General features: G+C 43.6%; 1 protein-coding gene and 1 long non-coding RNA gene across 2 annotated transcripts; both read left to right on the forward strand.

The window, feature by feature from the left end:
• The first annotated feature begins 6,477 nt into the window (after positions 1–6,477).
• Positions 6,478–38,363, forward strand: LOC143767601 (uncharacterized). The gene is made up of 7 exons (XM_077256027.1): positions 6,478–6,753; positions 18,998–19,147; positions 19,277–19,456; positions 19,541–19,664; positions 19,744–19,841; positions 21,400–21,490; positions 35,463–38,363. Exons 2-7 carry the CDS (start codon positions 19,070–19,072, stop codon positions 36,728–36,730), a joined length of 1,839 nt encoding a protein of 612 aa, XP_077112142.1. The 5' UTR covers positions 6,478–6,753; positions 18,998–19,069; the 3' UTR covers positions 36,731–38,363.
• Positions 38,364–38,563: 200 nt separating this feature from the next.
• On the forward strand, positions 38,564–60,748 carry LOC143767622 (uncharacterized). The gene is made up of 6 exons (XR_013213728.1): positions 38,564–38,694; positions 59,778–59,906; positions 60,003–60,104; positions 60,184–60,373; positions 60,464–60,620; positions 60,716–60,748. It is a non-coding gene; the product is annotated as an uncharacterized LOC143767622 (long non-coding RNA).
• The last annotated feature ends 200 nt before the right edge of the window (positions 60,749–60,948 follow it).

Below are 60,948 nucleotides of genomic sequence, written 5' to 3' on the forward strand. Positions count from 1 at the left end.
TTTTCCAGAAACAAGCAGCGTGGATGTTGCTCAGTGAAAATTGCAAACTACTGTTGTAGTGACCAGTATGCTGTAGTGACCAGTACGCTGTAGTGACCAGTACATTATGCTAAGCTCATGCTGCTGGAGACACGCACCTGTAAATTAGGTGGGCTCTCCCCACTACAGAAATGCCAAACGTGGACGCTAAATGTGGCTTAGGCACATTGGGGCTCAGAAGGGAGGGGGGCATTTGGATTTGGGAGCGCAGAATTTGTTGAATTTCTTTAGGGGGGCGAGGAGCCATTTTGCTTTTCCAGTGCCTTTGTGCTACCAGTAACATGGAACTTCCCACCATATTTCCGTTAACAATTGACGAACCTGAGTGGGGACTTTCTTTTTTTGTGGATTGAGTTGAAGCTTTTATTGGGAACATTTTACATAAGGTTTTGGATCACATTTATTCGGCTCTCTACGCTGACACTTTGGGGTTTCCATCTAAATCTCTGAGTGGCGTAATTCAGATTAAACCCCCGATGGATCATTCACTATAATGAGGCAGCAGTTACTCTGGACTCCGTCTGGCCTCTGTTCAGTGTTGTCCTTTTTAGAAGTGCCCAAAACTGTGGCCAACAGCACTTTTATGCAATCCTAAAAAGAAGGACACTTCCGGATAACAGGTAAGATGGCGTCCACAGTGCCTCCATCTGCCTCATTATAGGGAATCTTCTGCTGCGGGTTCTGCCTGAATCATGTATTTCAGATATTTACACGGAAACCCCAGTGTAAACGCTCAGCGTAGAGCGCAGGATAAATGTGAGCCAAGCTATACTGCAGTCTTTGGGAGGCAGAATGAAAAAATCAACAGTATGTGAAGAATTGGTTTTATTTATTTTTTACGCCGTTCCTCCTGTGGTGTAAGTGATTAGGTGACTTTATTCTTTGGGTCGGTGCGATTACAGCAATACCAGATTTATAGCGGGTTTTTATGTTTGGCTGCTGTCACATACTAAAAGATGCTTTTTATTGCAAAAACTAGTTTTTGCATCACCATATTTTGAGAGCTATAACTTTTCCATATTTTGGCCCACAGAGTCATGTGAGGTCTTTTTTTTTTGCAGGCTTGCTGATGTTTTTATTGGTACCATTTTCAGGCACATGACATTTTTTGTTCGCTTTCTATCACAATTTTTGGGAGACTGAATGAATATGCAGCTACAGCTTGGAGCGACCAAGCTATTGCACAACTCTTGGGAAAACAGTGAATTCAGCTAGAAGAGTATAACCCATATATTAAAACGTAACTTTTACTGTCATAATTAAAATGGAACAAACAAATAATAAACACAGGTGCTCGCGCCGATAACAGTGCAGATTAAAAAACTAGTTGTATCTCACCAATCGTAGACTAGGGTACCCACGTAGATGAATAAGGGTCCCAGGGAGGGTCCAGCAACGAAATGGAGCAATATGTAAGGGGATGGGGAACTCTTGCCTACTCCCCTGTCGTGCCCCAGCATTAACTCCTGTCCTAACAAGGACAGGCCCAGATGAGCCCTACACTGGACACCCCCCACCAAATATGTTGATGTAAAACGCCTCCCATCATGGTTTCTCTCGGCCGAAGAGAACTTCTTAGAGAAAAAGGCACAGGGTTTGTTGTTAGTCAGAGTAGAGGGGCCCTTGGACAACACTGCCCCCACCCCCTCCGATGTGTCGACCACCACGATAAAAGGTCTTGACGAATTGGGTTGTATCAACACGGGCTGAAATAAAGCATTTCTTTAATGTAAGAAAGGATTTTCTTGTGGCACAGACCAATTTTTTTACATCTGCCCCTTTAAGAGTGAGGTCCGTCAAGAGTTTCACCACCTACGAGAACCCTTTAATGAACTTCCTATAATAGTTAGCGAAGTCCAGAAATCGCTGCAACCCCTTCAGATCATGAGGCTGCACCCAATCTGTAATGGCCTGAACCTTCCCTGGATCCATGCGGAATCCCTTCCCGGATACAATTACACCCAGAAAAGACAGTTCTTGCATAAAAAATGAGCACTTCTCCAGCTTAGTGTACAAATGGTTCTCCCGAAGTCTCATAAAAACCGTACGTAGATGGTGTAAGTGTGACTGACTATCCTCAGAGTAATTTAAGATGTTGTCCAGGTAAATGACTATATAACGCCCAATTAAATTGGAAAAAACAACATTAATGAAGTTCTGAATAACAGCAGGGGTGTGTTAGGAGTCGAGTTCCCGCTGCTGCACAGGGGGAATCTCGAGCCGTGTCTGCTGCGGGCTCCCATTCTGCATCGGCCGCAGTGAAGCCTGCTCAGTGGAGATGTCGTTCCCAGCGTCTCACTGAGTCTGATACTGTGCAAAGGGTTACTGCTGTCTCTCCAGGCTCTGCTATTGTACCCTGCACTGATCTGCGGCGAGCAGGCTTTTCTGGGACTATGTCCTGCTTTGCACACACTGAGCATGCCCAGTGTAAGATCTCTCAGTGGAGATCAAGGGTCACATGCTCAGGTACTGCAGCAACTTCCATTGGTCCTTCAGGAAGGTCCTGTACCTGATCAAGTTCTGTGGCAGCCTTCTATTGGTCCTTCTTGGAAGGTCCTGTAGCTATATAAGGTTCTCATGACCTCACGGCCATGCGCTAATGTCAAATATGTACGAGCTCAGCGCCAGTGTGGTCGTGTGTGTGGTCAGGGACCCGGCTGAAATAAGCCCCTAGAATGCTGGCACCTCCGGCGAGGAGTTTTGTGTATGCAGTCAGGGACCCGGCTGAAATAAGTCCCTAGAATGCTGGCACCTCCGGCGAGGAGTTTATGTGTGAATTCAGGGCTGGCTAATAGCCGATAGAATTCCGGCTCCACCGGAGAGGAGCTGCGTGTTGGTTGGACTGCATGACCACTATCGGCTCTACACAATAGCTGTGTGCCCTGTGAGCTAAACAGGGCACAGCGTTCTCTTTACTACGGGCTCTGTGAAGTAACAGAGTTCGTTTATTCTAATTTGCTTCGCCGCCTTACTTAGCAGCAGGCTCTTTCCTGCACGGTGGATCCCGGGTTGCGAACGCACCTATCCCATCTAATAAATATATTCGGTGCGTTCCACCAACCCTAACAGGGTGATAGTGAGGCTGAAGGGCATAACCGGGTTTTCAAACAGCCCCTCAGTTGTCAGGAACGCTGTTTTCCATTCGTCACCCTCCTGGATCCTTATAAGGTTATAAGCCTCTCGTAGATTGAGCTTAGAAAACCATTTGGCCCCGTGAGTTGGTTGCATCGGGAATCAATGGGAGAGGGTACGTGTTCTTAACCGTAATTTTGTTCAGTTCCCAAAAGTCGAGGCACGGTTGCAATCCACCATCTTTTTTTTCTCAAAAAAGAAAAACCCTGCTGCCATGGGTGAGACCGAGGGCCGAATATGCCCCTTGCGAATGCTCTCTTTGATGTACTATTTCATAGCTTGACGCTCAGGCCCCGGACAAATTAAACAAACGAGCCTTGTGTAATTTGGCTCCAGGTACTAACTCTATGGCACAATCATATGGTATATGTGTTGGAAGCGCCTCAGCCTCGCTTTCGGAAAACACGTCTTCAAAGTCTCTCAGGTACTCCGGAATACCCTCCAGACGACACAGATACAGATTTTATCGGAATGACAGAAGGAACTGAGTTACAACACAGACCATTATCATTGCATCCCCATCGGGTGATCTCCCCCTTCACCCAATCAATGAGAGGATTGTGGTGTTGCAGCCAGGGCATCCCCAATACCAGTCCCGACGGAACAGATCCCTGTAGAGCGTCTGTCACATCTCTCTGCACCTGTTGGTGCCAATGAACCAGGTTTTGCTGCTCCATAGACAGCTTCTGCATAATCTGGGAGAGCTCATTAACCTGCTCAGTGAGGGCCCGTACCGGATCCATAATGTCCTAACACCCCACCACCAGGGGAAGACTGTAAGGTTAGCTATAATGTCAGGAACATCACACTGCACTTGCTCACTGAGCCAGTGCACATGTCCTGAGCAAAACAAACTGTGCTCAAAGATACCTGTGGAGCGGAGCAGCAGCGATGAAGATGCGTGCTTCAGACAAACAGGACCTGAAGCATGTAACTGCTGGGGGTGTGGCCTAAGCTCCAGCGAGCTAGCAGCTGAAGGAAAACTCCTAGAAGGTAATTACGGGACAGAGTTTACCAAAAGGCATAGACAGGGACATAAACCAGACCAGGCTGGAGTCAACGCACGAGATAGCATGACAGTACAAAAGGATTAGACAGAACAGATAGTCAGGACGTAGCAAGAGGTCAGTAAACCAGAACGGGCAATATACGGTACAATAGGGGCAAACAGTATCGGAGTAACAATAGCCAAGCTAGGAGGTCAGAACCAGAGAGGACAATAGTACCAAAATGTGAGACAGAGAACAGAGTGAGTGGACAGACCAGGTCATACACGGGAAGCAAACAAGCAATGCAGTATACACACAAACTAGGGAGTCAGACACATAGTCAGAACAACAGTATAGCTAACAGGGAATCTTAGTCTGCAGTGAATATAAATACCCCTCCCAGATCCAAAGATAGGCCAGCAAAAGTTAACCCTGAGAGAGCAGGACATTAACCATGTCCTATACCATGACAAGGGGTCTGTGAACAAAGCTGTGAGTATACGGGTGTATACAGCGTACACACAGGGGTCTGTGACCAAAGCTTGGAGTATACAGTGTACACAGAGGAGTCTGTGCCTGAAGGTCTAGAATTTGCCCTTTTCTTACTTTCAACTCTGCAAAAACTCTTACTGTTTCACTCATTCATTCTCGTCTGGACTATTGTAACTCTCTACTAATCGGTCTCCCTCTTACCAAAATCTCTCCTCTCCAATCTGTCCAGAATGCTGCAGCCAGGATCATATTCCTCACCAATCGTTATACCGATGCCTCTACCTTGTGCCAGTCATTACACTGGTTACCCATCCACTCCAGAATCCAGTATAAAACTATTAGGGCTCATACTCACTTGTGAGCAGCTCGGATGAGTCTCGCACGGCAATTCCCGGCATTGCACCTGGCACAGAGAAGCGGAGCGTGTGGCTGCATGTATTCCTATGCGGTCGCATACTCCGATCTGAGTGTCGGTAGCAGCGCCGGGTTTTAACATACGAGACTCATCCGAGTTGATCGCAAGTGAGTATGAGCCCTTAACCTCATCCACAAAGCACTCCATGGCTCAGCACCACCCTACATCTCCTCCCTGGTCTCAGTCTACCACACTACCCGTGCTCTCCATTCTGCTAATGACCTGATTCTTTGGAATGCACTACCCAGGTTAATACGATTAATCCCCAATCCCCACAGTTTTAAGCGTGCCCTAAAAGCATATTTGCTCAGACTGGCCTACCGCCACAACGCATTAACCTAACTATCCCTGTGTGGCCAAGTCACAAAACTTAAACCATAACCAGGTTCCTCGCATTGTATTCTCATTCACTTTATGCAGTTAATAGCCCTCTGTCTGTACTGTTACATATTTAGGCAGTTAACTGGTTCATGCAGCTTTACATGAACACCCAATCCTTACACTATGGCTGGTCCGAACAACGAAAGCAATTGTTACCATCCACCTCTCGTGTCTCCCATTTTTCCTCATAGTTTGTAAGCTTGCGAGCAGGGCCCTCATTCCTCCTGGTGTCTGTTTTGAACTGTGATTATTGTTATGCTGTAATGTCTATTGTCTGTACAAGTCCCCTCTATAATTGTAAAGCGCTGCGGAATATGTTGGCGCTATATAAAGAAAATTATTATTATATACAGGTGTATACAGCGTACACACAGGGGTCTGCGACTGAAACTGGGGGTATACGAGTGTATACAGAGCACACAGGGGGGTCTGTGATCGAAGCTGGGGGTATACGGTATATGGGGATATATGGATGTATACAGTGTACACGGAGGGGTCTGTGACCAAAGCTGGGGGGATATGGGTGTATACAGTGTACACACTGGGCTCCACTCACACAATGCTCCAGTCCATACACACATGGCTCCGCTCCGTACACACACGGCTCTGCTACATCCACACTGTGAACCCCTCCTGACCTCACACATAAACTTCCCCTCATCCAGCACCATGACAACCAGCACAGCAGAGTCCTGCATACACTGAGGCCCCTGATCATGTGACCCCTGACTCCTCCCCTCCTGTGACCACATTAAAGGTCCTGTGAGCACAGAAAAGCCATATATGTGGAGTGCGGCTCTGCGGGTGGAGGTCGGTGCTGGAGGCTCCATTATTCTCTATGAGGAGTGCGGCTCTGCGGGTGGAGGTCGGTGCTGGAGGCTCCATTATTCTCTATGTGGAGTGCGGCTCTGCGGGTGGAGGTCGGTGCTGGAGGCTCCATTATTCTCTATGTGGAGTGCGGCTCTGCGGGTGGAGGCCGGTGCTGGAGGCTCCATTATTCTCTATGAGGAGTGCGGCTCTGCGGGTGGAGGTCGGTGCTGGAGGCTCCATTATTCTCTATGTGGAGTGCGGCTCTGCGGGTGGAGGTCGGTGCTGGAGGCTGCATTATTCTCTATGTGGAGTGCGGCTCTGCGGGTGGAGGTCGGTGCTGGAGGCTCCATTATTCTCTATGTGGAGTGCGGCTCTGCGGGTGGAGGCCGGTGCTGGAGGCTCCATTATTCTCTATGTGGAGTGCGGCTCTGCGGGTGGAGGTCGGTGCTGGAGGCTCCATTATTCTCTATGTGGAGTGCGGCTCTGCGGGTGGAGGTCGGTGCGGGAGGCTCCATTATTTTTTAGCTGGTCCCCCTACAATCTTCTGTGGTGTGGGGCCCTCCAGGTCTATGGGCGGACCCCTAGTGACCATCTTTGATCCGGACAACTGAGGCCTCCTGGCATCATGATGTTCATCGGCCAGACGAGCGACCTCCTCAAGAGTCGTTGGCCACCTGTCCCGAAGCCATTCCTGTGTCTCGGGGGTTAGTCCATTAAAGAATCGTTCTAACAAGAAGAGCTGGAGGACGTCCTCCTTAGTGGTTGCTTGGCTCCCTTGTACCCACTGTAGCAGTGACCGCTGTAATTTACAGGCCCATTCAGCGTGGGTATCGTTTACGTGTTTTATAAGTCCGTGGAACTTTTGGCGGTATGCCTCTGGTGTCAGCGCATACCGGGCCAAGATCACTTCTTTGATCCGCTCATAGTCCATACAGTCCTCATCAGGTACCGTGCGATAGGCGTCCGCTGCCCGGCCTGTCCGCTTGCTGGCCAGAATCTGAACCCGTTCCTCCGGCTTCACTTGATGAAGGGCACACTGCCGCTCAAAGTCCTACAGAAAGCCATCAATGTCTTCCTCTGCCTCCCCCAACTGTCGGAAGGCATTAAACTGGATCTTTTTGTGGCTTACTGTTGAAGGTACCTGGGCGGAGGCCAGAGCTCCCCCTGCTCGCTGACTCTCCTCTCTCCGCTCTGTCATCTCCATCTTGGCCAGCTCCACTTTGGTCCGCTCTGCCATCTCCATCTTGGCTAGCTCTATCCTGGTCCGCTCGGCCATCTTTTCCTTCAGATCAGTACGCACATCAGCCATCACCTCTCGTATGATCTCTACTGCAGGGTTTGGGCCATAGAACGCCAGTCGGTTCTTTACCTCCCTCTGTAATTCAGTCTCCTCCACGTTCACATTGGGGGGCGCTGCACTGTCGTGTTCCATGATGTGTGCTATTAAATCCGCTTTTGTTTTGTTGCTGGCGATTAACCCTCGGGCTTCCACCAGATCTTTTAATGTTGTCCTCTTTAACTTCTGGTAGTTGTTTTCCATTCATTCCTTTCATCCTGTAGACGGGGTATCATATCCCGCTGTCTGCCACCAGTGTAACGGGGTCTATCGTGCTGGGGTACCTCTTTCAGTACCACCCCGTGGTTCAGGAGGTCCACTCTGCTTTGGCTGGAGTCTGAAAGAAGGACGCTGGCTGGAATTCCTTGGTTACATGGGCGCATATAAAAGATCACTGCTTTTCCATGTATTTCCAGTGTGACAACACTTTACTCACAAGACACAGAATATATATCACACAGATACAGAGGGCAGGCCAATTGAAAAGCGGCAGGCCAGACATACATTACAATAGCCGCAGGTGGCCGGAGCCTGCTGATATTTACTGTGGGAATTACAAAGGTGGGGGAGGTCAGAAGGAGAATATCTTGTCCCCTCTGCCCAGGGGCGCAGCCTGTGGACTGATGCATTTCACATGGAACCTATTATACATACATATGACTACACAACATATTCTGGGTGCTGGGGGGGGGGTTCCGTAACAGTCCATCTCCGACCCCTGGGTTTTTCTGGATCTACTGGACCTTCTCGCTCAAGGACCAGTGTCTCCTGAACAGGTGAAAAACCTAAACATGACAGCCTTGAACTTGAGAGGTCGCTATTAAGAAAAAAAGGGTTTTCTCCAAACTTAGTTGCCACTTTGCTACAAAGCAGAAAGCAAGTGACCACAAAAATATATGGGAAAACGTGGAAAAATTTTATCTCGGTTTCAGGCTGTAAATTAGACGGCGAGGTTCCCCTATCCACCATTTTAAAGTTTCTGCAGAAAGGTCTAGAACAGGGGTTGGCCACAAGCACCTTGAAAGTCCAAGTTGCGGCTTTGGGGACCCTGTTCAATTGCGACCTTTATCTGAATTTCTGGATATCTAGGTTTATTAAAGCCTCGGGCAGGTCTAGACCCATTCCATCTCTCTGTACTCCCCCTTGGGACCTGAACTTAGTTCTTACAGCCTTAACTAAGGCCCCCTTTGAACCCCTAGCAGAAGCTTCACTGAAAGTCCTGTCACTTAAAACTTTACTCCTCGTTGCTCTTACTTCAGCCCGTAGAGTCAGTGATATCCAGGCCCGATCGGTATACCTGCATTTTACTCAGATTCTAGAGGATAGAGTCGTTCTTAAAAGTAGTGTCACGTTTTCATAGGGTTCAAGAGATATCCCTCCCTTCTTTCTGCCCAATCCCAAAAATAGAAATGAGGAAGCCTTACATACCCTAGACGTCAAAAGGTGCCTAGTCCAGTAGCTAGCAGCCACTCGGGAGTGTAGGAAGGATACGTCTCTCTTTGTGTGCTTCCAGGGACCTGAGAAGGGACATCCCATAGACTGTAAGTCCGCAAGGACAGGGTCCTCTCCCCTTTGCACCAGTCTGTCATTGTAAATTTGTTTACTGTAAACGTTATCTGTAACCCCTTTTCTCATGTACAGCACCATTGAATTAATGGCTCTATATGAATAAATAATAAGGCCATGTTCACACTTTGCGGGTTTTACCGCGGATCCGCAGCGTTTTTGCAGCTGCGGGTCCGCAGCAGTTTCCATTGCGTTTACATTTACATGTAAACCCTATGAAAACAGCAATCCGCTGTGCACATGCTGCGGGAAAAACCGCGCAGAAACGCAGCGGTTTACAACCCGCAGCATGTCACTTCTTTGTGCGGAATCGCGATTCTGCACCCATAGGAATGCATTGATCCGCTAACTTCCCGCATGGGGCTGTGCCCACGATGCGGGAAGTAAGCGGATAATGTGCAGATGGTACCCGGGGTGGAGGAGAGGAGACTCTCCTCCAGGCCCTGGGAACCATATTAGTGTAAAAAAAAAAGAATTAAAATAAAAAATAATGATATACTCACCTCTCAGCGCTGCACGCCGCCGTCCGGTCTCAGGATTGCTGTGCGAGCAGGACCTGCGGTGACGTCGCAGTCACATGACCGTGATGACGCCGCAGTCACATGACCGTGACGTCACGAAGGTCCTTCTCGCACATCTTTGGAGCCGGATCGCCGCGTGCAGCGCCAAGGAGATCGGGACGTCAGAGGGGGTGAGTATAACCATTTTTTATTATTTTTAACATTACTATTGATGCTGCATATTGCTGCATATGCAGCATCAATAGTATAGGAGTAAAACCCGCAGCGGAAACTGGAAGACAAACCGCGATAAATCTGCAGGGATAACCGCAGCGGTTTTGCCCTGCAGATCTATCAAATCCGCTGTGGGAGAACCCGCAGAGCACACCGCAAAGTCTGCACATAGCCTAAAGCATCCAAGGGCATGCTAGTGAGATGGATAAAAGAAACTGTCACCCTGTCATATTCCTTCCGGGGGGCAGCCGTACCGGAGAACATAAAGGACCACTCAACAGGATCGATGGTGATTTTCTGGGCAGAAAGAGCCGGCGCCTCAAGAGAACAGATATGTAGAGCTGCCACTTGGTCTTCCCACTCTACATTCTTTAGCCATTATTGGCTGGACCTAGCCACCTCTTCAGATCTTACCTTTGGAAGAAGGGTTCTGGAAGTGGTGGTCCCCCCCCCCTAATTTACAAATATCTGCAATTCTCTCTGCAAAAAAATATTGTTACTTGCCATTAACGGTATTTCTCTGAGCCCATGATGGCACCCGTGCATTCCCTCCCTTCACGTGAGGGAGCACACTTAGTTAATTCATTTTTACGGTTCAGTTAACCATGCGGTGTCTCCATTTACACTGCGTGCAGAATTATTTGGCAAGTTGTATTTTAGAGGATTATTTTTATCATTGATCAACAACTATGTTCTCAATCAACCCAGAAGACTAATAAATATCAAAGCTTAATATTTTTGAAAGTTGGAGTGTTTTTTTTTTTAGATTTGGCTATCTTAGGAGGATATCTGTTTGTGCAGGTAATTATTACTGTGCAGAATTATTAGGCAACTTAATAAAAACCAAATATAATCCCATCTCACTTGTTTATTTTCACCAGGTAAACCAATATAACTGCAAAAATTTAGAAATAAACATTTCTGACATGCAAAAACAAAACCTCAAAAAAATCAGTGAGCAATATAGCCACCTTTCTTTATGATGACACTCAGCAGCCTTCCATCCATAGATTCTGTCAGTTGCTTTTTCTGTTTACGATCAACATTGCGCACAGCAGCCACCACAGCCTCCCAGACACTGTTCAGAGAGGTGTACTGTTTTCCCTCCCTGTAGATCTCACATTTTATGAGGGACCACAGGTTCTCTATCGGGTTCAGATCAGGTGAACAAGGGGGTCATGCCATTATTTTTTCTTCTTTGAGACCTTTACTGGCCAGCCACGCTGTGGAGTAGTTGGAGGCATGTGATGGAGCATTGTCCTGCATGAAAATCATGTTTTTCTTGAATGATACCGACTTCTTCCTGTACCACTGCTTGAAGAAGTTGTCTTCCAGAAACTGGCAGTAGGTCTGGGAGTTGAGCTTCACTCCATCCTCAAGCTGAAAAGGTCCAACAAGTTCATCTTTGATGATACAAGCCCATACCAGTACCCCACCTCCACCTTGCTGGCGTATGAGTCGGAGTGGAGCTCTCTGCCCTTTACTGATCCAGCCTCTGGCCCATCCATCTGGCCCATCAAGAGTCATTCTCATTTCACCAGTCCATAAAACCTTTGAAAAGTCAGTCATAAGATATTTCTTGGCCCAGTCTTGACGTTTTATCTTATGTTTCTTGTTCAAAGGTGGTCGTTTTTCAACCTTCCTTACCTTCGCCATGTCCCTGAGTATCGCACACCTTGTGCTTTTTGTTACTCCAGTAACGTTGCAGCTCTGAAATATGGCAAAACTGGTGGCAAATGGCATCTTGGCAGCTTCATGCTTAATTTTCCTCAATTCATGGGCAGTTATTTTGCGCCTTTTTTGCCCAACACGCTTCTTGCGACCCTGTAGCTTCATAGTAATGTTAATTATTTTATTTCCGTTAATTATGTTAGTAAATATTCCTAATGGGCTGGTGAAACCAGAGGCTGGACTATTAAAAATATACCAACAAAACCCTCCTACAATAGACAATATTTGTAGAAAGATATACCTACTGAAAAAACACTGTACCTACAACAGCAAACCTGATGGAAGTTAGCTGGATGTGGGGTAAAGAATATTAATACTAGCCCTACTGCTAAATGCCCCAATCTAGAATAGCCCCGATCAACTACGTTACCTCAGTGATGTGCCTACCTAAATGAAAGGTGTAATAAGTTGTGCTTAGCTATCTGTCCAAACATACCGAGACAGTGTGAGGAAAGAGTACACTGACCCTTATTGATAGACTGACTGTGCGCTTACTTACTTACGGGGGTTGGCACCCTAAGATGGCAAGAAATGGCGCCCCCGCTCGTGCATCCGCTGTCCCTCTACTCCTATTATTGCCCTAGAAAGATATAAGGCCAACTCAGAATAGAAAATATGGTTAAAGGATGGTGGTGGTTTATTCTACGTGTTTCGAAGTCATCAGGACATCTTCAGGTCTGTCTTTGTGGTATTTCCTGAAGAAGTCCTGATGACTTCTAAACGAGTAGAATAAACCACCATCATCCTTTAACCATATTTTGAATATAATCTACTATCACCCTGGATATTAGCTGTAATTAGGTTGCTTGCCGACCCGTGGATCTGCAGCAGCTGACATACAAGCCTTGTTTCTACACCACCAGGTGAGCAGTTTTTGATCAAAATTGCACATTGAATAACGTGGGATAAGACCCTATCTGTGCTCCTTGTTTTCCTACAGTTTGCACTATTAGTGATGATCTCAAAATGTTACCCCGATTGCCCTTGCACCCAGGCAATTGGGAAGAGCCAGGCAAAATGTCAGAATTGTTGCATCTAATGTAATGCATCAATTCTGGGGCTTTTATTTTTAGCCTGGGAAGGGGCCAATACCCATCGGCCTTCCCAACCTGATATCAGCTTTCTACTTTACCTTGGCTGCTTATCAAAAAATACGAAGGGACCCCATGCCATTTTAAAAAAATTATACATTTATGTTGTTCCCAGCAGCGACCTTCTAGTCTGTTCTTCACTAGCTGATACAATTGATAACACTTCAGGGAATTTGCAGGAATATGTGGCAGATATTTCCTGGATCTTCTGCTTTCTGGACTGGTTCCATCTGTAAGTCCTATTAAACAATCCAGAAGAAGATCCTGTCAGGTCCGTGATGTAAGATCCATCAGCTGTTGGCACAAGCAGCGTTTCATGGAGACATCATGGAAAGGGAGTTAAATTGTGAAATTGCACTTGTGATATATCAGGGTTGGACACCTTTTTTAACCCCTTCATGACCTTGGGATTTTCCATTTTTCCGTGTTCGTTTTTCGTTCCCCTCTTCCCAGAGCTATAACTTTTTTTATTTTTCCGTCAATATGGCCATGTGAGGACTTATTTTTTGCGGGACGAGTGTTCCATTTGAACAACATCATTGGTTTTACCATGTCATGTACTGGAAAACGGGAAAAAAATTCCAAGTGCGGTGAAAATGCAAAAAAAAGTGCAATGCCACACTTGTTTTTTGTTTGGCTTTTTTGCTAGGTTCACTAAATGCTAAACCTGACCTGCCATTTTGATTCTCCAGGTCATTACGAGTTCATAGACACCAAACATGCCTAGGTACTTTTTTATTTAAGTAATGAAAAAAAAATTCTAAACTTTGCTTTAAAAAAAAAAAAAAAAAAAGAAAAAAATTGCGCCATTTTCCGATACCCGTGGCGTCTCCATTTTTCGTGATCTGGGGTTTCAAATTTTTTTTCTCGCTACACCATTTAGCGATCAGGCTAATCCTTTTTTTTTATTGATCGGGCGATTCTGAACGCGGCAATACTAAATATGTGTAGGTTTGATTTTTTTTTTTTTTTTTATTATTATTATTTTGAATGGGGCGAAAGGGGGGTGATTTCATTTTTTTTTTTTTTACTTTTGCCATGCTTCAATAGCCTCCATCGGAGGCTAGAAGCTGGCACAACTCGATCGGCTCAGCTACATGGGAGCGATCATCAGATCGCTCCTATGTAGCTGAATTCCTGCATTGCTATGAGCGCCGACCACAGGGTGGCGCTCATGGCAAACCAGCATCAGCAACGATAGAGGTCTCAAGGACCTCTATGGTTACTATGCGATCATGTGACGGGGGTCGGCGATGTGCTCATTTCTGGCCTGATGGCCAGTTAACTGCCGCTGTCAGCGTTTGACAGCGGCCTTTAACTAGTTAATAGCGGCGCGTGGATCGCGATTCCACCCGTCGCTATTGCGGGCACATGTCAGCTGTTCAAAACAGCTGACATGTCCCGGCTTTGATGCAGGCTCACCGCCAGAGCCCGCATCAAAGCAGGGGATCTGACCTCCGACGTACTATCACGTCTGAGGTCAGAAAGGGGTTAAACATGTCATATCCCTTGGGTGTTCCTTTTTATAGTGATTGTTACATGACAAGAAGATCCCGAATGTCAGAACCAATATACATACGTGATATAAAGATAATAAATGACACAAGAAACAACAAAAAGGGAAAGTAACAAATAACCACCTCACGTCCATAGAGTGACCGGAATATAACATATTAATACTAGAAATATTTTGCACAGGAGATAAGAAACAAGAGGAAAAAGAAGTAAAGGAATAGAAGAATCCAGGATATCTATAAACAGAAAGCTAGTGAGGAAACACTTAGCTAACACAAATGAATTCAAGTCTCCAGGTCCAGATGAATTGCACCCCAGAGTACTGAAGGAGATGGCAGAAGAAATTTTTGAACCACTCTCCATAAGCTTTGAAAATTCCTGGAGAACAGGAGAAGTCCCAGAAGACTGGAGAAGAGCAAATGTTGTTCCTATCTTCAAAAAGGGGAAGAAGGTGGACACAGGGAACTATGGGCCTGTGAGTCTGACTTCCATACCAGGAAAGATCTTTGAACAAATTATTAAACAACATGTATGTAAGTACCTGGATAAGAATGAAGTGATTAACCAGAGTCAGCATGGGTTTGTAACTAAGTCATGTCAGACTAACTTAAAGGAACTCTGTCACCTGAATTTGGAGGGAACAATTTTCAGCCATAGGGGCGGGGTTTTCGGGTGTTTGATTCACCCTTTCCTTACCCGCTGGCTGCATGCTGGCTGCAATATTGGATTGAAGTTCATTCTCTGTCCTCCATAGTACACGCCTGCGTAAGGCAAGATTGCCTTGTGCAGGCATGTACTACGGAGGACAGAAAATGAACTTCAATCCAATATTGCAGCCAGCATGCAGCCAGCGGGTAAGAAAAGGGTGAATCAAACACCCGAAAACCCCGCCCCTATGGCTGAAAATTGTTCCCTCCAAATTCAGGTGACAGAGTCCCTTTAATTTCCTTCTATGACAGTATCACTGACTGGGTGGATCAGGGAAATTCTGTAGATATAGTATATCTTCACTTCAGCAAAGCATTTGCAAAGTATCTCACACCATCCTTATTGAAAAAATGACTAAGTATGGAATGGATGAGGCAACTGTTAGGTGGATTCATAACTGGCTTAGTGATCGGACCCAAAGAGTGGTCGTAAATGGCTGCACATCCAGTTGGAAGAATGTCTCAAGTGGGGTACCACAGGGTTCTGTCCTGCGCCCTGTATTGTTCTACATCTATATCAAAGAGTTAGATGAAGGAATTGAGGGTACACTGATTAAATTTGCTGATGACACAAAGCTAGGAAGGATAGCTAATACTACAGAAGAGAGAGAGGATACAAAAAAGATATAAATAAACTGGAGCAGTGGGCAGCAACTAACAGAATGGTTTTTTAACAAGGAAAAATGCAACGTAACAATATCTGGGCAATAAAAATGAAACAAGCATATACAGAATGGAAGGAATAGGGCTAAGCAACAGCACATGTGAAAGACTAGATCTAATAGATCATAAACAGAACATGAGTCAACAGTGTGATGCAGCAGCAAAAAGGGCAAATGCAGTTCTGGGATGTATTAACAGAAGCATGCAGTCTAGATCATGCAAAGTCATTATTACCCTCCACTCCTCTTTGGTCAGACCTCATCTGGAATACTGTGTCCAGTTTTGGGCACTACATTTTAAAAAAGACATCAACAATTTGGAACAAGTTCAGAGAAGAGCAACCAGAATGGTGACCGGTCTGCAAAGCATGAAGAACGGTTACAGGATCTGGGAATGTTTAGCTTGCAAAAAAGAAGACTGAGAGGAGACTTAATAGCTGTCTACAAATATCTCAAGGCTGTCGCATTGTAGAAGGATCATCGTTGTTCTCATTTGCACAAGGAAAGACTAGAAGCAATGGGATGAAACTGAATGGGAGGAGACAGATTAGATATTAGAAAAAACTTTTTGACAGGGTGATCAATGAGTGGAACAGGCTGCCACGAGAGGTGGTGAGTTCTCCTTTCATGGAAGTTTTCAAACAGAGGCTGGACAGACATCTGTCTGGGATGAATTAGTGAATCCTGCTTTCAGCAGGGGGTTGGACCAGATGACCCAGAAGGTCCCTTCCAACTCTACCATTCTAGGATTCTAGGGCCTTGTTATATACAGTACAGACCAAAAGTTTGGACACACCTTCTCAATTAAAGATTTTTCTGTATTTTCATGACTATGAAAATTGTACATTCACACTGAAGGCATCAAAACTTTGAATTAACACATGTGGAATTATATAGTTAACAAAAAAGTGTGAACCAACTGAAAATATGTCTTATATTCTAAGTTCTTCAAAGTAACCGCCTTTTGCTTTGATGACTGCTTTGCACACTCCTGGCATTCTCTTGATGAGCTTCAAAAGGTAGTCACTGGGAATAGTCTTCCAACAATCTTGAAGGATTTCCCAGAGATGCTTAGCACATGTTGGCCCTTTTGCTTTCACTCTGTGGTCCAGCTCCCCTTCAGGTCTGGTGACCGTGGAGGCCAGGTCATCTGGCGTAGCACCCCATCACTCTCCTTCTTGGTCAAATAGCCCTTACACAGTAAAATAGCTGCTAGGAAACCACTGCTAAGGACAGGCAGCAAGCAGAAGAGACATGATTGGGCTAAAGAACACAAGGAATGGACATTAGAGCAGAGGAAATCTGTGCTTTGTTCTGATGAGTCCAAATTTGAGATCTTTGGTTCCAACCACCATGTCTTTGTGCGACAGATGGACTCTATATGCCTGGTTCCCACCGTGAAGCATGGAGGAGGAGGAGGTGTGATGGGGTGGGGGTGCTTTGCTGGTGATATTGTTAGGGATGTATTCAAAATTGAAGGCATACTGAACCAGCATGGCTACCACGGCATCTTGCAGCGACATGCTATTCCATCCGGTTTGCGTTTAGTTGGACCATCATTTATTGTTCAACAGGACAATTACCTCAAACACACCTCCAGGATGTGTAAGGGCTATTTGACCAAGAAGGAGAGTGATGGGGTACTACGCCAGATGACCTGGCCTCCACAGTCACCAGACTTGAACCCAATCGAGATGGTTTGGGGTGAGCTGGATCGCAGAGTGAAGGCAAAAGGGCCAACAAGTGCTAAGCATCTCTGGGAACTCCTTCAAGATTGTTGGAAGACCATTCCCGGTGACTACCTCTTGAAGCTCATCAAGAGAATGCCAAGAGTGTGCAAAGCAGTCATCAAAGCAAAAGATGGCTACTTTGAAGAACCTAGAATATAAGACATAATTTCAGTTGTTTCACACTTTTTTGTTAAGTATATAATTCCACATATTAATTCATAGTTTTGATGCCTTCAGTGTGAATGTACAATTTTCATAGTCATGAAAATACAGAAAAATCTTTAAATGAGAAGGTGTGTCCAAACTTTTTGTCTGTACTGTATGTTATTAGCCTTTGGATTTTTTATTTTTTTTTAAACTTTATTGTGGTTTGCATCGATGTGAATAGTTTTCTGCTCAACGATGACAAAAGTAATCTTGGAGTGATGTCTTTTATTGCTGAACAGAAAGTAATATATGTTTGCAGCTTTCAGAGCACAGGGGCTCATTCTTAAGGCAGGATTACAAATGAATTAATAAGAAAAGGCACAACATTTAAGAGATATATTATATCAGGACATTTTCCCACAGGTATTTCCATTTAATTCCTGATTGGTTTCCTAAAAGTGTTCCCACAGTACCACCATCACCCACACACAGTATAATGTTCCCACAGTACCTCCTCCCCCAATTTTATTTTGTAGCATTTTAACATATTTTGGGGGGTGTTTTACATGCAATATATGAAAGCCTAGCCTACAGATGGGGAAAACGCCCTTAAAAACATCATATCCTGAGGAAAAAAACACTGTATATGTAGACACTGGCCTTATATAAAAGCCTCAAACTTCTATGTGTGAATCAGACATGAGATCTAGCGTGATAGAAGATTACAGTGCGGGGAAGACTGGAAACCTTCATATAGACTGTGAGCCCTCGCGGGCAGGGTCCTCCCTCCTTATGTACCTGTGTGCCTTGTTTTTTGCTCATGTTTAGTTGTATTTGTCTATATTCGCCCCCTTTTTACATGTAAAGTGCCATGGAATAAATAGCGCTATTAAAATGTACAATAATAATAAGACGGCCGGTGGTGATGGAGTCAGTGACAGACTCTGGCCAAATATGTTTCTAGAGTCATAGTAGAAGATGAAGATGTCGTCCTCATCATGAAGTAGTTATTTCTCCTGTACCGTGTAATGAATATCTCCTGCAGTATTGCTAATGCTGATTCCAGTGTCGGTAAATGAGACGAGAATTAGCGTTATGGAAGATGAGTCTATGAAAAAGGTATTCAGCTGCCGACTCCGAGGGAGAAACTGCTTGTTGTCTGAGGCCAAAATATATAGGTTTTATTGGTAGATATAAAGAAGAAAACTAAATACTGTAAAATGATAAAAATACCATTGCTACTTGGGTCATCACCAGTCTCATATTTTTCTGGCCATTCCCAACTATCTTGTGTTTCCAACTGCCAATCAGTTGCCGAAGCAGTAAGTAACATAGCCAGTAATTGGGAGCGTGGAGGGAATGTTTCAGTCAGTAATTCAACTTACGTTCCAGTCCATACAAGATTAGAGAATATAACATCTACATGTTCTATCTCCTGATATGTTTCCTCTTATCTCCAGTAATTGTATTATTACACAGGAATTCATGATGTTGCATCAGCTCATCTGCTTCTCATTCAGGTCTTTACAATATCGGATCCTCTCAGGGAAGATCTTCTATAGAAGAGAATTTTCCTGATTTACTTATCAAGCATGGATATGAACAGAGAAAAGATGGTGGAGAGGATATTACACCTCACCCTAGAGATCCTCTTCCAACTTACTGGAGAGGTGAGAGATTCTGATGATGTCACATTACATCATTCTTATCTATGGGAATAACAGATGGACAGAACTGGAGAGGTGAGGACTCTGGAACTGTCTGTAGTAAGATTTATTAATATGTATCTCCATAACCAGGATTACACAATAGTGAAGAAGACCTCTAGTGAGCGCTGTCAGGACCCTGTGTCTGAGGGATGGGAAAGACCCCTGAGCCCAATCACGGGGCCTCCACCTCACTCCCCTGTACATGAGGACATCAATGACCAGAAGATCCTAGAAGTCACCTACAAGATGATTGAGCTGCTGACTGGAGAGGTGACACTGCTGGGAATGCTGGGACATTATAACGTAACACTATGAAGGGATCGGGGGGAATGACGGTATCATTGTATGTGTCAGGTTCCTATAAGGTTTCAGGATGTCGCTGTTTATTTCTCCATGGAGGAGTGGGAGTATTTAGAACGACACAAAGATATTTACAAGGACCACATGATGGAGGTTCCCCAGCCCCTCACATCACCAGGTAATAGGACTAAATACACTTAGGCTATAATTAACTGTATGTAAATAATGAATTCAGTCCCTGTATGTGTTTCCTCCAGATCTATCCAGTAAGAAGACAGCACCAGAGAGATGTCCCCGTCCTCTTCTTTCACAGGACTATAAACAAATAGATCCCAATGTTCCTCAGGATCATCAGGTAGATGGAGAGAAGGTTGCATGAGATCTCCCCTATGATGTGTAGACGGCTGTGAAGGTCTTATGCTCAGTCTTGTTTTATCCATTAGTATTATAAAACATAGTAACCTAGCAAGGTTGAAAAAAGACATGTTTCCATCCAGTTCAGCCTATATTCCGTTAGAATAAAATCCCATATACAGGCCTCTCTTGAACTCCTCGACTGAGTTCGCCATCACCACCTCCTCATGCAAGGAATTCCAGATTCTCACTACCCTATTATATCTTCTATATATATATAAAAATGAGTGTATCGATGATGATGTCATAATGGTTGCCAAGACGACGATGATGTCATAATAGGTTGCAATGGTGACGGTTATGTCATAATGGTTGCCATGGTGACTGTCATAATAGGTTGCCATGGCGAAGATGATGTCATAATGAGTATATGGGCAAGGAACTATGGGATGGAGGATGTGTGATGGGTAGTGTTGAGCATTCCGATACCGCAAGTATCAGGTATTGGCCGATATTTGCTGTATCGGAATTCAGATACCGAGTTCCAATATTTTTGTGATATCGGAAATCGGAATCGGAAGTTCCCAGTGTATGGTTCCCAGGGTCTGGAGGAGAGGAGACTCTCCTTCAGGCCCTGGGATCCATATTCATGTAAAAAATAAAAATAAAAAATATGGATATACTCACCCCTCCGGCGGACCCTGGACCTTAGCGGCAGCCTCCGTTCCTAAGAATGCAGTGAGTGTAGGACCTGCGATGACGTCGCGGCTTGTGATTGGTCGCATGAGCGGTCACGCGACCAATCACAAGCTGCGACGTCATCGAAGGTCCTTCACTCTGCATTCTTAGGAATGGAGGCTGCCGGTTACATCGCTAAGGTCCAGGGTCCACCGGAGGGGTGAGTATATCCATATTTTTTATTCTTTATTTTTTACATGAATATGGATCCCAGGGCCTGAAGGAGAGTTTCCTCTCCTTCAGACCCTGGAAACCATCCAGGATACCTTCCGATATTTGTGTCCCATTGACTTGTATTGGTATCGGTATCGGCGAGATCCGATATTTTGCCGGTATCGGCTGATCCAATCTGATACCGATACTTTCGAATATTGGAAGGTATCGCTCAACACTAGTGATGGGTATATGGACATAGGACTATGGAATGGAGGATATGTATGATGGGAATATGGGCACGGGACTATGGATGGAGGATATGTATGATGGGTATATGGGCACGTGACTATGGGATGGAGGATGTGTATGATGGGTATATGGGCACAGGACTATGGGATGGAGGATGTGTATAATGGGTATATTTGCACGGGACTATGGAATGGAGGAAATGTATGATGGGTATATGGGCACGGGACTATGGGATGGAGGATAATCATCATAGTTTGTTATAACTAACCACAGTTAAATACTATGCCCGGGCAATTATGGGCTCTTCTGCTAGTGTTTTATGCTTGTGTAATGAGAATAAAGGAGATGTCAGGATTAGAGCTGATCATAGATGTGAGTTCTCCATCTGTCTGTTACTTTTACAATATTTGTTTCAGAGGGAAGATCCGAACCATATTAATACTACAGAGACATATGTGAGGGATGATGAGTGGTGTAAAGAGGAGATTCCTACATATGACTACCCAGGTGAGTAGTAACCAATAAATGCAGAGAAGTCACAGATTGTTCTCAGTCACCGGCTGTGGCTGCTTTATCAGTGATGTAGACCGGCCTTATCACAATTGTGTGATCACCATTTTGCCGATAGACCACAGCCTCCTCTACCCAAAACTGTTCAAATAACTTTGGTCACTGAAAGCCCTTTTCTATAGAACTTACAACCTGAGGATCCACCTACTCTTATGGGATTAGAATATGCTGACTCTTACCGGCCCAGATCTATAAACTACAAAGCCAAATGACAGCGTACATAGAATGTGCTGACCAGTTAAAAAATCACTTCAAGAAAAATATTATAATGGACCTATAAGAGAAGTTGGAGGGTAATGATGCTGTTGGCTTCCTAGAACCCTGATATCTTATTGGATGAATCTACCTTCTCTCCCTTCTGTGCTTCTGAATGTGCTCATATGGTTCCTACAAGACCAGGTCCAGTCTATCTGGGCAAACTTCGCTTTTATGATTGACAACATTTACCAATTTACCCCCAAGGGTGGTTTGCACTTTAATGACCAGGCCAATTTTTACAATTCTGACCACTGTCCCTTTATGAGGTTATAACTCTGGAACGCTTCAATGGATCTCGGTGATTCTGACACGGCTTTCTCGTGACATATTGTACTTCATGATAGTGGTAAAATTTCTTTGATATTACCTGCGTTTATTTGTGAAAAAAATGGAAATTTGGTGAAAATTTAAAAAATGTTGCAATTTTCCAACTTTGAATTTTTATGCAATTAAATCACAGAGATATGTCACACAAAATACTTAATAAGTAACATTTCCCACATGTCTACTTTACATCAGCACAATTTTGGAACTTTTTTCACCAAAAATTTATTTCAGCTCCAATTTGTTTTATTTTACCAAGGGTAACAGGAGAAAATGGACACCAAAAGTTATTGTCCAATTTGTCCTGAGTAAGCTGATACCCCATATGTGGGGGTAAACCACTGTTTGGGCACATGGGAGAGCTCGGAAGGGAAGGAGCGCCGTTTGACTTTTCAATGCAAAATTGACAGGAATTGAGATGGGACGCCATGTTGCATTTGGAGAGCCACTGATGTTCCTAAACATTGAAACCCCCCCACAAGTGACACCATTTTGGAAAGTAGACCCCCTAAGGAACTTATCTAGATGTGTTGTGAGAAGTTTGAACCCCCAAGTGTTTCACTACAGTTTATAACGCAGAAAAGCCGTGAAAATAAAAAATCTTTTTTCCACAAAAATTATTTTTTAGCCCCCAGTTTTGTATTTTCCCAAGGGTAGCAGGAGAAATTGGACCCCAAAAGTTGTTGTCCAATGTGTCCTGAGTACGTTAATACCCCATATGTTGGGATAAACCCCTGTTTGGGCGCACGGGAGAGCTCGGAAGGGAAGGAGCACTGTTTTACTTTTACAACGCAGAATTGGCTGGAATTGAGATCGGACGCCATGTCGCGTTTGGAGAGCCCCTGATGTGCCTAAACAGTGGAAACCCCCCAATTATAACTGAAACCCTAATCCAAACACATCCCTAACCTTAATCCCAACAGTAACCGTAACCACACCCCTAACCCTGACACACCCCTAACCCTAATCCCAACCCTATTCCCAACCGTAAATGTAATCCAAACCCTAACTTTAGCCCCAACCCTAACTGTAGCCTTAACCCTAGCCCCAACCCTAACCCTTACCCTTGCCCTTGCCCTAACCCTAGCCCTAACCCTAATGGGAAAATGGAAATAAATACATTTTTTTAATTTTTCACTAACTAAGGGGGTGATGAAGGGGGGGGGGGGGTTTGAATTACTTTTATAGCGGGTTTTTTAGCGGATTTTTATGATTGGCAGCCATCATACACTGAAAGACGCTTTTTATTGCAAAAAATATTTTTTGCGTTACCACATTTTGAGAGCTATCATTTTTCCATATTTTGGTCCACAGAGTCATGTGAGGTCTTGTGTTTTGCGGGACGAGTTGACGTTTTTATTGGTAACATTTTCGGGCACGTGACATTTTTTTTTTATCGCTTTTTATTCCGATTTTTGTGAGGCAGAATGACCAAAAACCAGCTATTCATGAATTTCTTTTGGGGGAGGCGTTTATACCGTTCCGCGTTTGGTAAAATTGATAAAGCAGTTTTATTCTTCGGGTCAGTACGATTACAGCGATACCTCATTTATATCATTTTTTTATGTTTTGGCGCTTTTATACGATAAAAACTATTTTATAGAAAAAATAATTATTTTTGCATCGCTTTATTCTGAGGACTATAACTTTTTTCTTTTTTCTTTGATGATGCTGTATGGTGGCTCGTTTTTTGCGGGACAAGATGACTTTTTCCGCGGTACCATGGTTATTTATATCCGTCTTTTTGATCGCGTGTTATTCCACTTTTTGTTTGGCGGTATGATAATAAAGCGTTGTTTTTTGCTTCGTTTTTTTTTTCCGGTGTTCACTGAAGGGGTTAACTAGCGGGACAGTTTTATAGGTCGGGTCGTTACGGACGGGGCGATACTAAATATGTGTACTTTTGTTGTTTTTTTTTATTTAGATAAAGAAATGTATTTTATAGGAACAATATATTTTGGGGGGGGATTTTTTTTTTTTTACACATGTGAATATATATATTTTTTACACTATAAAATTGCCCCGGGGGGGGGGGGGGGCATCATGTTATAGTGTAAGATCACTGATCTGACACTTTGCTGTGTAGTGTGTCAGATCAGCGATCTGACGTGCACAGCTCCAGGCTTTACAGGCGCCTGCTCCGAGCAGGCGCTGTGAAGCCAGCTCCCTGCAAGACCCGGATGCCGCGGCCATTTTGGATCCGGGCCTGCTGCAGGGAGGAGGGGGTAAGAGACCCTTGGAGCAACGCGATCACATCTCAGGGGTCTCAGGGAAGCACGCAGGGAGCCCCCTCCCTGCGCGATGCTTCCCTATACTGCCGGAAAGCTGCGATCATGTTTGATCGCAGTGTGCCGGGGGTTAATGTGCACATAGTGCCGGATGTCAGCTGCGATAGCCAGCTGACACTCGGCCGCGCTCTCCCCGTGAGCGCGGCTGATCGCATATGACGTACTATCCCGTCAGTCATGCAGGCCCACCCCACCTCGACGGGATAGTACGTCTAATGTCAGAAAGGGGTTAACTGTGCAGTGAGGCCAAGTGTGAATTTCTGTACAATAACAACAGAGTTTCCCTTTATCCTGACTTTTCAATTTCTTTTAAAACTGACTAACTTCAAACAGAATTGTGATAAATTTAACAAAAAACATTACTCCTGTGCCATGATATACAGTGCCTGGCGAAAGTATTCGGCCCCCTGGAACTTTTCAACCTTTTCCCACATATCATGCTTCAAACATAAAGATACCAAATGTAAATTTTTGGTGAAGAATCAACAACAAGTGGAACACAATTGTGAAGTTGAACGAAATTTATTGGTTATTTTAAAATTTTTGTGGAAATTCAAAAACTGAAAAGTGAGGCGTGCAATATTATTCGGCCCCTTTAACATAATACTTTGTTGTACCTTTTGCTGCGATTACAGCTGCAAGTCGCTTGGGGTATGTCTCTATCAGTTTTGTACATCGAGAGACTGAAATTCTTGCCCATTCTTCCTTGGCAAACAGCTCGAGCTCAGTGAGGTTTGATGGAGATTGTTTGTGAACAGCAGTTTTCAGCTCTTTCCACAGATTCTCGATTGGATTGAAGTCTGGACTTTGACTTGGCCATTCTAACACCTGGATACGTTTATTTGTGAACCATTCCATTGTAGATTTTGCTTTATGTTGGGATCATTGTCTTGATGGAAGACAAATCTCCGTCCCAGTCTCAGGTCTTTTCCAGACTCCAACAGGTTTTCTTCAAGAATGGTCCTGTATTTGGCTCCATCCATTTTCCCATCAATTTTAACCATCTTCCCTGTCCCAGATGAAGAAAAGCCTGCCCATACCATGATGCTGCTACCACCATGTTTGACAGTGGGGAGGGTGTGTTCAGGGTGATGAGCTGTGTTGCCTTTACGCCAAACATATCATTTGGCATTGTTGCCAAAAAGTTCGATTTTGGTTTCATCTGACCAGAGCACCTTCTTCCACATGTTTGCTTTGTCTCCCAGGTGGCTTGTTGCAAACTTTAAACAACACTTTTTATAGATATCTTTGTGAAATGGCTTTCTTCTTGCCACTCCATAAAGGCCAGATTTGTGCAGTGTACGACTGATTGTTGTCCTATGGACAGACTGTCCCACCTCAGCTGTAGATCTCTGCAGTTCATCCAGAGTGATCATGGGCCTCTTGGTTGCATCTCTGATCAGTCTTCTCCTTGTTTGAGATGAAAGTTTAGAGGGACGGCCGGGTCTTCGTAGATTTGCAGTGGTATGAAACTCCTTCCATTTCAATATGATCGCTTGCACAGTGCTCCTTGGGATGTTTAAAATTTTGGAAATCATTTTGTATGCAAATCCAGCTTTAAACTTCTCCACAGCAGTATCACGGACCTGCCTGTTGTGTTCCTTGTTCTTCATGATGCTCTCTGTGCTTCAAACAGAACCCTGAGACTACCACAGAACAGGTGCATTTATACGGAGACTTGATTACACACAGGTGGATTATATTTATCATCATTAGGCATTTAGGACAACATTGGATCATTCAGAGATCCACAATGAACTTCTGGAGCGAGTGTGCTGCACTGAAAGTAATATTGCACGCCCCACTTTAAAGTTATTGAATTTCCACAAAAATTTAAAATAACCAATAAATTTCATTAAACTTCACAATTGTGTTCCACTTCTTGTTGATTCTTCACCAAAAATTTACATTTGGTATCTTTGTTTGAAGCATGATTTGTGGGAAAAGGTTGAAAAGTTCCAGGGAGCCGAATACTTTCGCAAGGCACTGTATCTCTAAGCTGTGCATGGCTTATGGCTGTAACATATACATTTTTTTTAAATCTGCAGGAGATGTGTTGGCATGGCTCGAGCCCTAGTTGTATGGATTCACTCCATGTCATAAAGTCCATTATATTTTTGATCATAAAGAATTCAGATTACTGCACAATCTCTCCTGAAATGGGGAGCACTAATAGTTTCTCTACTCTCCTGGTCAGGACTCATAGTAGCTCCAGTGGCCCATCATTCATGTTGTTGTTTGTTGTTGTTGCAGATGTAATATTTTTTTTTTATTCTAATCTTTTTTTACAGGTTTATTCTGTATGATAGTTTGATTGTGGTGGGATCAGCCTGCCTCACTTATGTGAGTTTGTAACTCCCTGGTAGTCTTTAACCCCTTAAGCCTCGGGCCATTTTCCTTTTTTGCTTTTTCATTTTTTGCTCCCCTTCTTCCCAGAGCCTTAACTTTTATTTTTTGGTAAAAATGACCATGTGAGGACTTTTTTTTTTTTTGCGGGACGAGTTGTAATTTTGAACGACACCATTGGTTTTAGCATATCTTGTACTGAAAATGGGGAAAAAAAATTCCAAATGAGGTGAAATTGCAAAAAAAAAGTGCAATCCCACAGTTGTTTTTTTTTTTTTTTTTTTTAACCATGTTCACTAAATGCTAAAAATGACCTGATATTATTATTCTCAGGGCATTACAAGTTCATAGTCACCAAACATGTCTAGGTTTTTTTATTTAAGTGATGAAAACAAAATTCCAAAGTTTGTTTAAAAAAAAAAAAAAGTGGCGCCAGTTTCCGATACCTGTAGCGTCTCCATTTTTCGTGATCTCGGGTTGGGTGAGGGCTTATTTTTTTGTGCACGGAGCTGACATTTTTAGTGATACCATTTTGGTGCAAATAGGACCTTTTCATCACCCATTATTGCAATGTTGCGGGACCAAAGAAAACATAATTCGGGCTTGTTGACTTTTTCTCTTATTATGCCATTTAACGATCGGGTTAATTCTTCTTTTATATTGATTGGGTGATTCTGAACACTGCAATAACAAATATATGTCATTTGATTTTTTTTTAATTTATTTTTAATGGGTTAAAGGGGGGTGATTTGAATTTTTTATATATATATATGTGTGTGTGTGTATGTGAATATTCCCTGACTGTAATGAGCGGTCCCACGTGACTGCTCACACAGGAGAAGAGGCCAGCGCTGAGAGGACAGAGGAGACATCGCGGGAGCTAGGTGAGTATATTCTGCGGCAAGGGGCCAGGCGGCGCACTGGGGGGGGGACGTGGGGGCACATGCAAACTTTATTTTTCACCCCCCCCCCCCCCAAAAAAAAAAAAAAAAAAAAGATCTTTCATCTCTTCTCTCCGGCGGGGGAGAAGAGATGAATGCCACCTTCAGCACCACAGCGGGGGGGGGGGGGGGACAGCGCTTACTGTAGCGCTGTCTCTCCTGCGGGCGGTACGTGCACACGGAGGAGAGTGCACACTGTTCTCCGTGTGCACGTGTGCTGTCCGTATTGTGGTCCGTGCTGCCGGTAGAAAACGGACATGTCGACGTGTTTTCAGCACGGACATACGGTCCATGTGAAAACACGCACATGTGCATAGACCCATTCATTTTAATGTGTCTACGTGTGTCAGTGTCTCCGGTACGTGAGAAAACTGTCACTACACGTACCGGAGACACTGACGTGTGAAAGAGGCCTAAAGGGAAATTTAGAAGGTCAGTTCACCATATCATCAAGAACAGCTCTCTCACTAGAATGGTGGATAAGGATAGAGAATCGGACCCGGAGTGTTCCATGGGTGGTTCCGGAATAATAATAATAATAATCTTTATATAGCGCAAACATATTCCGCAGCGCTTTACAGTTTAACAGTTTCAAACACAACAGTCATAAGTAACAACTTTAACAATACAATAATTAAAGCAAAATAAGAAGACGACCCTGCTCGCGAGAGCTTACAATCTACAATGAGGTGGGGGAGATACAAAGTACAGGTGTGTATTTACAATGATGTATTGACAATGATGATCCAGCCATCTTCAGGGGGTGGGCAATAGATGGAATTAGTGAATGGGCTACTCACACACACAAACATAAAATGACTTTGATTAGTGAACGTGATAGGCCGCTCTGAAGAAATGTGTATTGAAGGAGCGCCTAAAACTATGCAAATTGTGGATGGTCCTAATATCTTGGGTTAGGGAATTACAGAGGATTGGCGCAACACGGGAGAAGTCTTGGGAGTCGGGAGTGGGAGGTACGGATAAGTGCAGAGTTTAGTCGAAAGTCGTTTGCAGAGCGCAGTGGTCGGTTAGGCCGATAGACAGAAATGAGGGAAGATATGTAAGGAGGTGCTGCACTGTGGAGAGCTTTGTGGGTGAGAACAAGTACTTTGAATTGGATTCTATAATGAATGGGCAGCCAGTGTAATGACTGTCGAAGAGCAGACATGTCTGAATACCGATTAGCACACTTAGAGTGGTCACCGTTACATTTTGCTGTCAGAAGGTCGTTGGTCACCTTGATGAGTGCAGTTTGTCGAATGTAGGGGGCGGAAACCGGACTGTGAAGGGTCTAGGAGGGAATGAGTGGAGAGGTAATGGGTAAGGCGGGAGTAGATCAGGTGCTCCAAGAGTTTAGAGATGAAGGGGAGATTGGAGACTGGTCGGTAGTTGTTTGTGCAGGATGGGTCGAGGGCGGGTTTCTTTAGTAATGGAGTAATGATAGTGTTTGACGGAGGAGGGGAAAGTGCTAGAGGAGAAGGAGAGATTAAAGATTGTAGTTAGGTGAGTTGTGATGACTGGAGGGAGAGACTGGAGGAGATGAGAGGGAATGGGGTCAATAGTGCATGCAGTCGGACAAGAAGAAGAGAGGAGACTTCTTTTGTGATGGGATCGAATGTGGAGAGTGAGCCATAGGAAATGCAGGGAGAGATGGGAGTCACTGCACTTGGTGGCTGGGAGCAGATTTCCTGACGGATATTATCTATTTTCTCTATAAAGTGGGAGGCCAGGTCATCAGCACAAATGTCTGTGATAGGGGCTTGTGCTTTTGGCCTGAGGGAGTGAAAGGTGTCAAAGTTTCTTGGGGTTGTTGGATAGTGAGGAGATCAGGGTGATGAAGTGGGTCTGTTTGGCGAGGTGAAGGGCAGAATTATAGGTTCTTAACATAAATTTGAAGTGTATGAAGTCTTCTGGTGTGCGAGTTTTCCTCCATAAGCGTTCAGCACACCTAGAGCATCACTGGAGAAATCAGGTTTGCGATGTGAGCCAGGGCTGTTTTACTCTGTGTTTGGAGGTTCTGAGGGTGAGGGGAGCTACTTGGTCAAGGGTGCTGCTAAGAGTGTTGTTATAGTGATGTACAGCCAGATCAGGAAAGGAAAAAGTGGAGATTGGGGACAATAATGAGTGTTAGGGAGTCTGAAAGTGTATGAGGGTTAATGGCATGTAGATTTCTGAATGTGTGGTAGGTAGGAGTTTGCTGGGGTGGGCGAGGAATTGTGAGAGTGAAGGAGAGAATGTTGTGGTAATAGAGGGGAAGTGGTGAGTAATCTAGGTAAGAGATTGAACAGTGCCTGACAAAGACCAGGTCAAGGGTGTTACCGTCTTTGTGTGTTTCAGAGGTTGAGAGTTGTGAGGCCTAGAGAAGTGGTTAGTGATAGAAGCTGGGATGCAGATGTGGAAGTGGGGCTGTTAATGGGTAAGTTAAAGTCTCACAAGATAAAGATTGGTAGTTCTGAGGACATGAAGTGCGGCAGCCAGGCAGAGAAATGGTCCAGGAAGTGGGTGGGTGAGCCTGGGGGCTGGTATATGACCGCTACTCTGAGGGAGAGGGGACGGAAGAGCATGATGGTGTGGACCTCAGGTTTCTCAGGTCTTGACAACGGACGCAAGTCCCAGGGGTTGGGGGGGGCACACCTGAATGACCAGATAGCGCAGGGGGTCTGGACAGACAAAGTGCAGTATATTCAAACATGAAGGCGCTTTTGGCAGTAAAGTTCGCCCTTTTAGAATTTCTGAGCACCCTTTAGTCATACCATGTCAGGGTATTCTCTGACAACCGGGTGGTAGTAGCTTATTTGAATCACTAGGGGGGGGAACTCGTTCCCAGCCACTCATGGAGGTAAAAAGTTCCATTTTTCAGTTAGTCGAGGACAACCTGGGGTCTTTGACGACACTCCATATAAAGAGGGTGGAGAATCACAGGGCAGATTTCCTGAGTCGGACCCGGCTAAGGGAGGGCGAGTGGGAACTAAACCAGGCGGTGTTCGATCAGATTGCAGAATGGGGTCTCCCGGCCATAGATCTGTTCGCCAACAGTCAAAATCGGAAGGTATACGCTTTCTGCTCCAAAGCCCCCATAGGGAACCCTGTCGCGTTGGACGCCTTCATGATTTCTTGGAACTACCAGCTGGCATGTGCTTTTCCTCCAATTGCCCTGATTCCGGCCTGTTTTCAACTTCCTGATCAGGCCATTTTTTTTCAATTCTGACCACTGTCACTTTATGAGGTCATAACTCTGAAACGCTTCAACTGATCCTGGTGATTCTGAGGTTTTCTCGTGACATATTGTGCTTTATGATGGTAGTAAAATTTCTTCGATATGACTTGTGTTTACTTGTGAAAAAATGGAAATTTGGCGAAAATGTAGCAATTTTCAAACTTTTAGTTTTTATGCCCTTCAATTAGAGAGTCATCTCATAAAAATAGTTAATAACATTTCCCACATGTCTGCTTTACATCAGCACAATTTTGGAAACATTAAGTTTTTTTGTTAGGAAGTTATAAGGGTTAAAAGTTGACCAGCGATTTCTCATTTTTTTACAACAAAATTTGCAAACCAATTTTTTTAGGGACCACCTCACACTTGAAATAACTTTGAGGGGCCTATATGACAGAAAATGCCCAAAAGTGACAACATTGTAAAAACTGCACCTCTCAAGGTATTCAAAATCACATTCAAGAAGTTTATTAACAGGAATTTTTGTAATGTGTTAAAAAAAAAAGAACATTTTAACTTTTTTGCACAAAAAATGTATTTCAGATCCAATTTGTTTTATTTTACCAAGAGTAACAGGAGAAATAGGACAAATTGCACAATAATATTTGTGGTCCAGAGTATGCTGATATCCCATATGTGGGGGTACACCACTGTTGGGCACATGGCAGATCTCGGAAGGGAAAGAGCGCCGTTTGACTTTTCAATGCAAAATTGGCTGGAATTGAGATCGGACACCGTGTCGCATTTGGAGAGACCCTGATGTGCCTACATAGTGGAAACCCCCCACAAGTGACACTATTTTGGAAAGTAGACCCCCCAAGGAACTTATCTAGATGTGTTGTGAGAACTTTGAACCCCCAAGTGTTTTACTAAAGTTTATAACGCAGAGCTGTGAAAATAAAAAATATTTTTTTTCCACAAAAAATGATTTCTTAGGCCCCAAACTTTTATTTTCGCAAGGGTAACAGGAGAAATTGGACTGCAAAAGTTGTTGTCCAATTTGTTCTGAGTACGCTGATCCCCCCATATGTGGGGGTAAAACCACTGTTTGTGCGCACGGCAGAGCTCGGAAGGGAAGGAGCACCGTTTGACTTTTTCAACGCAGAATTGGCTGGAGTTGAGATCAGACTCCATGTTAGACTCCATGTCTAACTCCAACCCTAACCACAACATACCCCTAACCCTAATCCCAACCGTTACCATAACCCTAACCACACCCCTAATCCGAACACACCCCTAACCTAATCCCAACCCTAAACACACCCCTAGCCCCACCACTCCCCTAACCCTAATCCCAACCATAACCCTAACCACACCCCTAACCCTGACACACCCCTAACCCTATTCCCAACCCTAACCCCAACCGTAAACGTAATCCTAACCCTAACTTTAGCCCTAACCCTAATCGTAATGGGAAAATGGAAAAAAATACATTTTTTTATTTTATTATTTTTCCCTAACTAAGGGGTTGATAAAGGGGGGTTTGATTTACTATTTATAGCAGGGTTTTATGTTTGGCAGCTGTCACACACTAAAAGATGTTTTTTATTGCAAAAAATAGTATTGCATCACCACATTTTGAGAGCTATAATTTATCCATATTTTGGCCCACAGAGATATGTGAGGTCTTGTTTTTTGCGGGACGAGTTGACGTGTTTTTTTAATTTATATCCATCTTTTTGATCACGTTTTATTGCACTTTTTGTTTGACAGTATGATAAAGCATTGTTTTTTGCCTTGTTTTTTTACGGTATTCACTGAAGGGGTTAACTAGTGGGATAGTTTTATAGAGGGGGTCGTTACGGACGCGGCGATACCAAATATATGTACTTTTTATTGTTTTTATTTATTTATTTACATAAATTGATTTATTGGAAAATATTTTTTTTTCTATTTTTTATATATTTTTTTCACTTTATAACATTGTCCCAGGTTGGGATATCACTGTATCATGTCAGATCGCTGACCTGACACTTTGCATAGCACTGTCAGATCAGCGATCTGACCGGCAGTGCTGGAGGCTTGCCAGCGCCTGGTTTAAGCAGGCCCTGACAAGCCACCTCATTGAAGGACCCCCGCATTGTTTCGGTGGGAGAGCGCAGGGAGCCTCCTCCCTGCGTGATTGTTCTCTATGCCGCTGTTACTACTGACAACGTTATCAGAGGGGTTAAATGCTAGCACCGATCGTGGGCATTGTTGCGGGGTGTTAGCTGTCACATACAGCTGACACCTGCACCCGATCACCGCGGCGCTCAGCGTGATAAAATGCTGTCAGAAATGCAGTTCCCGCAGCGCCATACTAGTACGGCGCATGTCGGGAAGAGGTTAAGCACTATCGGCCAGACCTAGCCTCTTCTTCAGACCTTACCTTTTGGAAGAAGGGTGCTGGAAGCGATAGTCCCTCCCTAATGTAACTATGAAAGACATAGTTACTTACTGATGATGGGATTTCTCAGACCCCATGATGGCACTCGTACATTAATATTATACTTGGAGGTAGCCACACTGTGTCTTGGTTAAGCTTCATATCAATTTTAAATATTTTTTATTTGTTATTAATTTGAAGTTCCTCTCGTGGTCTGTAAACAACTGATGTGGGAGAGAGGTACCGCCTTTTTATCTGTAAGTTTCCTGTCCTTGATGGGCGGATCCACTCTCTCCGTGGTGCCGTCATGGGGTCTGAGAAATCCCGTTATCGGTAATTAACTACGTCTTTTGACTCCAGGCACATTCTGGAAATTAGCACACAGCGGATGTTGGTATATTTCAAATTTTCACTCTCCATTTTATCACCCAACACATGGTGTCCAGATTGTGCTCCAGGAGACACCCACACTGTAATCTAAGTGGGTTCTTCATACTACACCATGTTCCAAATATTATGCAAATGACAGTTTTCTCGGATTTTCCTAAATGGTCGATGCAACTAACAGTTAGTCTAATAAAAGTCATCACCCGTTAGATTATACATCGAATTTTATTGAAGAAACCTCCCAATGATCACAGTACAATCTCCAAAATGAATAAAAACTCAAAATGCACTGTTCCAAATTATTAGGCACAGTAGAATTTCTAAACATTTGATATGTTTTAAAGAACTGAAAGTGCTCAAACAAATAAGGTATTTAACTCCAAAACATCCTAACAGGCCAAGTTACATGTTAACATAGGAACCCTTCTTTGATATCACCTTTACAATTCTTGCATCCATTGAACTTGTGAGTTTTTGGAGAGTTTCTGCTTGTATTTCTCTGCCTGAAGTCAGAATAGCCTCCCAGAGCTGCTGTTTTGATGTGAACTGCCTCCCACCCTCATAGATCTTTTGCTTGATTATACTCCACAGGTTCTCTATAGGGCTGAGGTCAGGGGAAAATGGTGGCCACACCATGAGTTTATCTCCTTTTATGCCCATAGCAGCCAATGACTCAGAGGTATTCTTTGCAGCATGAAATGGTGCATTGTCATGCATGAAGATGATTTTGCTCCTGAAGGCACGTTTCTGCTTTTTATACCATGGAAGAAAGTTGTCAGTCAGAAACTCTATATACTTTGCAGAGGTCATTTTCAAACCTTCAGGAACCTTAAAGGGCCCTACCAGCTGTTTCCCCATGATTCCAGCCCAAAACGTGACTCCTCCTCCTCCTTGCTGACGTCACAGCCTTGTTGGGAAATGGTGGCCATCCACCAACCATCCACTACTCCATCCATCTGGACCATCCAGGGTTGCTCGACACTCATCAGTAAACAAGACTGTTTGAAAATTAGTCTTCATGTACATCTGGGCCCACGGCAACCGTTTCTGCTTGTGAACACTGTTTAGGGGTGGCTGAATAGTAGGTTTATGCACCACAGCAAGCCTTTGAAGGATCCTACACCTTGAGGTTCGAGGGACTCCAGAGGCACAAGCAGCTTCAAATAACTGTTTACTGCTTTCTCATGGTATTTTGGCAGCTGCTCTCTTAATACAGTGAATTTGTCTGGCAGAATCCTTTCTCATTATGCCTTTATCTGCATGAACTCTGTCTGCTCTGTTTCAGTCACAAATCTCTTCACAGTATAATGATCACTCTTAAGTTTTCATGAAATATCTAATGTTTTCATACCTTGTCCAAGCATTGCACTATTTAACACTTTTCAGCAGCAGAGCGATCCTTTTTATTTTGCATATTGCTTGAAACCTGTGGCCAGCTTAATAATGTGGAACATCATTTTTAAGTAGTTTTCCTTTAATTAGAATCACCTGGAAAACTAATTATCACATGTTTAAGATTGATTTCAGTGATCCATTGAGCCCTGAGACACAATACCATCCACGAGTTTATTTGAAAAACAAAACAATTAAATCTTTGACACTTAAATCCAATTTGCATAATAATTTGGAGCACACTGTATGAGCTGTCATTGCTTTGATGAATATTTTATTTTTTTTTTACTTGATTTGAACATTTCTACTTCAACTGTATGTAAAAATGACAATGGTAAAAAAATCAAGGATATTTTATCCAAAAATAATAATTGGGTTTTATTTTTGGCAGATGAATGTACAAGGAAATCAGAGGGACAGCTGACATCTTCAGTTTTTAAATCAGATAATCTTGAGATCCCACAGGATACAACTGAAGTGAATGCTATTACTCCAAATATAACATCATCCCTTCACATCAAAGATCTGTCATCTGATCCTTTGAAACTGGTCCTGTCTTCTGATTCATTACCGACTACTAAGGAAAATCAAAGTCACAAAATATGTATTAAAAAACAAAATGCTGCTAATGCAAAGAAGCCATTTTCACATTCACAATATGGCAATAATCTTCTCGAAAAGTATTTTCTTAAACATCAAAAAATGCACACAGCAGATAATAGATTTTCTTGTTCCAAGTGTGGGAAATGTTTTAACCAGAAATCAAATCTTGTCAGTCACCAGAGAAATCACACAAGGAAGAAGCCATTTTCATGTTCTGAATGTGGGATATGTTTTAACCGGAAAGGGCATCTTGAAAACCACCAGAGAATCCACACAGGGGAGAAGCCATTTTCATGCTCAGAATGTGTGAAATGTTTTAGCCAGAAATCTGATTTGGTTAAGCATCAGAGAACTCACACAGGGGAGAAGCCTTTTTTATGTTCAGAATGTGGGATATGTTTTAACCAAAAAGGGCATCTTGAAAGACACCAGAGAATCCACACAGGGAAGAAGCCATTTTCATGTTCAGAATGTGTGAAACGTTTTAGCCAGAAATCGGATTTGGTCAAGCATCAGAGAACTCACACAGGGGAGAAGCCTTTTTTATGTTCAGAATGTGGGATATGTTTTAACCGGAAAGGGCATCTTGAAAACCACCAGAGAACCCACACAGGGGAGAAGCGATTTTCATGCTCAGAATGTGTGAAACGTTTTAGCCAGAAATCAGATTTGGTTAAGCATCAGAGAACTCACACAGGGGAGAAGCCTTTTTCCTGTTCACAATGTGGGAAATATTTTAACCAGAAAGGAAATCTTGTTAAACACCAAAGAATTCACACAGGGGAGAAGCCATTTTCATGTTCAGAATGTGTGAAACATTTTAGCCAGAAATCAGATTTGGTTAAGCATCAGAGAACTCACACAGGGGAGAAGCCATTTTCCTGTTCACAATGTGGGAAATATTTTAACCAGAAAGGAAATCTTGTTAAACACCAAAGAATTCACACAGGGGAGAAGCCTTTTTCATGTTCAGAATGTGGGATATGTTTTACCCGTAAAGCGCATCTTGATAGCCACCAGAGAACCCACACAAAAGAGAAGACTTTTTCATGCTAAGAATGTAAGAAATGTTTTAACCAGAAATCGCATCTTAATAAACATCAGATACAGTACAGACCAAAAGTTTGGACACACCTTCTCATTTAAAGATTTTTCTGTATTTTGATGACTATGAAAATTGTACATTCACACTGAAGGCATCAAAGCTATGAATTCACACATGTGGAATTATATACTTTACAAAAATGTGTAAAACAGCTGAAAATATGTCTTATATTCTAGGTTCTTCAAAGTAGCCACCTTTTGCTTTGATGACTGCTTTGCACACTCATGGCATTCTCTTGATGAGCTTCAAGAGGTAGTCACCGGGAATGGTTCTCACTTCACAGGTGTGCCCTGTCAGGTTTAATAAGTGGGATTTGTTGCCTTATAAATGGGGTTGGGACCATCAGTTGTGTTGTGCAGAAGTCTGGTGGGTACACAGCTGATAGTCCTACTGAATAGACTGTTAGAATTTGTATTATGGCAAGAAAAAAACAGCTAAGTAAAGAAAAACGAGTGGCCATCATTACTTTAAGAAATGAAGGTCAGTCAGTCCGAAAAATTGGGAAAACTTTGAAAGTGTCCCCAAGTGCAGTGGCAAAAACCATTAAGTGCTATAAAGAAACTGGCTCACATGAGGACCGCCCCAGGAAAGGAAGACCAAGAGTCACCTCTGCTTCTGAGGATAAGTTTATCCGAGTCACCAGCCTCAGAAATCGTAGGTTAGCAGCAGCTCAGATTAGAGACCAGGTCAATGCCACACACAGTTCTAGCAGCAGACACATCTCTACAACAACTGTTAAGAGGAGATTTTGCGCAGTTAAGAGGAGACTTTAAATGAGGTGTGTCCAAACTTTTGGTCTGTACTGTATGCCACACAGGGGAGAAGCCTTTTTCGTGTTCAGAATGTGGAAAATGTTTTGTGAAGAAATCATCTCTTCTTTGCCACCAGAGAAGTCACACAGGGGAGAAGCCTTTTTTATGTTCTTAATTTGGGAAATGTATTACAAGGAAATCAACTCTAAATAAACATCAGAGAAGTCACACAGAGAAACGTTTTTCATGTTCAGAATGTTGAAAATTATTTACACAAAAATGTTATCTTTGTGAAGGGGTTGTCCACTAGTAGCACAGATTTTTGTCATACCTCATGTTTGGCATTGTTAAAAAAAAAAAAAAATCACACTCAACTTCCGAGCCAGTGCTATTCCAGCGGTGTCAGCAACCGCTTTCATGGGCTCATGAGAGGTTGTTGCATCACACAAGCTGTGCAATTAGTTAGCGCCAGCTTCACTATCCCCTCCTTCGGAAAGTATGCTTTCTGACTTCCTCTTATTTGATGTGTCCAAATGTAGGAATAGTGATGCCAGCGCTGAGAGGGCAGGCATGAGAGGATTGAGTAAGTGTTATTATTTAACTGCACCAAAAATAAGGAATAAGTGTTTTTCTAAGTAGTGGACAACCCATTCAAAGATCAAAAATCCCACACAAAAAAAGGTTATTTTCATACCTAGAGTGTGAAAAATGAATTACAGGAAAATTATTTTTTGTTAACCATCAAAAATAACTCAGGGAGAAACTTTATATGTTATTGACAAATTGTACAAAAACATACCACAGACAGTTGTATAATTAAATGAGAAAAGGAAATTGCAGTTTATTGTATTTTTGAACTATAAGACACACTTTTATCAAGAAAACATCATCTTACTAATAAGTATGTGCATCTTATAGATAGCTTCCTGTGGCAGAGGAAAATGCTGAAACACTTAGATCCTGTTCACTGAGAAAACTGCTCTCTCTTCTCCAGCCCCACAAGTATTCATCTGATTGATGGAGAGCAGGAGAGGAAGGTACCAGACCCTGCACAGAGGTTGTACGTCCTAAGTGATAAGCTGAAGAACTTTCCACCTGACTAGCTAAAGGAGCTTTCAGATCATGTAATCAATCACAGGACCTGGAAGTAACTGCAAAATAGGGTAATGTGTATACAGTGTGTGCAAATGTGCATATGAATTAAATCTGTGTGTGTGTAACGTACGTGGTAGTGTAACCACTGCTCTGTGGACCTAAGCGAGATTGGAGGTGTGTGACTAGGTGCACACCGGACTCTTCTTTAGAGCCCCTGATGGTGTGGTTAGACTTGACTCCAGGTGGACACCAGTTGCTACTTCATGACAGACTTCTGACACACTTTTGCTGACCCCAAATGGGTAGGAAGCTGGAATAGCTAGGAATGGGAAAGTACAGCTCGTATAGACAGGCATGACTGGTAACCAGGAAGAGCAGGTGCAGGTATGCTCGACTGGTATCCAGGAATGGTATCTGCAGGCTGGCATACAGCAACAACAGATACTGGCAGGCACAACATGTGCAAGCAGGCACGGCTGGTAGACAGGAACAGCAGGTACCGGCAGGCACCACTGGTAAACAGGAAGGCAGGTACAGGTAAATGGGGGACCTAAAAACTATCAAGTGTGCAGACAAACTGAAAGAACATGTTGTTCAGGCACCTCACAACAGGTGGAGGTGCTTTAAATAAAAAGTGTCTTCCAGCGTTTGGTTGTGGACACTTTAGGACTGTGGACACTGTCTCTTTAAGAGACTGGGAGCATGCTCGCTCTGAGTGCAGTGCCCGGGGATTTGCCAGACGTGTGCAGATCTCGGGAGACAGCAGCAGGAAGAAGCAAGGGCCGGTGTGGTGAGTGAGTCGAGGAAAGCAGGATGGGAATTGCGCAGGGACGCCAACACTGCTGTTAAAGGATGAGTTTTGCACCAGAAATAACTAGATTATGGTTAATAAAGGAGGGAACTCTCCCTGCACTTTTATTGAGGTCCGATATTAACGCCGAACTTGACTATTAATAATATCCACTTAATAATACCTCAACGTTATCTTTCCCTTATATTATGTATTAGCTGAGACAAAACAGTGTATCAATAAAGTATATTTATTACATTACACACACAAGTTTACAGTCTATTACATACATATATTTATACCCAAGCTTGCGACTATAAATATAATATATACACATACGTACAGCTCTGGCAAAACTTAAGAGACCACCACATCAAAACCCTGTCATGGGCAGCCCATTCTCCAGACCAGAACCCCATTGAAAACCTCTGGAATGTAATCAAGCGGATGATGGATAGTCACTCTACAAAAAGTATATTTACTATATTTCTTGATTACTATAAAGCACGACTTACAAAAAAACTAATACCATAAAATTGTATAAATTTTATTCCAAATGATTTAAAAACCAAACTAAACCTAAAAAACAGTAATACAACACCAGGTCACTAATTTTGACCCACCATACTAGACCAAATCAAAGGTAGGTTAGGGTATGGGTATACCTATTTCGCCCTCTCCACCCCTAGCTGAATCCTACCTGTCTGCGGAGGTTTGCACCCTCTTGAACGCAATATGGCGCCCCCGCTCGGCAGCTTGCCCTCCTATCCCTAGAAATCCCTAGTTATTACACCAAAAGGGGGTTTCCGGATAATACCCCTACAAAAAAGATACCATACACAATATTATATAGTGTCTAAACAGTATACAACTAACCAAGGGATTCTAGACAAAGACCGCCATCACAAAAAAACTGTCTAGTACAAAATAGTAAAATTGATCTGGCACTCTGGGAAGTTTGGAGCAACCATGATTAACCCTAATAAATCCCTAAAGTGATCCCTACCTGCCAGCGGAGGTTGGCACCCTCTTGGACGCAATATGGCGCCCCCGCTCCTCAGTGGCTGTCCCTGGTATCCCTACCCATCCCTTAATGTATAAGTGGCAGGGGACTATCACCTTTCCACAAATGAATTAGCATTCTTGGGCCACCAGCCTTTCATACATAAAGTGGCTCTTAGGGATCTCCAGATCATACATAGAAACACAGTGCAAAATGCTCAAAAATCATGATAGTTACAGTAGGGTCTCTAAACCTGAGTCCCAATCAACAGAGTACCATCAGTCAAGAACTTCTTCTTTTTCTCTCTCCAATCAAGCTTATATGTTTACAACCTTATCAAAAACCTGTTCAGTACGAGATGATTTTTGCAGTGTCCCCTCAGCATGCTCTTTTGAGCACATAAAGATTGCAGCACACCTTTTAATAATACCCATTCAATACGGGGTGGTTTAACAATGTGCCCTCAGCATGCCACTCTGAAAACATTCAAGACACCAGATATTGCAACCTGCCCTTTAACATAAGGTTGAAACTGTAAATATACAAAATAAGCATTATTGCACTGTGCCCCAAATAGGTCAAGAATCAACATGATGATAACCCCAGTCAACACTGGTTAACTTATCTGCATTCAGATTTCGCCTCAACGCGTTTCCCTCCCGTGATACAGTTCCTCAGGAAGCATATGGGAATGTCTGTGTATCCATGACATCAGAATCAGATATAGCGCCTGGTTGCAGGTGTAATTACCACTATGGCCAATATGCCTTTAAATAACCAAGTCCTCTTTCCATGGTGAATTCAAACAGGAAGATCAATGGCTGCACTCAATTTTACTGTACTAAAGCAAGGAAATGTGCGATACATGAAATCTGAATAGCCTAATGGCTTGTGAAATCTATGAAAAAACACATGAGATGCTTAGCACAAGATTTGGCCAAAAATTGTGAGCCCATCCACCAAACGTCAAGGTAATCTCAGAACGGATGGGTACCTGAGCTGACTGCCTAGTGTGAACACTTACCTATGGCTAATAACATGGTAAAGCCTGCATTTATAGGAAGGTCGGAACCAACTGTGTTTGGATATAATTAAAATCACAGCATGGTGAAGGGCGGGGCGTTCAAGTCAGAAAAAAATAATACATAGTAAATATAGGAAAACTGACTGAAAAGCAATCTAGTCTGAACTGGTGCATAACCAAAAAGCTATGTACTATTACTATGTACTATTTTTTTCTGACTTGAGCGCCCCACCCTTCACCATGCTGTGATTTTAATTACATCCAAACACAGTTGGTTCCGACCTTCCTATAAATGCAGGCTTTACCATGGTATTAGCCATAGGTAAGTGTTCACACTAGGCAGAGAGGTCAGGTACCCATCCGATCTGACGTTTGGTGGATGGGCTCACAATTTTTGGCCAAATCTTGTGCTAAGCATCTCATGTGTTTTTTCATAGATTTCACAAGCCATTATGCTATTCACATTTCATGTATCGCACATTTCCTTGCTTAAGAACAGTTGAGTGCAGCCATTGATTTATTTGCTATATAAGACTTTTTTGGTTATGCACCAGTTCAGACTAGATTGCTGTTCAGTCTGGACTGGTGCATACTTCAAACAGGAAGAGCCATAGGGCTCTTGTTTATCCATCTGTCTCCATTTTACATGTGCACACCTCTATATAGTGAGTCAAAGAAAGCTATTATTCATATAGCCAGGACGCATACATCAGCGGTCCCTTGCTTCTATACTGTGCCTGTCTGTTTTTCAGACACTAGAGGTCCGTTGTGGTGGCGGTCTTTGTCTAGAATCCCTTGGTTGGTTGTATACTGTTTAGACACTATAATATTGTGTATGGTTCTTTTTTGTAGGGGTATTATCCGGAAACCCCCTTTTGGTGTAATAACTAGGGATTTCTAGGTATAGGAGGGCAAGCCGCCGAGGAGCGGGGGCGCTATATTGAGTTCAAGAGGGTGCAAACCTCCGCAGACAGGTAAGGTTCAGCTAGGGGTGGAGAGGGCGAAATAGGTATACCCATACCCTAACGTACCTTTGATTTGGTCTAGTATGATGGGTCAAAATTAGTGGCCTGGTGTTGTATTACTGTTTTTTAGGTTTAGTTTGGTTTTTAAATCATTTGGAATAAAATTTATACAATTTTATGGTAATAGTTTTTTTTGTAAGTGATGATGGATAGTCACAAGCAGGGCCGGACTGGCCATCGGGCACGTCTGGCAAATGCCAGAAGGGCGGGTGCCATTAGTGGGCCGCCCAATCACTGAATGCTGTGCCGCTGTCAGCGGCGCCAGCGCCGACTCTCCCCCCTGCCAGTACCGCCGCATTCAACTATACAGTTCAGTTCAATGCAATGATGGAGAGCGTGTCCGCTGACGATCCCTCTCCCATCATCCCCCGCTCTGCCTCTGACACTGCGGGTGCGCGATGACATATCATTGTGTACCTGCTGTGTGCCGGGCAGACTGTCACTGCAGCTGCTGAGACAGGAGCCGGGAGCAGTGCGGGGCACGAGGTGGGGTGAAGATTGTGTGGGTTTTTTTTTAATATATCAATGAGTGATAACTGGATTGGGGGGCTCTACATTATATTCTATGGGGGCTGTATTATATTCTATGGGGGGCTGTATTACATTCTATGGGGGTTTGTATTATATTCTATGGGAAGCTGTATTACATTCTATGGGGGACTGTATTACATTCTATGGGGGTTGTAATATATTCTATGGGGGGTTGTATTATATTCTATGGGAGGCTTTATTACATTCTATGGGGGGTTGTATTATATTCTATGGGGGGCTGTATTATATTCTATGGGGGGCTGTATTATATTCTATGGGGGCTGTATTATATTCTATGGGGTGGCTGTATTATATGGGGGCTGTATTATATTCTATGGGGGGCTGTATTACATTCTATATAGGGGGCTGTATTACATTCTATGAGGGGACTGTATTACATACTATGGGGTGCTGTATTCTATTCTATGGGGAGGTGGGCTGTATTATATTCTGGGGGGCTGTATTACATTCTATGGGGGCTGTATTGCATTCTATGGGGGTTGTATTATATTCTATGGGAGGCTGTATTACATTCTATGGGGTGTTGTATTATATTCTATTTGGGGCTGTATTACATTCTATGGGGGGTTTATATTCTATGGGAGGCTGTATTACATTCTATGGGGGTTGTATTATATTCTATGGGGGGCTGTATTACATTCTATGGGTGGTTGTATTATATTGTATGGGGGGCTGTATTACATTCTATGGGGGGGCTGTGTTATATTCTATGGGGGCTGTATTACATTCTATAGGGGTCTGTATTACATTCTATGGGGCTGTATTACATTCTATGGGGGGGCTGTATTACATACTATGGGGTGCTGTATTACATTCTATGGGGGCTGCATTACATTCTGTGGGGGGCTGTATTACATTCTATGGGGCTGTATTATATTCTATTGGGAGGTGGGCTGTATTATATTCTATGGGTGCTGTATTATAATCTATGGGGGGCTGTATTACATTCTATGAGGGGGCTGTATTGCATACTATGGGGTGCTGTATTATATTCTATGGGGAGGTGGGCTGTATTATATTCTATGGGGGCTGTATTACATTCTATGGGGGACTGTTACATTCTATGGGGGGCTGTATTACATTCTATGGGGCTGTATTATATTCTATTGGGAGGTGGGCTGTATTATATTCTATGGGTGCTGTATTATAATCTATGGGGGGGCTGTATTACCTTCTATGGGGGGCTGTATTTTATTCTCTGGGGGACTACATTATATTCCATGGGGGCTGTATTATAGTCTATGAGGGAGGATTGCATTATATTTTTTATGGAGCTACATTATATTCTATAGGGAGGTAGGCTGTATTACATTCTATGTATTAAATGTATTATATTCTATGAGGGGTTATTGCATCATACTATGAGGGGGCTACATTATATTCTATGGGGAGCTGCATTATACTATATGAGGAGGGCTGCATTGTATTCTATGGAGGGGCTACATTATATTCTATGAGGATTGCATTATGCTCTATGAGGGGGTACCACATATTATATATGCAGGGGGTGCATTATACTATATGAGGGGGCTGCATTATATCTGGGGGGTTACATTATACTCGGGGCTGCAATATATTCTGTGGGGTGGCTGCATTATACTCTGGGGTGGCATCATTATACTATATGTGGGCTGCATTATACTGTATCAAGGACTATGGGGAATACATTATACTATATGAAGAACTATGGGGTGCATTATACTATGGGAAGTGAATTGTACTACATGGATGACTATGGCGGTGCATTATACTATATGGAGCACTATAAGGAGTGTATTATACTATATGGAGGACTGAGGAGTGTATTATACTATATGGAGGACTGAGGTGCACATTATAATATATGGAGGACTATGGGGTGTATTATACTGAACAAGCAAAATGCTGCCTATTCATCGAGTGATTGGATTGTTTATGTGGGAACAGAAATCCTTGTTCTCAGCAGCACATCGCCGATGTAAACTGTAGATGTGCTGCTGATAACATGATACTGTATGGGGACAGATTGATCTAATTGTGATTGTTCTGTCCCCATCATTCTTTCTCAGTTGGTGTAAAGAGGCCGGGAAACAAGCGAACGACTTCAGTATTGTCGATCACACTCGTTTAGCGGCCTGAGATCACTGCATGTAAATACAGCAGAAATGCTTCGCAGGGAGACCAGGCAAGGATGATGACAGCTGTAGTTACCACCCGGCACCTGGGATAAGCGCTAACTCTACTGCTTTTCCCAGCCGCTAAAGCATTTAATTCTGTAATGCTGAATACAGCTGTAATTATATGTTATATAGTCGTGTTACACTCCCCTCACTTCTTGTAACCTACAAGTGTAGAAAGATATTATACAGTCACCATGTGACAAGTGGGCCTGTTTAACTTCAAATGCCAGGGCTGAATTTTAGTCCCAGTCCGGCCCTGAATGTCAAGTTGTCACACGACAGTCACAATATCTTTATATCAAGATATAACCTCTGATAAAACACATTAAACCTCTAAACAGTCAATCTTTAATTTAGAACCGTGTATAAAAACTATATATATTTAGATTTTATAAAAATAAAATGGCTAGACTCAAACCCATAGGTTTTAGGCAAGGCAGAACACCAAAGACTTCCCATTACCATTATAATGATGTACAATAACAAATTGTATTGTGGTACCGTGTTAGCCAGAAAAATCGATGTGAATACTTTTCTGCCCAATGATGACAGAAGTATTCTAGGAGTGATACCTTTATTGGCTAACCAGAAAATATGTTTGCAAGCTTTCAGAGCACAGAGGCTCCTTCTTCAGGCAAGATTACAAATAGACTAATAAGAAAAAAGCACAACATTTAAAGAATATTACAGGAGGACATTTGTTAGGGGGTGGGAAGTGTGATGAATCCATAGATAAGCCAAGGTAATCCAATTAGGCATTTTCTTACAAATGGAGAGGCAGTGGGAATAATGTTCTTAGGGTACCGTCACACATTGAAATTTTCATCGCTGCGACGGCACGATTCGTGACGTCACAGCGTCGTATAATCATCGCTCCAGCGTCGTAGACTGCGGTCACACGTTGCAATCACGGCGCTGGAGCGATGCCGAAGTCCCCGGGTAACCAGGGTAAACATCGGGTAACTAAGCGCAGGGCCGCGCTTAGTAACCCGATGTTTACCCTGGTTACCAGCGTAAACGTAAAAAAACAAATAGTACATACTCACCCGTCGGTGTCCTTCAGGTCCCTTGCCGTCTGCTTCCTGCTCTGAGTGCAGCCGTACAGTGAGAGCAGAGTGCAGCACCGCTGTGATCTGCTCTTACTTTCCGGCCGGCACTCAGAGCAGGAAGCAGACGGCAAGGGACCTGAAGGACACCGACGGGTGAGTATGTACGGTTTGTTTTTTTACGTTTACGCTTGTAACCAGGGTAAACATCGGGTTACTAAGCGCGGCCCTGCGCTTAGTTACCCGATGTTTACCCTGGTTACAAGCGAAGACATCGCTGGATCGCTGTCACACACAACGATCCAGCGATGCCAGCGGGTGATCAAGCGACGAAAGAAAGTTCCAAACGATCTGCTACGACGTACGATTCTCAGCAGGGTGTCTGATCGCAGTAGCGTGTCAGACACAGCGATATCGTAACGATATCGCTAGAACGTCACGAATCGTAACGTCGTAGCGATGGAAATTTCAATGTGTGACGGTACCCTAAGTTATCTGGAGTCCGTCTGGTGGAGGTGTGAATTGTGTCCATGTAGTGACTCATAAATCCAGGTGTTAAATTGAGTCCTAGTGTCAACGAATTAAACATATTCATTAGTTTGTATTCCCAAATTTTTCTTTCCCTGTGGTCCTTAAAATTACCTTGTAGTATTAAGACTTTTAAGTTTGTCATACTGTGTCCAGGTCCAGAGAAATGTTTTCCCACCGGTGTGTCCTTTCATTCCTGATTGTGTGCGTGTGTAAATTCATCCTAGTTTGCAGTCTTTGCATAGTTTCCCCAATATAGATACTTCCAGGGCACCTCGTACATTGTATCATGTACACCACGTTGGAGGATGTACAAGAAAAGGAACCCATGACCTTATAGTCCTGAATCCTGATTTGTGTTTGGTACACGGACTATATCTGTTGGTAATATGTGGGTACACCTTTTGCATTTTTTATTGTTACAGGGGAATGTGCCAGTCACTGATGGTGATGAGAGGACACTTCTGACAAGCAGATTCCTTAAGTTAGGGGACTGTTTATAGGAGAGAAGTGGTAGTTCTGGGAATATGTCTTTCAATTTGTGATCTCTATGGAATATGGGTTGGAGATCAGCACCAATTTTCCTTAGGATGCTCATGTGGGGGTTGTATGTGACCACAAGAGGCACCCTGTTGTTATCCTCTCTCAGTTTGTAATCCAGGAGGCTGTTACTTGGGATCCTTGTGGCCCTGTGGATCTGTTCATCTATTACCAGTGGATGGTATCCTTGTTGTAGGAATGTATTCCTCAGTGATCGCAGCTGTAGTTCCCTGTCTTTGCTGTCTGAACAGATCCGAATATATCTCAGAGCTTGACTATAGATGATGGATTTTTTTGTGTGTCTTGGATGAAAGCTGTTCCATCTAAGATAAGCCGGACGTCCGGTAGGCTTGTGGTAAATGGATGTCTGTATGGCATTGTCCTTGATGTGTATGGTTGAGGGTGAGCTTGATGGTTGGGTGGAACTTGTTGAAGTTATTGTGGAAGGTGAGTAGATCATCTTTTGAGCCTGTCCATATTATTAGCAGATCATCAATGTAGCGGAAGTATGCAAAAGGTTTAACAGAACAAGATGACAAAAATTCTTCCTCTAGTTTCGCCATAAATAGGTTAGCATATTGTGGAGACATTTTGCTTCCCATGGCGCTGCCCATACACTGTTGGTATAAATTGTTCCCAAAAGAAAAATAATTGTAATGGAGCACAAACCTGATAAATTGCAGTGTTGGTTCTGTGGCTAGATTGTTCTTTTGAAGGAAATATTTACATGCTGCAATTCCATCCTCATGAGGAATGTTGGAATTGAGAGACTCTACATCCATGGTGGCTAGTAGCGTGTTCTCTAAAAGTGGGTCCAGCGCTGACAATTTGCAAAGAATATCCGTGGTGTCCTTGTCCTGGATATAGCTGGGTGTGCACCTCACCAAGGGTTTCAGAATGTTCTCCACACAACCTGAGATATTCTCAGTTAAAGTACCGATACCAGAGATGATAGGCCTCCCAGGATTACCTTCTTTATGTATTTTAGGCAACATGTAGAAGGTACCTGTTTGGGGATTGTCTGGTATTAGTTCCAGCAGTGAGGATGAATTGGAATCAAATCCATTGATGATATGTGTTAGTTCCTCTGTGTATTTTTTGGTCGGATCTCCCTGAAGTGGAGTGTAGTATTTTATATCCAAGAGTTGTCTGTTTGCTTCCTGGATGTAATCTGTCGTGTTCATGATGACTACAGCTCCTCCTTTGTCAGCTGGTTTGATGATGATATTGTTATTGTCTCTTAAGGATTGTATGGCTTTTCTTTCCTCCATAGTGATATTTTGTGGCACTTTATGGTGTCTGTCCAAAATGTCAGATTTAACTTTTTTACGGAAACAGTCAATGTAGTGATCCAGCGTTTGGTTGTGCTCAGGTTGGGGGGTCCAGTTTGTCCTCTTTTTCTTTTTTGCTGTGTCGGTCCTTGCAAACATATTATTTTCTGGTTACCCAATAAAGGTATCACTCCTAAAATACTTCTGTCATCATTGGGCAGAAAAGTATTCACATCCATTACCATTATACAAATCTCCATTTCTGGGGAATGGATATGTGATTAGGAGATCCGTCGGGCCACTAGAGACAAGAAACCATTAATAATGGCTTATCAAAAAAGATCTACCAACTCATTAAGACCTTTTGGATGAATAGTATCTAATTTGTATATCCAATACACTTCTCTCTTATTTAGACACTGTAATCTATTTGGGGTATCCGCTGGTACATGATCTATAGGTGTAGCTCGTATTGGGGCTTTATTCCCGGGGTTTTCAAAGCAATGTCGAGACAAGCCAGTTTCAGATACCCTTTAGAAATGTTGTGTCTATGTGAGTTCATCCTTAAATGTAGAGGCTATGTAGTGCGTCCCACATATTGTTTCCCACAGCAACAATCAATTAGATAAATCACAAAACTGGATTGCCATGTTAACTTAAATTTAATGTCATATACTCTATCTCTATCATTATTTGAGTGAAAAGTATTCACATTATCACTGATCCAAAAGCAACACAATCAGTTTTTATTTTCACATTTGAAGGAACCTCTTAGAGACTTTTGTGAGGTGCTGATTTCTGCATAAAGGGCTTTTTTTTATCTACCCCCATCCCTAATTCTACTGGGGGCTAAAATATTTTTTAGGGATAGTGCCTTCCTATCCCTTCCTATCCTGCCGGTACCTTCCTGGATCGGTACTGTAATAGCACCGATCCTAGGACAGGCTTAGCAAGGCCTGCAGCTGCTGATTGGCGCGATCGATTTGATCGTCGATCGCGCCAATCACAGGGCGCAGCAGCGGTGTTACCGCGCTGTGCCCTGTCGGTGACCCGGTGACCTGCCTAGGATCGGAGCTGCGAGCTCCGATCCCAGGCTGGTGTCTAGCAACACCGGCATCACCAGGGCCACCTCTGATTGGTGAGATCGATTTGATCATCGATCCCACCAATGACAGGTCACAGCAGCGGTATGACCGCTCTGTGACCTATCTGTCACCTGGCTCTGACTTGTCTGACTGCTCTGCAGGAATCCTCCCACTAGCTGAGGATTCCTGCAGAGCGGTTACACTGCCAGATCTCCTGTGCTGGGACTTGTGCCACAGTAGCCTGTGACACCACAATTCCTACTGAAGAAAGAAGAGAGACTACAGCCGTAAGTGTTGATCCTTGATCCCGGCCCAATCTGTCTTCATCCACCCCAATCCCCCCATCCCCCTCTTTTTATCCCCCTCCACCAGCCCTTTACGCCGCCTCCGTGTACACATTTACCAGACACCGAGCCCTGATTGGTGATGCAGTGTCAAAACACCCGGGTATTATTGCTGCAGGGAGAGCTGCACACTGCAGCAAGGGAGCTGAGCAAAAAGCCAGGTAACAACCAGGACCTGAACTTTGTGACAGAGTAGGAGGTGGTCGGGGGTGGAGCCAGACGTAGGGGTGCAGAGGAGACGATGAAAACAGGAGAGTAGTCAAACAAGCTAAGATCAGAACCAGGAGATCACGAGGTGGGTACCAAGGAGGTGAGACGGGATTGTCAGAAGGGAAAGCCAGAGGTCAGAAATCCAAAAGAACAAGCAGAGTAACGCATGGAGAGCAAGGAAAACAATTGCAAACCGGGCACACACTCCAAGGGTCAGGCACACAGACTAGACCCCTCTCAGATCCAAAGGGAGGCCAGCAAACTTAACCCTGAGAGAACAGGACATTATCCATGTCCTAACCATGACACGCAGTTCACCGCTCAACAATCGTGCTCACTTTTCTTTTCCACCCCCCTTTGCGCCGCAAAGCGTTGACTGGTGACGCAGTTCACTGATCAACACCTGTGCTCACTTTTCTTTTTCACACCCTCGTGCGCACATATAGCAGCCGCACCAAACTCGTGCCTGCCGGTTTCCTTTTTTCCCACACCCCTGTGTGCACATCCAGCAGCCGCGCCAAACTCGTGCCTGTCATTTTTTTTTCACCCCCCTTGCGCCACTCTTGTGCGCACATCCAGCAGCCACCAAACTTTGATAAGTGACGCGTTTCACTTATCAGAATTCTCGTGCCTGCCGTTTTCCTTTTTTTTTTTTTTTACCTCCGTTTGCGCCACCCCGGTGCACACATCCAGCAGCCTCTGAATTTTCATAAGTGACACAGTTCACTTATCAGAGCTAGGGCCTGCTGTTTTAGACGTTTCTTTTCACAAGCATTTTTTTTCTCCCTATTTTCTTTTTCTTTTAGCTTTTTCTTTTTCAGACAAGCTTGCACCAATCACTATCCCCCCCCCACACACACACATACAGTTATAAATAAAGTACACACAAAGCACCATATTCACACAAAAAATGTCCCTCCTGTCTCGTTCATCCCAACAGCGCCTCCGACACTGAAAGCGAGGGAGAGGATCCCACATTTCTTTACTTTTCGGATTCTTCATGCTCTTCCTCCTCCTCCTCATTTTCCTCCTCGGGTCCTGCGAAACCGCAGCGCAGCTGTCCCAGGACAGAAAATGAGGCAACACCAACTCCTGAAGATGAATAAGCGCACCCCTCTTCGGACCCCGTATGGACTTCGAGCCACTGATTCCTGATTATGTGGAAGACACCACCGGCCTCCCGGAAATAGACTTTTTCAAAGTCTTTTTCTCTGAAGATTATTAACCTCATGGTGGAGCAAACTAATTTGTACGCTTGGCAATTTTTGCCGCAAAGCCCCAGTTCATCATTTTCTAACTGGACTCCTGTAGGCACAGTTGAAATGATACAGTTTTGGGGCCTGGTCCTTCATATGGGGATCATGAAGAAGCCAGAACTTCAGCAATAGTGGAGTGTTGATATTTTATACAACACTCCAGTGTTCTGACTGGTCATGGCCCGGACACATTTTCAGGCCATCCACAAATTCCTGCATTATACCAATAATGCACAGTGTCCCACATGAGATGACCCCAATTTTAAGTGTCTGTTCAAAGTTCGGCCGGTCATCAAACACTTCAACAAAAAGTTTGTTGAAGTGTACATGCCCCAAAGGGACATCTGCGTGGATGAGTCCTTGGTACATTTTAAGGGAAGGCTCAGATTCCGTAAGTACCTGCCCAGCAAGAGGGCCAGGTACAGAATCAAACTCAATCAAGTTGTGTGAGAGTACCTCAGGGTACACCTACAGCTTTAAAGTATATGAAGAGAAGGACACCAGGATTGAACCCCCTGAGTGTCCCCCTATCCTGGGAGTGAGTGGGATAATTGTGTGGGATTTGGTACACCCACTGCTAGATAAAAGTCATCATCTCTACACCAATAACTTTTATTCCAGCATACCACTCTTCAAATCCCTCTCTGCGCGAGGTACCGCAGCCTGTGGTACTGTCCGCAAAAATCAGAGAGGCCTCCCGAAAACACTACCTGGACTACTTGGGGTGACAGCAGAGCTCAATGTAGCAACCAACTGCTGGTGGTTAAGTACAAAGACAAGAGGTATGTCCTCTTGACCACCAAACACGGTGATGACAGCGCCATCAGCACTGTACGAGGTACCTCTACACAGGTCAGCAAACAAAAACATGGGGTACAACAAAAACATGGGGCGCATTGATCTCTACGATCAACTTCTCCAACCATATAGTGCTTTGAGAAAGGTCAAGGTGTGGTACAAAAAGCTGTCTGTGCACATCATACAAATGGCAATGCTCAACGCTTTCCTGCTGTCATGATGTGCACGCCACACCGATACGTCATACCTTCAGTTCCAGGAGGTAGTGGTTAAGGCCCTGATATTTGGCACTCGGGAAGGAGCGGGCCCCAGTACTTCCGGAACTGAAGGTGCTTGTACTGTACCAGGTCAGCATTTCCCAGCGGTGGTCCCACCAACTGGAATAAAAGGTAAGCCGCAAAAAAGGTTCCAAGTGTGTTACAAAAGGGGATTACGCAAGGACACCATTTATCTTTGCAACACCTGCCTCAACAAAGCTGGCCTGTGTATGAAGGATTGCTTCAAATTGTACTACACCTCCATGCACTACTGATTTACTTTACAAAAAGTAGATTAGTTCCAAAAAGGGGCACATCTAGATAAGTTCCTTGGGGGTCTTGTTTCCATAATGATGTCACTTGTGTTTTTTTACTGTTTAGGAACATCAGAGGCTCTGCAAACGGAACATTACTCCTGCAGACCATTCCATCAAAGTCTGCATTCCAAAACATTACTACTTCCTCTCGGAGCCCCGACATGTGCCCAAACAGTTTTTTCCCACATATGGGGTACCAGTGTACTTGGGACAAATTGGACAACAACTTTTGGGGTCCAATTTCTCCTGTTACACTTGGGAAAATTAAAAATTGGGGACTAAAAGATTGTGGGCAAAAAAATAGGATTTTTAATTTTCATGCCCGGGCATTATAAACTTTAGTGAAACACTTGGGGGTTCAAATTCTCACCACACATCTTGGAAAGTTCCTTAGGGGGTCTATTTTACAAAATGGGGTTACTTGTGGGGGGTTTCCACTGTTTAGGCACATCAGGGGCTCTCCAAACGCAACATGGCGTCCGATCTCAATTCCAGCCAATTTTAGCTTGAAAAAGTCAAACCGCTTTCCTTCCCTTCTGAGCCCTGACGTGCGCACAAACATTGGTTCCCCCCCACATATGGGGTATGAGCATGCTCAGGACAAATTGGACAACTGTCATGATCCATGTTTGGATCTGTGGCAGATCTGGCCTCTCAGATTAAAACTTTTTTCCTTTCAGGCTATCGGGGGTTAATGCAGTTTTTCCCCGGTGGCCGCTGGTGTAATTACATTACTGCCTAATCTGCTGATGTGAGTGGTGACCACTCCTAGCTTCCTTCAAAAAGGTCACCTGATGCATCAGCTGACTGTTGGTTATACAGGTCCTGGAGACCAACCAAGCTGGAGAAGGAGCTTGCTGGGAGGCTGTGGTTCTTCTGCTGAATACTGATATCTGGTGCCTTACTCTGCTGTGCCGTGCATTGCAGCAGAGAAAGCTAAGAGTGGTGTTTATTGTTGCTTTGTCCCTTTGTTGTCTGTTACTTTCCCCTGTGTTATAGTAGTGCAGCGGTGGGACCAGTGCTCTCACCTGCCAGTTCCCTACTTAGGGATAGCAGCAGGGCAAGTGAGGGATTAGGTATCCTGCTTGGTGACGGGGTGAAAGAACCCATATAGTATAGTAAGAGCAGGGCACATCTTCAGGTGACTGCAGGAAGGGTCCAATTCCACGTTCCCTACCGACAGGGCCCACCGTTGTTAAAGTGTCCCTGTGTACCCTTGTGAGTTTCACTCTTGTGACCCTCCCCTTGTTGGGTCGTGTCACGCTAGGACAGTCACTTCCTGACAACAACTTTTGTGGTCCAATTTCTCCTGTTACCCTTGGGAAAATAAAAACTTTGGGGCGAAAAGATCATTTTTGTGGAAAAAAAATAAGATTTTTTATTTTCACGGCTCTGTTATAAACTTCTGTGAAGCACTTGGTTCAAAGTGCTCACCGCACATCTAGATAAGTTCCTTAGGTGGCCTAGTTTCCAAAATGGGGTTACTTGTGAGGGGTTTCCACTGTTTAGGCACATCAGCAGCTCTCCAAACACGACATGGCGTCCGATCTCTATTCCAGCCAATTTTAGCTTGAAAAATTCAAAGGTCGCTGCTTCCAAGACCCGCCGTGCGCCCAAACAGTGGTTTCCCCCCCCCCCCCCCACATATGGGGTATCGACGTACTCCGGACAAATTGGACAACAACTTTTAAGGTCCTTTTTCTCTCTCTCTTTAACCTTGAGAAAATAAAAAAATTGCTGCTGAAAGATCATTTTTGTGATTAAAAAGTTAAATGTTCATTTTTTCCTTCCACGTTGCTTCTGCTCCTGTGAAACACCTGAAGGGTTAATAAACTTCTTGAATGTGGTTTTGAGTACCTTGAGGGGTGCAGTTTTTAGAATGGTTTTCTGCCATATAGACCCCCTCAAAGTGACTTCAAATGTGAGGTGGTCCTACAGGCATTGGCACCCACTAGAGGTAATTCTCATACTACTATTGTACACTTTTGCTGGTGATCATTTTACGTCTATGGATAGAGTAATTTTGTACTGAGTACTTATATATATATTTTTGTTACGTGACGTAGAATTATGTGCAATATACTAGTGTGTTTAGTTTTATGTAGTGCCTCTGTACAAAGCACGGTGGGTTTCTTCCATTCTTTTTGGTTTCCAACTTTTTTAATGCCTTGTATGTTGTCTTGTGGTTTTTGTTTCTTGTTGATAAATTTTGTATTTTTTATAATTGGTTCTTGTGTACGCTTTTTTCTAATCGGATTTTGTATTTTTGTACTGAACCGTAATCATGTCCATTTTTTAGTGAAATAGTTTTAGGCATCCGCTTAGGTTAGCAATTATAGTTTTTTTTATTTTGTCTTGTCGTTAGGATGCCCCTATTTTGGTTCAACCCCCCTTTGTCTAACAGTAAGCTTTGTAAGTACCTCTTGACTATCTCGCAATTTTAGTTATATTTCTTCAAGTCCGAGGGGCTTCAGTCACTTGTCCCTCTACACCCACACATTCCATAATCTCGTTATTAATTATGTCTGGCATTATCAAGTCTTCGTGCACCACAGTCCCGGCTGCCCCAGTGTCAATCAAACATTCTGATTGCCCCCCCCGGCATTGTGGTCATCATCAAGGTAAGACCAGGTCCTGAGGAAAGAAAAACGGGATGCACATCTGTCACTGGGTTGCCAGTTTCCTCATCTGAAGGAGGAGGACGACGAAGGTTGGTCTGCTTAGTCTCCTTTGTAGGGTTGTTGCAGTGTTTGGCGTAGTGTCCATATTCCCCACAATTTCAGCACCTCACCGTTTCTAGGTCATTAGGTCCTCCAGTATGTCTCCACTGTTTCCCTTGTGCTCTAACATACATGACAGATCGCCTTGTCGTCCTTGTTTGTTCAACCCCTTTAGCCACCTTCAGGAGATCTTTTGGATCTATATTTCTCCATTGAGGTCTGGCTGTCTGTACTGCATCTCGTAAGCCTTTGTTCATACCGTCAATGAATGCATTTGCCAGTATTTTAACAACAAGTGGGTTTATGGGACTGTACCCCATGTCTGCCCACTTAAGCTGTATTCGTCCAAAGTACATCTCCAAACTCTCTGCTTTTTACTGTGTCATGTCAATCAGGAGTACAGACTGTTCTGATTGATTCACTGTAGCCCATTGTTTTAGTGATTCACAGTACGTCTCCCCGAACCGTGCAGATTTATCATCCATGCCCCATGCTTGATCCTTTGCCTTATCTGTATGTGTCTTAAAGGGAATCTGTCAAGTCAAGTTGGTGGGCTATGTAAATGCCCTGTGTCCGGTCTGATGGGCGGTGTTTTGTCTTCTTTTCTCCACCTCATCCTTCTCCACTGTCCGCAATATTTATGTGAATTTGAGTAGGTGTCCTCCATAGTTCGCGCCTGCGCAATGCAATCTTGCCTCACGCATGCGCAGAATGCTTTGCCCAACTGCGAGCAAAGCCGAAAAGCATTACTGTGTATGCGCCGGTGTGCTATGTCCCAGAAGTATTTAGCTGTGTTCCGGGACATAGTGCAGAGGAGTGTATTATACTATATGGAGGACTGAGGAGTGTATTATACTATATGGAGGACTGAGGAGTGTATTATACTATATGGAGGACTGAGGAGTGTATTATACTATATGGAGGACTGAGGTGCACATTATAATATATGGAGGACTATGGGGTGTATTGTACTAAACAAGCAAAATGCTGCCTATTCATCGAGTGATTGGATTGTTTATGTGGGAACAGAAATCCTTGTTCTCAGCAGCACATCGCCGGTGTAAACTGTAGATGTGTTGCTGATAACATGATCCTGTATGGGGACAGATTGATCTAATTGTGATTGTTCCCTTCATTCTTTCTCAGTTGGTGTAAAGAGGCCGGGAAACAAGCGAACGACATCAGTATTGTCGATCACACTCATTTAGTGGCCTGAGATCAGTGCATGTAAATACAGCAGAAATGCTTCTCAGGGAGACCAGGCAAGGATGATGACAGTTGTAGTTAGCACCCGATGCCTGGGAATAGCACTAACTCTACTGCTTTTCCCAGCCGCCAGAGCATTTAATTCTGGTATATGTAATGATTTTTAGGGTAATGTTAGCTGCTATCAATCCCTGGTGTAAGTAATGGAGAGGTGTCTATCAGACACCCCCACTACTAGCCCAGACCTGGAGAAATCCAGCAACTCTGAAGTGTGGTGACGGTAGTAACAATACCGTTCTTCACATTCGCCGAGCTCAGCGCAAGACCTGGAATATCTGAAGAGCGGTGACGTTACTGATGTCACCGCTCTTCAGAGTCACCGGGTCTCGTGCTGCGCAGCGGAACCAAAAGTGGCTGTAGGCAAAGTTTATGGAGCATCAGAATGAGGTTCCATAGCCTTTGGTCATCTCATCCCTTCATTATCTACGAGATCCAGTTATGCAGGTAAAGTAGCAGCTTTTCTTGGTACTGCAACTAAAAGCAATAAATAGGACTGAGCTGTAATGCTGGATACAGCTGTAATTATGTTATGTAGTCGTGTTACACTCCCCTCACTTCTTGTAACCTACAAGTGTACAAAGATATTATACAGTCACCATGTGACAAGTGGGCCTGTGTAACTTCAAATGCCAGGGCTGAATTTTAGTCCCAGTCCGGTCCTGCACTGAAGGCATCAAAACTATGAATTAACACATGTGGAATTATATACTTAACAAAAAAAAGTGTGAAACAACTGAAATTATGTCTTATATTCTAGGTTCTTCAAAGTAGCCAACTTTTGCTTTGATGACTGCTTTGCACACTCTTGGCGTTCTCTTGATGAGCTTCAAGAGGTAGTCACCGGGAATGGTTTTCAATTCACAGGTGTGCCCTGTCAGGTTTAATAAGTGGGATTTCTTGCCTTATAAATGGGGTTGGGAGCATCAGTTGTGTTGTGCAGAAGTCTGGTGGATACACAGCTGATAGTCCTACTGAATAGACTGTTAGAATTTATATTATGGCAAGCAAGAAGCAGCTAAGTAAAGAAAAACAAGTGGCCATCATTACTTTAAGAAATGAAGGTCAGTCAGTCCGAAAAATTGGGCAAACTTTGAAAGTGTCCCCAAGTGCAGTGGCAAAAACCATCAAGCGCTACAAAGAAACTGGCTCACATGAGGACCACCCCAGGAAAGGAGGACCAAGAGTCACTTCTGCTTCTGAGGATAAGTTTATCTGAGTCACAAGCCTCAGAAATCGCAGGTTAACAGCAGCTCAGATTAGAGACCAGGTCAATGCCACACAGAGTTCTAGCAGCAGACACATCTCTACAACAACTGTTAAGAGGAGACTTTGTGCAGCAGGCCTTCATGGTAAAATAGCTGCTAGGAAACCACTGCTAAGGATAGGCAACAAGCAGAAGAGACTTCTACCATTACTGTTATCTAGTATTTCATATTATTATGATCTCATCATTTTCTCGTTAGTTTTATCATATTATTGTTATTTCTTCATTAGTTTATGGCATATTAGTGTAGGCTTCTATTGAATATAATAGGTAGGTTCAAATAAGCAGTGCTACAGCGCGATATCTCATTCTTTGATTATTCTTATTTCACTATTAGGTGTGACGGGCGAGTCACGGCACCCGTCTGATATCAGCAGCTGGCACATATCTTATCTCATTAGCGCCAGTGTGGTATTGTTTGTTGTTTCTAAGCAGAAGAGACTTGTTTGGGCTAAAGAGCACAAGGAATGGACATTAGACCAGTGGAAATCTGTGCTTTGGTCTGATGAGTCCAAATTTGAGATCTTTGTTTCCAATCACCGTGTCTTTGTGCGATGCAGAAAAGGTGAACGGATGGACTCTACATGCCTTGTTCCCACCGTGAAGCATGGAGGAGGTGTGATGGTGTGGGGGTGCTTTGCTGGTGACACTGTTGGGGATTTATTCAAAATTGAAGGCATACTGAACCAGCATGGCTACCACAGCATTTTGCAGCGGCATGCTATTCCATCCGGTTTGCATTTAGTTGGACCATCATTTATTTTTCAACATGACAATGACCTCAAACACACCTCCCAGCTGTGTAAGGGCTATTTGACCAAGATGGAGAGTGATGGGGTGCTACGCCAGATGACCTGGCCTCCACAGTCACCAGACCTGAACCCAATCGAGATGGTTTGGGGTGAGCTGGACCGCAGAGTGAAGGCAAAAGGGCCAACAAGTGCTAAGCATCTCTGGGAACTCCTTCAAGATTGTTGGAAGACCGTTCCCGGTGACTACTACTAGAAGCTCATCAAGAGAATGCCAAGAGTGTGCAAAGCAGTCATCAAAGCAAAAGGTGGCTACTTTGAAGAACCTAGAATATAAGACATAATTTCAGTTGTTTCACACTGTTTTGTTAAGTATATAATTCCACATGTGTTAATTCATAGTTTTGATGCCTTCAGTGTGAATGTACAATTTTCATAGTCATGAAAATGCTGAAAAATCTTTAAATGAGGTGTGTCCAGACTTTTGGTCTGTACTGTATGTCAGTGTCAGTTCACATTATCATTTCTGTGCGCAGCGTATGATCCGCATACATTCGCCTGTGTCATGCTTACATATCTTTAACATGGTGTACGCAGGGACATGCAGTGTGCGGCGGTGTCTGGCAAGCGCAACATGTTGCATTTTTTGAGGTGTCAACTATTGCGCAATCATCCGCATGCAGATGATTGCGAATGAGTGCGTAAAAAAAACGCATTACTGTCTATGGGAACACATTGGTACGCAAGGACATGCGTACGCATGAGTACTTTACACTAATCATGTCCAGGAAATGATGTCACCACCTGCAAAATCCCTGATGTATAAAAGGGGGTCTGGAGACAGGTAGTCCATTACTCTCAAGACTCTGGATGGAAGTATAGAAGCTTTGAAAATGTCTGTCTTTGCAGTCTGTACTCTGTACTAATTTTTTTTCTGTTCCTTGTAGACTGTTTGCTGCTCTGGTCCTGTTGCTGCCGTCTCCCTGTTGCTGACGTTGTCCTGGTGCTACCGTCACCCTGGTGCTGCCGCCGTCTTCCTGGTGCTATCTGACTGCTGTGCTGTTGGACTACTGCCTGTAATTTAAGTATTGGTGTCCATTGTTCTTTTTTTTAGGTTACATTGTGTTTAGCTCTTAACAAGTTAAATTTTTCTTATCTGTCCTTTTCTCTAGTGTTTCACTTGACTGCTGCCTGCTACTCCAACATATCCTCCACTGAAGCTTCCGAAAGTGGACATGACACTGATTATGTAATCACATTTGATTTACTGATTGGTATGTATTGACTGCCAATACTATACATGAATTTGTTTTCATTTTTACTTACAAATTTTTTTTTGTATATCATCTATAGGTTCCAAAACGTGAGGAAGGACAACATGATATTAATAATGACGTACTTATTCAAGCTGTGCAAGAGTGAGCAGCATTGTGGGACCCCTGTGATCGGAATCATTCCTTGGTCCGATGACTCTGGGAAGAAGTAGCCAGATCGCTGTTGGATGATTGGGACCATGCAAGGCCACAAGTCAGAAAGGATTTACGTAAGTACTGCAATGTTGTCTTATGCGTCTTTTTTGCTGTAAATGTTGGTGTCTTTTTACAATTAATTTTTTTTTCTTCCCCCTTCACAGTGAAGAGAGTAAAAGTTTGTTGGCGTTCGATGAAGAATCGCTTCAATAAGGACATGAGACAGGAGATTCGAGTTCAAAGTGGTGCTGCTCGAAAAGTCAAAAAATATAAGTACCATCATTAGCTCTCTTTTCTGAAGTCCGCGCTTGCTCAGCGAACGTGAGTATCTTTTGTGTTGCCTTACTATTAACCCTCCGTCAGGGGCAACTGATCTGACAGGCGCAGCTCACTTAGTTTCATTTCTCTATTTTCAGTGGTTTGTCTGGGAAACACCCTCCCCCCAGTACCTTCCTAACTTTAAGGCCATGTGCACACGTTAAGTATTTTTCGTGTTTTTTTCGCGTTTTTTCGCTATAAAAACGTGATAAAAACGCGAAAAAAACGCTAACATATGCCTCCCATTATTTTAAGTGTATTCCGCATTTTTTGTGCAAATGTAGCCTTTTTTTCCGCGAAAAAATCGCATCGCGGAAAAAAAAGCAACATG

This window comes from Ranitomeya variabilis, chromosome 4, assembly GCF_051348905.1.
Source record: "Ranitomeya variabilis isolate aRanVar5 chromosome 4, aRanVar5.hap1, whole genome shotgun sequence".
Taxonomy (NCBI): domain Eukaryota; kingdom Metazoa; phylum Chordata; class Amphibia; order Anura; family Dendrobatidae; genus Ranitomeya; species Ranitomeya variabilis.

Excerpts from the sequence above, each read along its gene's own strand:
- LOC143767601 (XM_077256027.1), top strand. The coding sequence starts at position 19,070 with ATGGATATGAACAGAGAAAAGATGGTGGAGAGGATATTACACCTCACC. Across the intron at positions 19,842-21,399 it reads ATGTTCCTCAGGATCATCAG|AGGGAAGATCCGAACCATAT; the intron begins GTAGATGGAGAG and ends TATTTGTTTCAG. Across the intron at positions 21,491-35,462 it reads TCCTACATATGACTACCCAG|ATGAATGTACAAGGAAATCA; the intron begins GTGAGTAGTAAC and ends TATTTTTGGCAG.